Here is a 70,685-nt window from a genome sequence, read left to right on the forward strand (position 1 = left end):
CTGCACGGTGGGGAGGCAGCTGGGGAAGGAGCCGTGTGAGGGCATGGATCCGTGCGCAGAGGAGGAGGAGGGCCAAAAAAGAGAGGGCAGCCGGCGCCATGGAAGAGGGCACCACTTGGCATGAAGTTGCCTTGGCTGGTTTCCAGGCAGAGGGGCAAGGCTAGAGATGGTTTTCATAAGGGGCAGGAAGAGGGGGTCTCTCCCTAATGGAGAAGCCGGGGTCTAGGGGACCGGCACCCATCCTGCTGAGCCCGCAGTTGGAGTTCAGCCAGCTCAGAAGGGGCCCCATCCTGGACCCCAGTTGAGCACGCTCCTGGTGTCTCCGAAGTCTGGGTTTGCCACGAGCATCTTGGAATCCCCACACCTGCCACCAAAGAGCAGCCGGCGAGGGTGGCTGGGGACCCCAGCTGCTTGTGGGGCCGCTCCTTCTGCCAAGGGGCCCCGGGCCATGAACCCCCTGCCTTGCTCCAGAGAGCGCCATGAAGGGCCCAAGCCCAACAGGGCTCAGGCATTACCCAGGCTTTAAAGCCCTCTGTCCCCACCCCCACCCCCACGAAGAAGACCTTTTCCTTCGCCGTTCTCCCTCGCTCCCTGTGAGATGGGTCTCCCTGCCTGGACAGAGCAGTGGGGCCCCTGCACACTTACGTGTTTCTGCCGGCTACCAGTTCACAGATCTTTGAGACAAACCAAGACGTTTATGAAAATCTTGAAGCTACTTGGTAGACAGAAGGAGAACATCTTCAAACTGAAGTTTATTTGAAACACTTTACAAAAGAGTCCACCAAATACCTACAACCATACACTAATCAAAGCTAATTATGGGGGTGGGGGGGAAGCTTTTGGGAAACCAGTTTTGAGACCTCAGACTGGGAACTCAACAAGACCAATGCAAAATGTCAGGTTTTTAGCTCTGAAGATTTCAAAATACTTTCAGGCGAGAGAAACAAACTTGTGGGATTTTTTTAGCAAACTGGTTATTTAGGTGGGTTGTGATTCCAGGATGCCGGACAACTGGATTTCCTTCTCTTTTCCGGCTCTGCTGAGCCCAGGGCTCCCCTCCAAAAGTTGCCAGAATCAGCGCCAGGATGAGGACGTGTTCTCCGGGGCTGCTGACTCTGGTCTTCCCCTGACAGGTCACACCAGGAGCAGCAAGTGTGAGTCACTGAAAGGCGGCCGGGCACACCCAGTGTTGCACAAACAGCGGGCGCCCGCTCTGCTTGTGAAATGCGAGGAGGAGACCCAGGAAGCTGGGCTTCTTGTACCGAACACCCAACCACGGAAGCATCCTGAGCATTCCCTCCTCACAACGGCAAGCCCGCTTCTCGGCTCTTCAGAGTCATACCATTTCTGGGCCTAAACCAGAACCATTCTTTAGTACGGGTTCACTTCCTCTCTCATCTTGCCCTGACTGGGGCCCAGCCACCCCAGATGAAATAAATGACGTGATCCCCTCTTTGCCCAGTAACAAAGCCCCTGCTGAAGATCCGCTCCCAGGAGAGTTGTTTAAGTCATGTGCCGTGCTTGCGAGAATGTTCACCTATATACACCGGCCTGGGAAAACACCTCAAGGGTTGGGGGTGCAAGCATCATCGCCCCTATTCACAAAAGAGGCTCTAAAGCTGACCCAAACCATTTTCGACCAACTTGTCTTCTCAATGTAGTCTCTAAACTGTACTCCAAATATTTACTGGTCAAATTAGAGGGTTGGGCTATTGAAAACTCAGTACAGTAATAGCAGAAGAACAGGCAGCATTCCAGAAGGGAAAATCTACTTTGGACCAATGTTTTGTACTCCACCATTTAATACAAAATACAGTGGTGCCTCGCATAATGAGCACACCGTTTAACGACGAATTCGCATAGCGATCCGTTTTTTGGGATTGCTAATGCGATCGCATACCGATGCCTAGATAGGCAAAAACTCACTTTGCGACGATCGGTAAACGTTTCGCTTACTGATCTTCGCATAGCGTTTTTTGAAAATCAGCTGTTAGGCGGTTCCAAAATGGCCGCCGGAACACCCGAAATGGCCGCGCGCAGCATTTTCATGCCCTGCCCTCGCTTACCGATGGCGCGAAAATGCCTGCGCTATGGAGGAACATCACATAACGGTGAGTTTTGGGCCCATTGGCTTTTTTGTTCTGTATAGCGATATTTCCCCATAGCGATGGTTAATCCGGAACGGATTAACCTCGCTATGCGGGGCTCCACTGTACTCTCAATTAGGTAAGAAGGAGCTGTAGGTTACCTTTGTGGATTTCAGTTCCGCCTTCGACCTCGTAGATAGAGGCCCCCCTTTTGGCAAAAACTTTCTATCACCACCATAGATAGAAGGCTATTGCTTTTAATTCGGATGCTTCACTCTAACACCAGCTTCAGGGTAAGGCTTGAGGCAAATGGCCTGTCATCTGAGTCAACTCCAACAGAAAGAGGAGTCCCTCAGGGATGCCAGTGGGCCCCTTTCCTCTTCAATTTCTATTTTAACGACGTAGTCCAAGAATTGAGTGGTTTTGGAATTTTCCCCACACACAATTAGGGAGGTCAAGCTCTCCATCCTTCTGTATGCAAATGATATGCAATGGTCTCCACAACGTTCGTTGGTATGCGAAGACTCTTGACCAGTTGGAGCAAATTCTGTGCAAGAGAACACCTGACCATCATTTACACCAAAACTAAAGTTGTCGTTTTTGGAAAGAAGAGGAAATTTCATACATGGAAGCTTGATGGCAAACCCATCGAGCAGCTATGCAATTTTAGATATCTTGGCCTTTGTTTCAATGCCTAACTTCCATGGAAACATCATCTGAAAGCAATTCATCTGAAAGCATCTCAGTCCTCTCAGACTCCTTTGCGGTTTGCTTCAACCCATGGCAGGAGGTTGGTGGCCCCTGCAGTTGAGCCCCTCGAAGAAAAGCATTCACAGCTCTGCGGTTTCACTGTACGCCAACAGCTATATAAGCAGGAAGATATGAAAATGTTCCTTTTGATCAAAGACTTTGAATCTGTGGATCAGGAGAAGCTGAAGACGTTTCTCATTATTTGTTAGGATGGCCTTTAAAGCAGTGGTCCCCAAGCTTGGGCCTCCAGATGTTCTTGGACTTCAACTCCCAGAAATCCTGGCTTCCAGCAGAGGTGGTGGTGAAGGCTTCTGGGAGTTGTAGTCCAAGAACATCTGGAGGCCAAAAGTTGGGGACCACCGCTTTATAGGATCACCCGGGAGCAAATTCCTTGCAGGCACGCTTAGGACTTTGCGCGACAGCCCTCCCTTGGCTCAGCTCTGCATGCTGCTTGTGGGCAGGGATGTAAGGACTACCCATCAAGTAGCAAAATTTGCCTTGGCAGCCAAGAAGATTCGTGCCAAGCATCAAAAATCCTAAATCTTTCTTTTTAAGTGTAATTGTGATATGACAGTGCCACGTATGTTTGATGCTGTCATGGATATATTGCGATGACCTATGGTTTTAAGCAGTCAACCAATGAATTAAAGTTTTTGGATAAGTGTATGTACGTATCTATCGCTAATGAATATTACCAGTATTATTATTTTTATTATTTATTTGATTTATATATCACCCATCTGGCAGCACAAGGCCACTCTGGGCGGTTTACAAGAAGTAACACAAAACAACAAAGTAGCAAAATAACAAATAACAGCATCAACACATTGGGGCACAAATCAAAAGTCATAAAGTGCAGTGAGGATAAAATTACAAGACAATAAATACAGTTAAAAGCGTAGAAAAATATAAAAGACAAGAAGCATGGCGGTGTGATGGATGATATTTTAGCAAACACTGTTGTATCATACAGTCGTTTGTCCTGGGAAGGCCTGTCTAAATAGCCAGGTTTTTAGTAGCTTTTTGAATGTTCCCAGTGAAGGGGGGCCAGGTGGACTTTGGATGGAAGAGAGTTCCATAGTTGTGGGGCTTCTGCCGAGAAGGCCCGATATCCGGTGGTTGTTTTCCGGGCCTCTCTCAGGGTCAGAACTCTCAGCCGCCCTGCCTGCGACGACCTTGTAGGGCGGGCAGACCTAACTGGAAGGAGGTGCTCGGCCAGATATCGAGGTCCCAAACTGTTTAGGGCCTTATAGGTTAATACCATCACCTTGAAACTGGTAGAGAAACAAACAGGTAACCAGTGTAAGGCAGCCAGGGTGCAGAAGATACGCTGGTGTTTTCCTAAACCCACACAATAGTCTGACCGCCATATTTTGGACCCATTGCAGTCTCCATAGCAGTCCTAAGGGTAGCCCCACGTAGAGGCCATTGCAGTAGTCTAATCTCAAGACGACCAGCACATGAACCAGTTTGTCAAGGTAGGGACGCAGCTGGGCGACTCATTTTAGGTGAAAATAAGTGGATCGGACCACAGACACTATCTGAGATGGCATTGATAGCCATGAGTTCAAAAGCAGGTCCAAGCTACGAACCTCATCCTTCATGGAAAGAGTGCCCCCCCCCCAAAAAAAAGACAGGGTGGCACCCAGACCACAGACACTAGGGTCCCCCACGCACAGGATTTCCGTCTTGTCTGGGTTCAGCCTCAGTCTGTTGTCCCTCATCCATCCCAGCAACACATCCAGGCACTGCTCAAGGGAAGGGACAGCATCCTCTGCCGAGGGATGGACGGCATCGAAGGCCGCTGAAAGTTCAAGGAGGACCAGCAAGGATGTTTCGCCCCTGCCGGCCTCCCTCAAGAGGTCATCTTGCCAGGCGACCAGTGCCCTCTCCTTGCCACGACCTGGCATGAACCTGGACTGGAACAGATCGGGGGCGCTGGCCTCCTCCAGGAGAGCCTGAAGCTGAACAGCCACCAATCTCTCCACCGGCTTGCCAATAAAGGGGATATTGGCGACTGGATGATAGTTGTTGATATCACCAGCCGCCAGATTGGTTTTTTTTCTGGATAGGCCTAATGAGTGTCTCGAGGAGAGACCCATTAAGAATAGCCTCGGCCCTCTCAGTTGTCAACACTTTCAAGAGCCAAGCCGGGCAAGGATCTGGTGAGGAGGAGGTGGCCTGCAGGTCCACAGCTCCAAGAGGCCGTTCTCCTTCGGGTCTCCTCCTTCCTTATTCTTTGCTGAAGGGGCCTCCCGTTGAGGACCTTACTGAGTCTATCAAAACTCCCCACCAGAAAGAAGAGCAAGGGCCCTGCCATGGGCATGACACAGACCCCAACGCAACTGCGTTGCTTGCAGCCAGGGCCCGCCACAAGCACCTGACACGCTCAGTGGGAGCGGGACGTCAAAGGTTGAACGGGTCGACCGTTCAGTGGTTTTGGTCTCCGTCTGAGGAGCCAGCAGGCTGGGAGTTCGATTCCCCCTTGTGCCTCCTGGACGGGGGCTGGACTCCGTGATCGATAGGGTCCCTTCTGGTTCTGCCGTTCTATAAAGATGATGTTTACGAACCAGGACCCTTTGATGGGCAGTATGGGTGGAGGGTGCGGTGCAGGTAATGTCTTCTACCCGCCCACAAGGGACTCGGTGAAACAGAAGGAATTGTCCTACAGAGACTTGGAGGTGGCGTGAAGCTGAGGGTGGGGACAAGATGTAAATCGTTTGGAATAAATGTTTGCTGATTTAGCTGACGGCTGTCGCCAGAGGCTCCTTTGGGACGACAAACGACGCCGGAGCATCCTTGGTGGGCCCCACCTCGTCACATGCAAGACATTTTTCAAACAAAACAAAACAAAAGAGAAAAATGCAGGGTTTGTCTGAGGCGGACTGACACATGCAAAGAATCCATCCAGCCCTTTGCATGAATGTGGAATCCAGCCTGGCCTTTCCGAAGGTCTGCAGGGCCTGGCACCTGAAGGTGATGTCATCATCACACACCCGGGAAACTCATGCTGCATGTCTGGAAGCTGAGTCATGGCGTCTTCATTGATAAATTGCTCCTCATGCTCTACGTTGAGCTCATGCCTCGCATTGGGGGGCCCCACCTGTTCCCCCCTCCCCAGTTTTCCTTACTCACAGAAGGCAGAGAGAGGGCAGAGCCCGGCTAGAGATGCACCGTTTTCTTTTTTTGAAAGGTCCCTCATTTATGGTGTCTCGGAATACTGACCCCTCTGTTATAGGAGGCTTTGTTGACATTCCAGCCTGCGAAGAACCTCTGGAATGGTTCGTTTGCTCCGTCCATACCAGATCAGGCCAGCTTGTCAGGACTACTCCCGGTCTGGAAGGCTCTCTGATCCAATGGCAAAAAAGTGGTTACATCAACAGACACGTAGCGTCCAGATGCAGGGAAGTAGCAATGCTCACTCTCTTCTGCTTTGGTCTCAGGCCTCCCCTGGGATCCTGAGACAAAAGGAGAAGAGAGCAAGCGCTGCCCCTCCCCTGCATCTGGACGCTGCGTGCCCGTTGATGTAGATTACCTCCTACCTCTAGATTACTAGAAGCCAGCATGGGTTTGTCACGCCAAACAAATCTTGCTGCCTTCTTTGATAAAGTGACTAAATTAATGGACCAAGGAGACACAGTGGATATAGTACAGTGGCCTGGAGGAGACGAGGCGGAGAGGCAAAATGTCCTCAAATCCTGAAGGGCTGTGGTGTGGAAGACGGAGCAGGTCCGGAAGGGAAGACCCAAACGCGTGGGCTGAAGTTCTACAAAAGGAGATTTTGCACCAACAGAACCCTTAAGAGTGGACTGACTACTATACTGTAGTACAAGTTTCCTCAGAAGGTGCTGGACGCTTCTTTGTTCATGGCTTTGTAAGAAGACGTTGAATGGCCACCTTCTAGGGATGCTTAAGCTGGGAATTTTCTGCATCCGTGCAGGTCTACGCCAACCCTTCTCAACGTTGCCTTTGGCCACAGCCATGAACACAATATGAAAGAAATACAGGCAGATTCAGGATTATATAACTTGCAGAAGAAACCTTACAAGGTGGTGTGTGAAGAATTGATTCCCGTCTGTGGCTCTCTTCAAAGGTGCCAGGGCCCCCTGGCATGTGTGCGTGTGTGTGTGTCACAAACACCATTGAGAATGGGTGGTCTAGATGACTCTACAGTTGGGTGAGTCCATGAATAAGTCATGTAAAATAATTAATTGTAATAATTTATAATAATCCCTCAAATGTGATTTATTATCCCACTTCCATCACTTTTAAAAATCCTCTGTAAAAATTCCATCACTTTTAAAAATCCTAAATTCCACGTACAGTACATTAATTTTCTTCTATTGCTTTTCCAAAGTAATGGAAGAAAAGGGAACAAACTCACTTTGCTGGCATAATAACAAATGTTTTCTGATTTACTTTGCTGGTTTACATTTTAAGGAACTTTGGTAGGAATTTTTCATGTTTTTGCACTCTTCCTTCCTTCCTTCCTTCCTTCCATCCATCCATCCATCCATCCATCCATCCATCCATCCATCCATCCATCCATCCCTGGCCTGGCCTGGCCTGGCCTGGCCAGTGTAGAAGGGATGGCCACTCTTGAACTGGCCTTCTCAGCCTCTGTTCAGAGCACATTACCATAGTCCCTTGAGACTATGCCTACTATACCATCCTTCCTTCCTTCCTTCCTTCCTTCCTTGCTTCCTTGCTTCCTTCCATCCATCCATCCATCCATCCATCCATCCATCCATCCATCCATCCATCCATCCATCCATCCATCCATCCAACCCTAACCCTAACCCTAACCCTAACCCTAACCCTAACCCTAACCCTAACCCTAACCCTAACCCTAACCCTAACCCTAACCCTAACCCTAACCCTAACCCTAACCCTAACCCTAACCCATGCTGGCTTCTAGTAATCTAGAGGTAGGAGGTAATCTACATCAACGGGCATGCAGCGTCCAGGGATGGTCACTCTCAAATTGGCCTTCTCAGCCACACTAGATGCTGTTCCAAGTCCTCTATTCAGAGCATGTGACCAGAGTCTTTCGAGACTGAAGGATGCCTACTACATAACACAAAGGCTGATTCAAATCGGTCCAGGCTTTTTTACTTCCAAAGTGCCTCTTTTTCTTTGCTGCTTGGGAACTTCTATATTTTCAAGCTGGAACAATTCAAACAAGCTTTTCTCCGTGTGGTTAGTTGTGATACATTCTTGTAAAGATGAAGATATGTGTCTGTAGGTGGTGTTTTGGTGACACAGGCAATTGGGGCATGATGTTCAAGACCAGAGGAGCACCAATTCCACATTCTTTCTTCTTCCCCTATTATCCTCTAATTTTTTTTTTAAAAAAACTTAAAGGTAAAGGTTCCCCTTGACAATTTTTGTCCAGTCATGTTCGACTCTAGGGGGCGGTGCTCATCCCCGTTTCCAAGCCATAGAGCCAGCGTTTGTCTGAAAACAATCTTCCGTGGTCACATGGCCAGTGCGACTTAGACACGGAACGCTGTTACCTTCCCACCGAGGTGGTCCCTATTTATCTACTTGCATTTGCATGCTTTAGAACCGCTAGGTTGGTGGGAGCTGGGACAAGCAACGGGCACTCACTCCGTCACGTGAATTCGATCTTACGACTGCTTGGTCTTCTGACCCTGCAGCACAGGCTTCTGCGGTTTAGCCCACAGCGCCACCATGTCCCCCTTAAAAAAAAAAACTTTAAAAAACTTACATATAAAAAAACTTACATACAGTGGTGCCTCGCATAGCGAGGTTAATCCGTTCCGGATTAACCTTCGCTATGCTGAAGCATCGTTAAACGGTACAGAAAAGCCCATTAGAACGCATTAAACATGGTTTAATGCGTTCCAAATGGGCCAAATACTCACTGTTTAACGAAGCTTCGTAATGGCCGGCAGCCATTTTCGCGCCCTCGCCTCGCTTAACGAGGGCGCGAAAACGCTGTGGGCGGCCATTTCCCGGCTTCCGGCGGCCATTTTGGCCGCCGAACAGCTGATCGGCGGGGGTCGTTTTGCGAAGATCGGTAAGCGAAACGCTTACCGGTCTTCACAAAGCGAATTTTTCCCTATGGGAAAAACGTCGTGCGATCGCATTAGCGATCCGAAAAAACGGATCGCTATGCGATTTAATCGTTATACAGTGCGCTCGTTAAGCGAGGCACCACTGTATATGAAATTAGCGCTAGATCACTCTATTGCTGTATCCTCATTATTATTATTTTCAATAGAGGAGGGACTAGAAGAAGGAAGTTATAAGCAGAGGCAGGACCAGGGGAAGGAAGGAAAGGGGGACTGTGGGCTGGAGGGCAACTGACATTGCATTCATAATGTACAGTGAACTCTTAAATCAATCCACAGTCCCTGTGTGAGCACTGATGGTGATTTGAAATGTAATACAAGCAGTGACTCAATTCACATTGTAGCCACACCTTAACTTTCCAAGCACTGAGCTTGTTACAATTCTGATTTTAGGAATTGGCTAAAACTAGGATGTTGAACGGCTGAATACGTGATGCCCAATGCTGCACGACACTCAGAATCTCAGGCTTAAAGGCAGGACAGTCAATTCTGCGGCGCACCAAGCCTCGTTTGCACTCTTCCTCCAGTAGTTCCATTTTTCTCCTTGGGGCCTTTGCTTGCAAGTCAGGCAGGCAGAAAACGGTGACTCCACAGGCCAGAAATCAGCAGCAGCACCCCCCGGACATTTCATCCACGCAGCTGACATTTTATGCTGTTGGTGGGTTGGCTGGTTGGGTAACAGTGGTGGCCGAGATAGCAAGAGCAAAGGATAGAGCCCCAGCAGGAGAAACAATAGTACCATCTTGGCTTTGCTGGACACAAAGGGCCCTTTCAAGGCCTCCTCCATCCTGCTCCCTGGAGTTTAAAGGAGAGAAATGAAAAATAGCTGCAGTGCCAGAGGCACGGGGCCAAGGGGGCAAAAGGGGCATGGGAGGAAGGAAGCACGTAGGTGCAGCCTGGAGGAGGCATGGAAGGAACCAGCGGACGCTTCCAGAGCTTTCTCTGGCTGCTGCTGCTGCTCGCTTTTGAGTACAAAGTGTGTGTGTGTATGTGTGTGTGGGTGCATACCATCTTAAGAGTCCAAAGTCTTGGAATTGAAGTTTGGGGGATTTTTGTACCAGTTGGGGAATCCTGTGGGTGGTTCCCCCACACTGGCCTTCTCACCATCTCCAAACTCCTTTTTTTATTTCAGCATGAAGGGGCCCCCGGTCCATGGCTGTTCTGTGGGAATGGGCTTCTCCCTTGGACTGCTGGCTCTTTCGCTCCCTTCCCCATGTCCTGGTCCTGCAGAAAGGTGCAGCAGGAAGAAGCAGAGAAGCCCCAAGACGGGCACAGGAGAGGGACAGAAGACCCATCTGACCGGCCAGCTATAAACCCGCAGGGAGGTTTCCTCACCTAAATCCCACTGAAACCAAATCCCTGGGCCTCCCTGCCCATCATGGGACACTTTGTACTTTCACCTTGCAGCCTACAAAGGTCTTGAGCTGCTCCCAGGTACCTGGGGTAGAGACAGGGGCCCAGCCGTGCATGAGAGAAAGCCTGTCCTTAGAGGAAAGGCTGAAAACACCTGATCAGCACCCTAAAACTCAACCCTGGGGATGGACTGGTCAGTTTTGATGTAGTATCCCTGTTCACTAAGGTACCGGTAAAGGACACCCTGATACTCATCCAGCAGATATTTCCAGAAGACATCAAGGCCCTCTTCCAACACTGCCTTACAACCAGCTATTTCCAGTGGGATAATGAATTCTACGAACAGACAGATGGAGTGGCCATGGGCAGCCCTCTCAGCCCGGTTATAGCAAATTTCTACATGGAGCATTTTGAAAAACTTGCCCTGGCTTCGGCACCCCTCGCACCCACAGTCTGGTTCCGATATGTGGATGACACCTTCACAATCTGGAGTCACGGTGAAGAAAAATTGGAAGAATTTCTCAACCATCTCAACAGCATCCACCCAAATATACAATTCACCATGGAAAAAGAAAGAGAGGGCCAACTCCCGTTCCTAAATGTCATGGTCCTACGCAAAACTGACCTCCGACTGGGACACAAGGTCTACAGAAAACCCACCCACACAGACAGGTACCTACACAAAAACTCCAACCACCACCCACGGCAGAAAGGAGGCATAATCAAAACACTGTTAGACCGTGCAAATCGGAACTGTGAAGCTCAGTTTCTCAACACTGAACTCGACCACCTGAATTGGGCCCTACAGGCAAATGGTTACTCCAAAAATGAAATCAAAAGAGCCATCAAACCAAGAAAACAACACGGAACTGAAGAAGAAAAACATCCACCCACAAACAAAGTATTTCTGCCATACATCAAAGGGGTCACGGACCGCATGGGGAAACTTTTGAAAAAACACAACCTACAAACAGTATTCAAGCCCACCACAAAAATACAACAAATGTTACAGTCAGCAAAGGACAGAAGGGGCCCCCTCACCACTGCAGGAGTATACCAGATACCTTGCAGTTGTGGCCAGGTATACATTGGAACCACAAAACAAAGCATCCACACCAGAATCAAAGAACATGAGAGACACTGCAGACTAAAACAACCAGAAAAATCGGCAGTAGCTGAACATGCCCTAAAACAAACTGGACAGGAAATTCTATTTCAAGATACTGAAATACTGGACAACACCAGCAATCATCACGTCAGACTGCACAGGGAAGCCATTGAAATCCACAAGCATCAACAAAACTTCAACCGGAAGGAGGAATGTCTGAAACTCAGCAAAACCTGGCTCCCAGCTCTCAAAAACACAGAGTGCAAAAGGTCAACGAACTCTACCCAACCACAAGGTCAAGGGGATCACTACCATCAACCACAGTGACAGATAATCTCCTTATCACAACAATACACCCACAACAAAACACACTAATCACCCATCCACAGAAAACAATACACCCACAACAATATACACTAATCATCCCAACTCACAACCATAAATACTCCACGCCCTAGCCAAACTACACCAGAGCACAGTTTGCTGTCCTCTGAAGATGCCGGCCACAGAGACTGGCAAAACGTTAGGAAAAACCACCTTCAGAACACGGCCAAGAAGCCCGAAAAACCCACAACAACCACACCTGATTGTCTCAGCAGGAGCTTTTCCTCCCTCCTACAGCTTGCAAGTTAGCTTGCTTTGCGATTGGTCCCTGAACGGTCCAATGGGGCTTCCCTGACAAGCCGGAACTCCTCCCACACACGCAGGGCTGCTGGAATGGCTGCCCAAAAGACAAAGGCACCTCCATGGTTTCTAGCTGATGGCTTGGCCCTGGCTGCCTCCCGACAGAGGGATCCTTGCGCTCCCACCAGATAGAACGGGGCACCTCTTCGTTCCCTCCCTCATTCACGGGTTTTCTGGGGCCATAAAATGAAAGAAAGAAAAAGAAGTCGTGGGAAAAGACAGGCAAGTTATAAAGGCAGAACGTCATCACCTGGAACCTTTGTAACATTTTACGGGGGACAGGGCAGGGTGGCTTTAGGGTCACTGGCCAAGAAAACCCCCCGAAAGCTGTCTTGACCACTATTCAGAAAGGACCGAAAAGGAAAGACAGAAGCAACAACGACAGAAACAAGGCATTTGAATGAAGGAACCACATTTCAGTAAACGAACCTGCCCCTCATGGGGTGGCCTATTCTTGGCTTTCATGTTCAGAGGAGGAAAAGATGTGGGTTTTGCGTCAGACGCCCTGGGCCTCTGAACCATGTATTCTACCCCTTCACACATGCATGTGCACACACCTACACCTACACACACCCACACCCACACCCAGTCCGCACAGCTGGATTCTGCCTGGATGTTGCAACAGCCAGCGGCAGGGCAGGTGAAACCAAGGTCAACTCGGGGGCAGAACAGCTGGCAACTGCGTGCACCACATTTCAGAACACTAGATTGTTCGTGTGTAGAAAGGAGCACCAGGGAAACAAAAAGGCTGCTGAATAATTGAGCAGCTGTGACATCTGACTGGATCTGCTTTCCTCCCCCCCACCTTTTTCTTTTGCCTCTGAACAGGCTCCATGACTCCGTGTGCAAGACCCAGGGATGCTTCAGAAGGCGGTGACCCCCGACCAGGCCGCCCCCTCCTCTTTGGCTGGCAGCCCGGCAGCCCTGCAGACGCCACCAAGCCCCTGTGTCTTGCCTTGTCCAGCTGCCCTTTGTTCTGACCGCGTCCGGTGAGTCAAGACGCTGCAAATTCCTTGGGGTGGTTTGTGTAAGTCCGCCAAGCTATATGGCACAGGGAAGATACGCCAAGAGTGGGACGCTGCTCGGCAGGTCCTCAGTATAAATGGCCATCGGTCAGACACCACGAAGAAAAAACAGGAGGAGGCCCTTCTATCCTGGCTGCCCCTCCTTGCGTTGGCAGGACCAGCTCTTTAGCAGTAGCCAGATGGAGTCAACCGTGTCTCATTAAGCGAATATAGGAGGGCTGGTGATGGGGTGCAACTCAGCTAACATGGAAGAGGATTTGTGTCTGTGCATGAAATAGGGGGAGAAAGAAAAGGAAGAAAGCATCGGCTTCAAGCTTATGATGACAACAAAGCCCTCAACGGTTTAGGACCTCGGTATCAATCAGAATACCTGCTCCCAGCCAGATCTGTACGTCATACTGTACCCATTCTTCATAGGCAAGGCGGTTGAGGGCCTTGACCCCGAAGGAGGCCCAGAGGGAAAGAAATAGAAACTGGTCCTTCTCAGCGGTCGCCCCCCACCTATGGAACCACCTGCCTGCCGAAATCCGCCTGGCACCCTCACTGGATGGGTTCAGACGAGCACTGAAGACGGCCTCCCTTTAACCATCCTTTTGCCATCCTCCTCATCACCCTTTTTACCACCTTCAGCACCATCTGTTTTAATTTACCCTATTTGGCTTTGTATTAATTTATTTTTTATCATGTTTTAATATTGTTGCTTATATTGTTGTTAGCCACCCAGAATGGCCTGGTTGCCAGATGGAGCAGGGTATGAATTCATTCATTCATTCATTCAATCAATCAAGAGAGAATAATAATAATAAGGACCTGTTTGGGTTTCCTAAACGGACCTTGACCTCTGCCGATCATGTCTTGGCCTCATCTGACATTTTTGGGGTTAGGGTTGCTACCTCCTTCCTCATTGATTCTCTCTGTGACTCTTTCCCTTCCTTCCTGAAAGGTGGGGGGGCAGTCCCTTCCCACCAACTTCCCCTTTCCTCAGATAAAACAAGGCTTCCTATCACCTTCCCAATCTCACTGTACTTTATTTCTCGAACGAATGCTAGCTTTCTCCTTTCCTCTGAATAAGAAGTGCGGACGTGACTTCTTTCCAAATAGGAACACGTGCTTGGCTCAATGTTTCAATATTCAAGGGATGAATCCACACAATGGATTCATCCTGGCCCGTTCGCTCTGCTAACACGTGAAAGTTAGAAGGTGATGGGATTCCCTCTGAATTAGTGCCTCCGTGTTCCTCAAGACAATTAATTCAAAAGGTCTCCGGATCAAAAGCTGCCGAGATGGCCTGCAGAGCCGACACATTCCTCTGGCTCGGCTTCCAAGGTAGATCATCCACCAACATGACCAAACTCATCTCTGTCCCATGATCAGCCCTGAAGCCAGACTGAAACGGATCTAGAAATCCCTGGAGGTGAGAAACTACCACAGAATCCACAACCTTGTCCCCAAATGGGATATTGAATAATGTCAACATTCCCTCTAAGATGTGTCCGCGCATGTGTGCACAGAGCACCACCGACACCGCCCAGTGGCAGCTAGTGTTGATACCTTTTTGCATTCTGGTTTCAGATGAACCCCTGACCTGGTGCGCACATGGGCAAGGTTCCTGCGCAGTGTGGATGTACTCGATACAGTGGAATCCAAAAAGGGCTTTTTAAAATAAAGGCATTATTAATGCCTCCTTCAGGCATGGTGCTTCTCGCCTTGCTCTAAGGAAGCCTTCACCACTCCAGTCACCCACTTCCTACTGAGCTGTTGTTATAAGCCAGGAAGGGCAAAGGGTCTAGCACATAGGTGGTGGGTGTCATCTCTCCAAAGGTCCTGTCCACATCCTCAGGGTAAGCAAAGGCCAACGTTTATTTAGGTACTGTATTCCATTTATTACGTCAACGGTACAGCTCCAACTACAGCATTCATGTCAGAGCAGGTCAGAGTGGTCTTATCTGCAAGGAGTTCAAGGACATTCTTCACCAGCAGGCTGACCACCCACGATAGCCACGCTGGAATCCTTCCGTGCACATGCAATGGTGGCCAAACAGGAAGACTTATTGGCTGCCGCCCCTGCCATGGAGGAGACCTTCCAACAAGCTCTAACCCACGTTTGGTCAGATTTGCTCAAGGTTTTCATCCATCGCTGAACTCCCACTCACTTCATCCCCACCAGCCCTCAAGAACACCATGGAACTAGTCCAGCTCCAACCCATGGGAGACGGGATGCTCAGGAGCAACAGTACCTTGGCCATTTCCCCATCCCAGAAGTCAGCCAGGGCTTGGTCAGAATTGCCTGCTGAGGTGACAGGGAATTCTGCAGGAGCCATCAGGAAACCATCAGCCTCCTTCTGCAAATCATCCTACACCCATCCCTGCAGAGGCTCTCCATTCCAGTGAGTCTAAACCCCACCAGGTCATGAGCTTCTCCAGGGCAACAGAACTCTCCCAGGGATCCTCCACACTAATGTTTTGATAGAACATGTGTAGAAATGGTCCAGAAAGTTCTGGAGAGGAGGGTCTTTGGAAAGCCTGAAGCAGTCAGGGACAAGCCCGAGACCTTGGAACACTCTTCTGTGTTTTCTAGAGGAGCTTCTCCCTCTCTGCTGACCAAAAACATTTCAACACCTTAGTCTGCTCCTGCTGCAGACACTGGATCAGCTCACATTCCAGGGGTCAGAACCCAAAAAATGGGGCAAAGACGGCCAGCTTCTTCAGCTGGGCAGGGCAATGTTCCTAAGACTTGGCCAAACACGCCGGCCCATTTCTAAGTACCCAGAAAAAAACCAAGATTTTTCTTCAGCAGATCTTACTTTACAACATCACTGAAGGAGTGGGAATTAGTAGGAAATGCTGCTGCTTCTTCTTAATCTGGTGAGCAATAATACTGTAACAGTAGTAGTACTGTAGTAATAATAGTGACCATAACAATACTATTCTATATTATTAACAATAATATGAATGCTATTGCAGTATTATTATGATCAGGCACTAGGGCTTCCAGCAGGTGGCTTTGGAAAAAGCTGGCCTGGGAATTCCGAGGGCTGGCGGACGAGAAAGTAACTTGTCCTAGCTGCAAACTCGTTCTCTTCTCCCGGGCAAACGAACCCAGAAACGCCTCACCAGCCAGCGCTCCCACCGCCCAGGAAAGCAAAGACGGGGCGCGACCCAGGCAAGCACGTGGCGCGCTCTCTCCTTTGCGCATGCTCGATCCCGGCCGGTAGCTCCTCAGGGTCGCCGGGCGGTCTCAGCCAATGGGAGAGGGGCAGATGGGCGGGAAGCCCCGCCTCTCCCCTGGGGGCGCGCGCCGGGCAAGAGAAAGAAAAAAGGGGCCGGCTTGGGCCCTGCCTGGCCACGCCCACTCCTCTCTGTCTCTGCCCTCCGATCCGCGAGCTCGCGCGGCCGCTGCTAGCGTCACTTGGCGGCCGCGCCATTGGAGGCGCCCGTGCGTCCTTACGCACTCACGCACGCTGCCGTGCATGCAGTCCTGGCCCCCTTCTGTTTGCGCACGCGTAGAAAGGCCCTCCCGTGAGCCGGACTCGCCCCAGACGCGGCGCTTTGCGCATGCGTGCGAGCGGCGGGAGCGAGCAGGAAAGGGAGCGGCCGGCGAGACAGCCAGCCGGCCAGCCAGCGGGCGCGCGCTCTCTCTTCTTCCTTCCCCTCGCCTTCCTCCTCGCGGCCTTGCGCGTGCGCAGGACCGTCCTCGTCCCTCAGTGCGTGAGGCCTGCTCGCTCCCTTCCCTCCCTCAGGAGCGAGCACGCGCTTGCTTGCTTCCCTGCCTGCCTGCCTGCCTCAGAGAGAGAGAGAGAGGCGGCAAAGGCTCGCTCTTCCGCCCGCCTGCCTGCCTGAGGGAGCCGAGCCTGAGGGGGAAAAGGAGGGGCATGAAGCCCAGCGCCGCCGCCTCCTCCTGCTTCTTCTCCTTCCTCCCGCTCCGCCCCGCTGCCGCCGCCCACCCGTGAGGGGCCCTTCCGCTCCGGCGCCGCCGAACCCGGCCCGGCTTCTGCCTCCGGGGCCGCCATTTTGTGCCTCCCCTGCGTTGGAAGTGGGGTTAAAGGGGGGGAGGGGAAGGAAAGAAAGAGAGAGAGAAAGAAGGCTCCCCCCGGCCTGTGCGCGTGCCCGCCCGCTCGCTCCCTCTCTCTCTCTCTCTCCCCCCTCGCGCGCGCTCTCCCGCACTCTCTCGGTTGCCGGCCAGGGGCCTTGTGGGCCAGGCCGGGAGAGGAGGGCCGGGCCGGGCCAGGGAAGAGGCGAGGCGAGGCGAGGCGGCGGAGCCTGGCGAGGAGGCGTCGTCCTCGTCGCGGTCGTGGTCGTGGTCGGGCGTGGGCGGCGGGAGCGCTTGGCGCGGGGGGTCCCCGATGGCGAAGAAAACCTACGACCTGCTCTTCAAGCTGCTGCTGATCGGCGACTCGGGCGTGGGCAAGACCTGCGTCCTCTTCCGCTTCTCCGACGATGCCTTCAACACCACCTTCATCTCCACCATCGGTGAGGAAGGGGGAGGAGGATGGGAGGGGGAGGAGAAGGGGTCGGTCCGGGGGGTGGGGTGGGGTGGGGGTCTGCCCCCCCCAGAGAGACCCTCACCCGCCTTACTTGCCTCCGCCGGGTCTCCCCCAAGGGGGGGTCTCTCTCTCTCTAGGGCGGCAGAGCCCCCCCACGCCCACCTCTCTCTGGCCAAGATGCACCCTGTCGTCGTTCTCCCCCCCCCCCGTCCTCTCGGTGGGGCGCCCCAGGTGGGCTTGAGGTGGCCGCCGACTGGCCACTTGCTTTTTTTTTTTTTGCTAAAGGGCTCCTCTCGTGTGTGTCTTTGTGTATATGAGGAGGGGGGGAGGGAGGGAAGTGCCTCTCCGGCTTGCCCTGTTACAATTACAACCCACCAACACGCAGAAAGCAGACGACGACCCCCCCCCCCGGCAGCCACTTCGGGACTTCCCCAGGCTCTTGATTCCCCGAGATTTGCACCCACACGCAGACATTCCGGAGCTCCTCCTCTCTTTCTTCCTTTGTGCCCCTTCTTCTAAGCCTGCTTCGTATCCACGAGGGCGAATATACCCTTTTCGGGTGGCCCCCCTGGCTCCTTGGACTGACCTCAGCATCTTCCGACATTCCCCCACACCTGGTGCTGCCACACCCTCTTGCCACAGAGATGCTGCTGCTGCTGCTGCTCTCCACCTCATGAAGTCTTTTCCTCCTTCGCATCCCATCTGATCTTCAGTCTGTTTTCTGGGCTCCTGGGACATACCCTTCCAGCCTCTGAACACCACCAGCAGGGAGGGAACAGCTGCCAAAACTGGGAGTACATTGAGTCTTACATTTCTGGGCTGAGGAGCTTGTGTTGATTTCAGGCCAAAGTGGGTCTAAGTGCAAGAATTATTTTAAGGTTTATTTGCAGGGCTTCAGCTGTAGCCGGTTAGGCTGAGGAGGCTTGGAGTTTCTTGTTCTCTGGCGCATCAGCGACTCCCTAGCTAGGAAACAGCAGGATAGGTGTGGTAGGCTTATCAGAAATTAAGGAAGATTATCTTGCAGACAATTGGGGCTTATGTTTTGCTTTGTTTGCTGGCCAAGTGGGCTCTTTTAGATAGGTGTGGCTTGGTCTGACTCTAATCTGCTTGTCTTTTCTGCACTGTTTCCAAGCTGTGTGAGTTCTTTATGACATGTCTGGACTGTACAGATGTTAACATGGAAAGAGAAATCCTTAGTTTGCTGAACGATGGGCACAGTACATGGAATTATGCAGACATTTCTAGACTTAAGGGATCACATGAACGCATAAAGAAAGCAGAAAAATGTGTCTTATGGAAGATGTAGTCTTGATAGCTGAAAGCAGAACCTATGCACCTTATTTACACACAGGTCTCATTTCCTGCCAAAGAACTGAATTAAACTAATGTTATTGACTTATCCACTTTATTATTGGAGTACTGTATATTTCCTGTAAGGTCTCAAAGCTATAAGCAGAAGTTTGACTTTGTTTCCTGGTTAGTGCACCAGTTAGTCACAGTCTGTGTTACCAATATGTTGGGAATTCTCAGCTGTATCATCAGGTTGCATAAGTCTGACAGAGATTGTGGTGCTTCAGTGTTTGTATTGTAAAACACTTGACTCATTTTAATTAAATGACTGTCAGATCTGTGGTGCTTTTAAGCAGTTGCTAAGCTTTGGAGTTGCTCACTGCTCTGATGTCCTCCTGACCTATATTGTGGGAGAAGGGATGTTTCCTGTTAGATTTGTAACCTTGTCCAGGTTGTAATTCCTAGATTCCAAGGTATTTCATTACAGAACAGAGGATGGAGCTCATGATTTTGAAAATTCCTGTTCATTGTGGAGCTGGATTCCCCCACCCCACCCCACTCTAAGATCTAACTGAAGACAGTTGTTTAGGATTATGCATACTACTTGCACTTGTTAGTACTTGACTGATTTTTGTCAGGTTTGTCCTATTTGAAGTGTTTGAGTTTCCTCTTGGCTATAATTGGCTTCCTACAATCTTGACATACGAGAAACACATTTTCTGTATTTGGGAAAACATCAGGAGCACTTACCTCAATTAGCAAAGGCTGCATACCTAATTCTGTAAGCTGCCTTGGGTCCTGTTTAGAAAAAAGGCAGGATGTAAAAGTTTTAGGAGCTTGGCAAAAGAAGCCTGCCATTGAGAGGAAAACCTGGGTTTTTAATTGAGTGTGGGCTTAATAGGGAGCTGCCTCTAATTGCATGTGAGTCATACACATTTAAGTAGTATCAGTTGGACAAACCTCTGATACTCAGGTGCTGGGAGGCTGTAATGTTATGTAGCACTTGTAAAACCATACCTTTTCTATAGAAACCATAAAGCCTGTCCCTAAAAAAGTATGAAACTGAAATGTCAGGCCAGCAGGTGAAATTAGGGCACTTCTGTCCTCTTCTACTTACATGCCTTCATGTTTGGTTTTGTTTGGGGCCCTTTCAACAAGCAGTCTTATCTTCTTTTTTCTGTGTTTGGCAGAACATCAGAAGTGCCCGCCTCACTTAGCAAGAGCTGAACTCCTAGGCTTATTGATCTGGTATAATATCAGACACGTTTCACTTCAAGGGAATGCTGGATCTTCCCATGAAGGGCATTGTGCTTTTGGCCAATGTTCTGGTTCACCTTTTAGTTTGCCAGTGATTTAGGACACTTTGTTTATTTTTAGCTGAATTTCTGCTTAAAAAGTGAATTACTGAGAGTAGAGCAAGTGATTTCAGAACCCTAGCTAGTGTTGCTATAAATAAAGTCCAGTGCTAAAATCCCCGAGTCATCATGAGTTCCTTGAAAGGGAGGGGAGTTGTCTTCAGCTGCCAGAGGTGACATTTCAGGTAGCCCACCTTGTATTGCCCTGTGTGGAGAATGATGATTTCCATTAGTTTCACACTTATATGCTAAGCACAGTATTTAGTTTGCCAATATTATGGTGGGCTGGTAAGAATCTTTCCTTACCAGATGTCCGATTTGTCATGGGGTTAGTCTGTTCTCCAGCTATGTTCTTCAGATATGTATGTGTTTTGGGAATATTTGGATGTGGATATTAATGTTTTGCATGCCAGAGAATGTCCTGCTCAACAGGGTGCAAATGATCTTGTTGACAGCTGGCATCAAACTAGATTTATAGCTTGAGTGACTCGCCACTAAAAATGGTTTTAGCTAGTTTGTGGTGCAAAGGTACTGGGTTGACAGAACCCCCAGAGACCCTCGCCTTTTGCTGCTACTTCCAGATATTGCTCAGCCTGTATCAGCATAGATGACATGGCGCTGCATATTTGGTTTCTTATCTAGATGCAAGTGTTTTGCAAGTGTTAGAATGGGTATTGTTTCCACTAAGTGCTTTTCAGCATCTTTGAGAGAGACTGCTTGTCTACACCTGTAAGGAAGTCTGCCCTGAGAGATAATGTGATGAAATGGGATGGAAGCCAAGTGTCTGTCCTTATTTTTTAAATGAGTGGCTCTGAGGACTGTTCTGTGAGCAACAGTTATCCAAGCTGACCACCAGCTTAGTATTTGTGAGTTGAAGATTCTGGTAAGCCTCATGTGCTGTGTTAAACAGGTCTTGGCCTCAATTAAGAAATCATGATTGCTCTTGTAATTTGTACTTGGACATTGAGCTCTACAGTAAAATAATGACATCTAAAAACTGCAGCATCTGACTGTGCTTTTTCTGACGTAGTGGTTTTGTTCAGGCAATCCCTGAAATTATGGTTTCATGCAGGGATGAGCAACTTTTGGGAGGGGTGTATTGACATAATTTGAATTCACTGGGGCAGAATGTAATCACATAAGTTGCTGTGGTTGAAATAACAACGGAAACAATGCTATGCGCTTTAAAGCAAGGTGCACCCTTTTTTTAAGGGAAAAAAGGAACATCAGAAGGAGGGTTGTTCTGCTACTCTAGTGGCAAATTCAGTCTGACAGAGATTCAGAGGAGGACATGAGTGGGATTTGTTACCTATGTGTTTGCCATCCATGACTTAAGGTAACTGTGGTTCAAACCATGCCTTTTTTGAGCTTTTTTGGTTTTTGGAACAGAATATGGTGTTCCAAGAAAAATTCTTGATTTCTTAAACATTTATACTGCCTGGTAAGTGCAAAGCACTAATCTAGGTGATTAACTGTCATATGAAAGCAAATACAGTAATATAACAACAAATATAAGCAATAAAGGGTACAGCCATAAAATCAAATTAATTGAAAACATAAACCAAGCAGATCAAGGGCATCAACCATAATTGGACAGGTAGCACAAATTAGCTAATTCATGTGAGGATGCCATAGAAAGCCTCTGTAAAGAGTGTAACAGACAAACTGAGAATATACTTTCATTCATTTAAAATATATTTTTATCCAGCTTTTCTCCCTAAAAAGGACCCAAGGTGGCTTACATCATTAAACTGTTTAAAGCTAACAACAGTGAGTATGTAAGTACTAAAATGGATCAAATGAACCTTATACTAGGAAAGCAGCATTAAAACACACTCAAAGCCAATAAGGCACAGCAATCTATTTAAAACCCCACTAAGTTAGCCAGTCACTAAGGGGAAGCTTCCTTGAAGAGAAAGGTCTTCGCCTGCCTTGCAGAAGCAAAGAAAAGATGGGTCCAGTCTTTCCTCCCATGCAAGGGTAACCCCACATAGAGTGCATTGACAGTAATCCAACCAGGATGTGACTAAGGCTTGTGTCACTGTGGCTGGATCAGACCCTCTCCGGGAATGGGCACAGCTAGCACACTAGTTTTAATTGTACAAAAGCATTGCTGGCCATGGCTGGAACCTGGACATCCAGACTCGGGGACGAAGCCAGGAGCACCCCCAAGCTTCGCACCTGAGTTTTCAGGGGAGCATCACTCAATCCAGCTTCAATCCTTTTGACTGACCAGGGGCAGTCTGGATTAAGTTTCAGTTTATGCACCTTCATCCCGTCCATTACTGATATCAAACTCTGATCTGAAGCCAGTGTAGCTTCCTCAGATTTAGGTGACCAAAGGGTGTCATCTGCATACTGGTAACACCAAAGCACTGACTGAATTCTGGATAATTTCCAAAAGTTTCATGTGGATGTTTAATATCATCAGGGACAAAACAGAACCCTGAGGAATCTCGCAGATCAGCAGTCACAGTGTTGAGCAGGAGCCCATTATATCCATAAGGTATCACAGAAAGCTTATGTAGGTAGTGCCCAAAGAAGCCTTTATTTCTGTGAAGGCCATTACTGGTTCTTGTCTATGTAGCCAATGCCTGTTCTCAGGGTTGCCCTAGGACTGTCCCATCTGTAAGAAGGGCACTGCTATGTCCCATTTCACAGGTGGTATCAACACCAATTCTCCAGAGTGGCTGGAGGGACACAGGGAACAACGCAGGAGCAAAACAGTGCAGACTTTGCTACACACTCCCTGTCCCTCTCCCTGTTGAAGCACTACAAGACGGCAGTTCTGGAGGAAGGCATGGCCTTGGACCTCATAGTACCTGTTTCCCCGAAAATAAGACAGGGTCTTATATTAATTTTTGCTCCAAAAAAATCAATAGAGCTTATTTTCAGGTGATGCTTTATTTTTTCCATGTACAACAATCTACATTTATTCAAATACAATCACATCTTCTGGTTGCTGCACAATGGTGGAGGGTGGGCTTTCACTTAACTGTGGCTTATTTTGTGGGTAGGGCTTCTATTACAAGCGTCCTGAAAAATCATAGTAGGGTTTACTTTCAGGTTAGGTTTTATTTTCGGGAAAACAGGGTAGTTCCTGTGCCCAGCAGAGCACTTGTTCAGAGCATTTCATCTCAGACCTCAGAGTATTTATTTATTTATTGTATTTATACCCCGCCTATCTAGTCATTTCGACAACTCTAGGCGGAGTACATAACAAATGTTCTTGATCTTGTTTTTATCTGTCCTCCTAAAATAGCCGTTTGGTGGCTTTACAGGCATAGAAGTGGTGCTGTTTGCAGACAGCGACTGTCAGCAGAAAGGCAGTAAAAATCACACTTTGTGAATCCCATCTATGTCCTTTCCAGTACTGTGATGCTAGCATGGAATCTGTCTTTTAGAGATTCCGGTCTGTTTCTGTGCCAAGTTCAAAGTGCCACTTATGACTTACAAAGTAGGTTGGATAAAAATCAAATTGATTTAAATAACAATTTAAATTACAATTTAAATAAAAATGTTTGATTTAAATGGTCAAACATTGATTTTTTTTTTTAAAAATAAATTTTGAATAGAATCAGTTTGATTTATATAAGTTTGATTTAAACTAGGTCCACCTTGCTGCAGAGCCCTATATGACTTGGGTCCAAGCTATCTGAAATAATGTAGTCTCCTACCCAAATATTGAGTTCTGCAGGGGGAAGCCCTTGTTGTCTCCTGACTTTTAGAAGCCTGTTTTGTGGGACATGTGAAAGGGCCTTTTCTAAATTTGCTCCCAATCAATCGCAGGCAATCACCTGCCAATTAAGAGCCTCAAGTTATAAGATTTGGCTTTCTTTTTCTATTTAAAGACCAGCTACTAGTAGTATTTTAGCGAAATGATTTAAACTGTTTCCGTCTTAATTGAATTTTAATAACAGTAATTTAATTCTACTCTAGTGTTTGCAATTTTATTGTATTCTAATTTTTCTAGTGCTTTTCAATTGTTCTGTAAATTGCTTTAGCTTCACATTCTGAGAGAAAGGCAAAGGATTAAATAAGGAAATAAGTGACTATGTGAAATTTTAACTATAATTAAATTGGTTGTTGTGGGTTTTTCAGGCTTTTTGGCCGTGTTCTGAAGGTTGTTCTTCCTAATGTTTTGCCAATCTCTGTGGCCGTCATCTTCAGAGGACAGCACTCTGTGCTCTGGTGTAGTTGACTTGGGAGTGCAGTGTTTATGGCTGTGAGATAGGCTTTTGTCTTTTTCCGTACATGGGTGATTAGTGTGTGGGTGTATTGTTGTGCTAAGGAGAAGAAATTATCTGTCACTGATGTTGATGGGTGTCATTAGTTGGTCTTTTGTGTGTAGTGATCCCCTGTCCTTGTGGCTGGGTAGAGTTCGTTGACCTTTTGCACACTGTATTTTTGAGAACTGGGAGCCAAGTTTTGTTGAGTTTCAAACTTTCCTCTTTTTTGTTGAAGTTCTGCTGGTGCTTGTGGATTTCAATGGCTTCCGTGTGCAGTCTGACGTAATGATTGCTGGTGTTGTCCAGTATTTCAGTATTTTGAAATAGAATTTCATGTCCAGTTTGTTTTAGGGCATGTTCAGCTGCTGCAGATTTTTCTGGTTGTTTTAGTCTGAAGTGTTTCTCATATTCTTTGATTCTGGAGCAGATGCTGCATTTTGTGGTTCCAATATATACCTGTCTACTACTGCAAGGTATCCGGTATACTCCTGCAGTGGTGAGGGGATCCCTTCTGTCCTTTGCTGACCGTAACATTTGTTGTATTTTTGTGTTGGGCAGTGGAATTCAATTATCATCCTTCCACTGCAGAAAATAGTATTTCATGGTAGATCTAACTTTTTAAAAAAAAAACTCTTTCAGATGTGAGTAGGCTGATAATTTTCTGATAAATAAGCGCAGCTAAAAGCCATGAAAGAAGAGCTTTTCATCGAAATAGCTTTTTAGAAAGGGTTCATTTCAAGGATAGATTTGATGAAATAGTAAAGGAAATGGTGGCCCCTCTCATAGCATTTTGTTTGGCCTCATAACAGAACATTGCCCAACTGTAGTGTTTTTCGTGGACAAGCACAGCTATCTTTGTTTTGATTTGTCAGTTGAGCGGTTGTTGTTTCCCCCTTGGGAGAGGAAAGATATGATAGGATTTTTGAGGAGACGTGGAACTGCATGGAAGTTTCACTTTCACATCTGTGCACTTGCATGTATGTACTCATGTTACTAGATCTGATCAAATATCCTGTTAGTACTCGTGAGCAGTTGGCTGTCTTTCGAAGTTGGAGCGGTCGCTGGGTCACAGGCAGAATGGAATGTGGGGGCAAAAAAATAGAATCAATATTTAAGGAGCTGGCTTTTGGATGATCAGCAAACTGAATTAAGCTTCTTTTGAGTTATTGCCACGGCAGAAGGCAGTTGTAATTGGAAAGGTGGAAAGGCTGTTGGTGGACCAGGCCATGGGTTCATCTGGTTCACCGTTTAATGACAGGTGTGCTTGATAGCGGGTCTGGGAATGCGGCATCTGATTGGGAGCATGTGAGGTTCTTGTCTGCCTCAGGTGCTTTGCATTAGCTTTAAAAAACAAATCAAGAAACAACAGAGAGAAGAAGGCAAGCTGCATGGCATAGGTAGCGTTTTCTTTGGTTATTCATGACAGGTGCTGAGTTCTGATCTGAAGGCCTTGTAGGGTAGTTCTGGTTGAATTTAGAGAGTAGCGATTAGTAACTGTTGGTATTAGCTGAGTAAATGATAACTCTGGATTACTGCAGTTGTTGAATATGATGGTGAGCTTAGGTGACAACATAGAGTCACAATACAGGGCACATATAATTCTCCTTCCATGATAAGGAGCAGAAAGAACTCTGTTAGTGTATCGTATATGTTCAGCTTCTCCATTTTCACAAATAATAGCTGGATGTTTGGCATAGTTCATTAACTATATAACTTGGTGGGTAACTTGGTGAAGTTGTTTGGACAAGCGTATTGTAAGTGTTAGGCCTGCTGGCTTCCCGAGCAAAGGGGCATGGGCCGAAGTACTTTTGTTTAAGTAGCTGAGCATCAGATTTGAGCCAGCTTCTTGTCCTGAAGGCTTAAAAACTTGGGACCTTGCAAGTAAAGTATCCCACTCCTTCTTTGCAGCCCTGGGAGTTGAAATAGGAGACACTGAAGACTAATAGTAGAAGTGGCTTTTGTGCTTAGGTTTGTGCACTGCCATACCAGAATATGCACTGGGAGCATCATTCCCTCTTGAGGTATGGTTACGTGTGGAGCAAAACCTTATTAGAGGAGAGAAGCCTATTAATTTTTTCCTACAGTACTGTTGCTGCCCAGGTACATAGCAAGAATGTAAAACTGCCTTCATCTCTATCAGTTAGCTGCCAGTCAGACAGAACTAGAATCCTTCCTCCCATCAAGGCCAATCCTGCTGATCTGTCAGACATGACAATCATGGGAATGTACGGCAGCAGCCCTGTTCTTCCTGCATTTTTTTAAAGAAAATCATAGAACAGGTTAGCTGTGACATCAGTGACCGGCTATTTTACTTAATAGTATTCAGAACTGTGAAAACATGCAAAATTTTACTATACTCTCAGCTCCTAACATGCCTGTTGAATGTGCCTGTTTCTTAAACACCCTTTCAGCAGGCACGTTAGAAGCTGAGAGTATTAAAAAATATTGCATACAGGATTATGTTCACTCAGATCAAAGATCTGTCCTGGGCAGCAGCAAGCAGCTTCCGTTGTTAGCTAGTCTGTTTTAGTTCCCCAGTCTTGCGTTCTTTCTTAAACACACTTTGATCAAATCTTGTCCTTCAGTTTTCAGGTAAAGACCATTGTTTTCCTGCAGGCTTTTAAGGCTTATGGCCATCCTAATAGGGCTTTCAAGCTAAATGAGATATTGACACAACTTTAAAAACTGGGTGGTTCATCAAACTTTACAGAAAAGACAATCAGTACTAAACAATGTCTGTTAACAGATAAGAAACAGATACCCTTCAACTTGTCTGTTGTTTTTGATTTTTATACTGGTTAGTGGAGTAGACACATAAATAGGGAGGGTGAAGGGACTGAATTTTCAAAGCAAGCCAGTTTCCATCAGAAAGAAAAACTGCTTTAAATAATCAAATAAGAGATGGAGTTGGAAGGGGCCTATAAGGCCATCAAACCCAACCCCTTGCTGAAATCATTGAGATGAGTCAGGTTTTCCATTGATACTTACTCTGAATATGTCCTGAACCATTGTACAAATCTGACCTTTGAGTCATTTTAATTTACAGCTAGATAAGAGTATTATTTGCACCTAGAATCAATCCATTAAGGACTGACAGTGTTTTCTGAGACCCCCCATGTTTTTTCCTCTTCAGATCCCCCCCAATTCTTGTAAATGTAGGGTTCCTTAAGGTCTGTACATATTTTCTTTCTTATGGATGGATGATACCATTTTGGCTGCATAAGGGTTAGTATTTGCCATGAGGTTGCTAGTGGAAGGAAGCATGTGAGATCTGCAACAAAATGTTATAGTACATCCACACCTAGCGAAGTGCTGTGGCCTGCAGTGCTTCATTCTTTTCCTCTTTTCCCTTTGTTGAACTGAAAAGCCAGCATGGCGTGATCTGCTGAAACTTCACTCTGCTATTTGGATGTTGTGGGGAGGATTTGGGGGAATGCGGTGTAAACATTTTTAGACTTTTACAAACATGGGGCTCCCCCCAATGTGCGGCTGTCTCTCGCTTGTTGATCAGTGATTTTAATTCAGCTTTGCAGTTAGTGAGTTTTGCCACCCAAGCTCACCAGTAAAGAGAGGATGTGTGCCTGACAGACACAGTCACGCTCGTTTCATATGACAGAAGGGCTATTTTATTTCTGTGAAGTGATCCCGAGAGTATGGTGTGTGAGTGTGGGTGCTGTGTTTGTACGTGCCAGGCCCCTTGTGGTCTCCCAAGGTTTCCAGCAGGCTTCTCCAGATTCTCCCAGAGAATCCCAAATGCTTGTCTTTAGAAGAGTTGGGGAATTGAAACCTATCAGCAGTGACCATTTTAATTCTCCCCCAATTATTTGTTGAATTGTCCTTTGTAGGAGTATCTCAGAACTCAATTTCTTTTCTTTTTTTTTTTTAAACCTCAATTTCTTGCTGGCATTCTTGCCTTTTGGGTAATAGACCTCCCACCCCTTGGCCCAGCTTTGTCTGCTGTTTGTAGGCAGGGATGTAACCACTGCCTATCAAGCAGCAAAATTTGCTTTGGCAGCAAACAAGAGGGCATGCCACACATCAAAAGTCTTGAGAAAATAGGGAAGCCATCTCATTTTATTTGTTGTTGTTTAGTCATTAAGTCCTGTCTGACTCTTCGTGACCCCATGGACCAAGGCATGCCAGGTCCACCTGTCTTCCATTGCCTCCCAGAGTTGGGTCAGATGCTCATTTTATATCTATGTGTAAATAAGTATCTACAGTGCCTCGTATGTTTTGTGTTGATATATTGCGATATATTGGTTTTCAGCAATATTGTTCACTGTTAAAACAAGACAAAGCAAATGAAAAAGGAAAAATAAAGAAGAAATTGGCAACTTAAAGACTAACTGCTGTATTTTAACGTGGCTTTTTCTGGACAGATCTACTTCCTAACACATAAGAGTGAGACTACGTGACAAATATTTATACATGGCCTCAAAATAAAGGACAGTGGTTGGTTAGTAGACACAAGTTGGAAATGGTGTGAATCAGTGTGGTATCTCATAACTAGTAATGACTTTAGACCTCAGTTTGATACTACTTTTCCTTTGAAAAGGAAAAGTAGTATCCTTAAAAAGTAGTTTCCTTAAAAATCACCTAAAAACATTGATGTTTCGGCAGGCCTTCCCCTTAGCTGATTCCTGATCTCTCCTTTCTTTCTTTTCCCTAGTACTTCTTCCATCTCGTTATAGATTTTCCCCATGTAAAATTGGTTTTATATATATTGTTGTACCCTTGTTGTAAGCTGCCTAGAGTGGCCTTGATCGTCTAGATAGGCAGGATATAAATAAAATAAATAAATAAATAAAATTTGAAGCTTTGTTCTTGTAAAAAGTGAAAGTGGTTAATAGGTAAAGGAACCTCAGGCTGTAGATAACAACAGCAGACACAACAGAACTGTTGCTGCTTTACACATATGGTAATGAGTTCAAAATCTCTGAGTTTACCTTTGAAGCTTGTTGTGTAAAGGTGGCTGTGGTTAGTTAGGAAGGAACCTAACTATGGAAAATAACAGATTACAGCGTAATTATTGTACTGTTTTATATAGGGTAGTGACTTCTCTCTGGATTCTTGTCTGGATTCCACATGAACAATCTAAATTAACTGGTTAAACAAAATCTCCTGAGCATTTAATGGCATCAGGGAAGATCTGAGAGCAAGGTTTTGGAAAATCTTCTGTATCATCCTCTTCCATCTTTAAAATATCAATTTTAGGCAACCTGCTTTGCAGATTACACAGCCAAAGTTATTTTTAAAAAATTAGATCAAGCGGGGCACTAGTTACTTCTTAACTGGTTTCAAACAGTTTCATTCACACTCATTTGTTCAGCTGAAGTTGCAGAAAGAGAAAACTTTGTACCCCTCTCAGACATTCTTCAATTCCCACCCTGATAATATACATAAACAAATTATAACCAATACACCACAAGAACCTCAGTCAGCCACCTTCTGCCAAAAACACAAAAACCAGGGAACCCCCAGTATTCCCACTGTGCCAAGCATTAATGGAGTCAGTGTTGGAGTAGACTTTGTCTAGAGGGGCGGAGTATAAATTCAATAAAAGTAAAAGTAAAAAAAAAGTATCTGGATACATGGACTCTGTCCTCCAACCCTAAGCCACCAATGCACTTAGCTGTGTAAGAAATATCACAGACTTTCCAAGGAAACCTCAATCCACTCATGAGCTCCTCTTTTCCACGAGGGATGTAGAAGGAGATTCAGCAACCTGCCAGCCTGGCCTTTTCTTCTTTCCCTGCCACTCTGGTGCTTCCACTTTCAGATTTCTACACTTAACTTTTGCTAAGCACAAACTGTGACGTACTAGGGAAAGCAAGCACGACTTTTGTTACACAAAAGAATTGGTTCTTTTCTCAATCTCCCCCCCCCCCTTTAGTTCCTTTGGTCCTCAACAGAAAAACGATGCAGGGATCTGTCACCCCTTGACTGCCTGAGTAAAAGGGTTGGTTGTGAGTAGAGGAAACCCGGTAAAGCAAAAGGTTGAGCAGGCTCCTCCCTGTGCTGTGCTCAGTTCAGGGTCACTCCTGCAGTAGCTGTTTGGGTGTGTTCTGTGCTGTCAGATGGGAACTGATTTACAGTGACCCTCATAGAACTTTCCAGGCAAGTGAAATATTTAAGGAGTGGCTTTACCATTTCCAATCTCCCAGTGAGTTTCCATGGCTTAGTGGGCTTTCAAACCCTGTTCTTCAGAGTCCTGGTCCATCACTCTATCTGCTGTTGACTCTAGTAAAAAAAAAAATTGTGTGTGTTGGAGAGACAGAGGTCACTGAACTAAGTATTCTTCAACAAGTCTTGACTGTGCCAACTTTCAGGCCTTAGTTGCATGCAGTTCAGGGTTTACTACCTGTCTTTACTAGATCTGCCTCTGTTTGTCTTCAGACTTCATGCAATGTCTTCAAACCCTGATGCCTGCTTAGTTCCAGTTAGTGTTACTCTTGGAACAGTTTGGACCTGCTACTATTTCTGTGGGTCAGTGATGGCATAATACCAGCTGACCTCTTAACCATGACAGCCTGGCACCAGCTGTGAGACAGGGAATAACTTTGCTTCTTCAATGGTTGTTTCTCTTCCTTCCTTCCTTCCTTCCTTCCTTCCTTCCTTCCTTCCTTCCTTCCTTCCTTCCTTCCTTCCTTCCTTCCTTCCTTCCTAACTTCCTAACTTCCTTCCTAACTTCCTTCCTAACTTCCTTCCTTCCTTCCTTCCTTCCTTCCTTCCTTCCTTCCTTCCTTCCTTCCTTCCTTCCTTCCTTCTCTTTTCCTTCCTTCCTTCCTTCCTTCCTTCCTTCCTTCCTTCCTTCCTTCCTTCCTTCCTTCCTTCCTTCCTTCCTTCCTTCTCTTTTCCTTCCTTCCTTCCCTCCTTCCCTCCTTCCCTCCTTCCCTCCTTCCTTCCTTCCTTCCTTCCTTCCTTCCTTCCTTCCTTCCTTCCTTCCTTCCTTCCTAACTTCCTTCCTAACTTCCTTCCTTCCTTCCTTTCTTTCTTTCTTTCTTTCTTTCTTTCTTTCTTTCTTTCTTTCTTTCTTTCTTTCTTGTGCTGTATTATATATATTGGTTTGTACAGTTTGTTTTTATTACCTTTTAATAATTCAAAATTTTACTTTTATAAATTTTAAATAATCTCAAAATTGGAGAATGGGCTACTAGATTATATGTATCCTCCTCTCTCTCCTCTAAAGTAGCGATGGAGGGTATGACCCACAGTTTCAAAAATCCATACCAGTGAACAGAACATGGCAAATAAATAAAAGGAACTTGACACAGGAAGGCAAATGTTGATATAGCAAGATTATGGGAATTTGGTAGGACAAGGCCAGGTGACTACCCTGTTTCCCTGAAAATAAGCCCTAATGCGTTTTTTGAAGCAAAAATTAATATGAGAATCTGTCTTATTTTTGGGAAAACATGGTGCAATGTAGTGATTGAAGGATATAACGAATTGTGAAGAAAAAAAGTATACTGAACCAGGAGGAGAGGAAGAGCAGCAGTACGTATATTTATTTATATGAGGACATCAGCACTGCTGACCCAGCCCCTGGTGGTGCCTGTGGTGGCCTGATCTCCTGGCCGTAATTCCATGGGCTCCAGATTGGGAGAATAATGAAGGACTGAGAACATGTCTAGATGGGCCTATAGCTTGCTCTTTGGATTGCTGTTGCTGCCATTTGTTTCAAATCAAATTACAACATCAGTACATGTTTTGGCTTGTGTTCCATCCTGCCCCCTTTTTAGAGCTGCCCTGCTTCTTTGGTGTAGTGCTGGGGCTACAGGTTTTTTGGCGTGATTCAGAGTGCTCCTGATTTTCCTGTAATGTAGTTGATGTGGATGTTTAGTTCACTCCCAAATACGTAGATTTGTGGGTGGTGTTACTTTACTTTTACTTTTTATTTACTTTTATTAGACTTTTACCCCGCCCCCGCCCCCCTAGGCAAAGTCTACTCGGGGTGCCTTACATAGATAAAACAACAATAGACATACATAATAAAATCCTATAAATTATTTCTATATACCTTACCAAGATGGGGTAAATTAAAGAAACAGAAAAAGAGTTAATTGACTGGAGGGAAGGTCTTCTTAAAGAGCCAGGTTTTTAAATGGCTTTTGAAAACACCCAGCGAGGGAGCCAGACGGATTTCAGTTGGGAGGCTATTCCATAGCCAAGGGGCCACTGCCGAGAAGGCCCGGTTTCTTGTTCTTTCCTTCTGGGCCTCTCTCGGCGTTAGGCCCCTCAGCCATCCCTGCTGGCTTTGTTGAGTGATTCGGGTAGACCTGGGTGGGAGAAGACGATCTGCCAAGTATCGAGGTCCCAAACCGTTTAGGGCTTTGTACGTCATCATTAGCACTTTGAAATCAATGCAGAAATGGATGGGCAACCAATGCAAAGCAGCCAGGGTGGGGGAAGATATGCTGATATTTTCTCATCCCAGTAAGAAGCCTGGTTGCCGCATTTTGCACCATTGGAAGTTTCCGCATTAATCTCAAATGCAGCCCCACGTAGAGTGCATTACAATGGTCTAGTCTTAAGATTATGAGCGCATGGACAAGAGTAGTGAGCCCCCCCCATCAAGATATGGTTGCAGCTGGGCAATCCGCCATAAATGAAAATAGGCAGAGCGGACCACGGACGCCACCTGGGTTTCCATGGTAAGCGCCGGGTCCATATGTATCCCCAAGCTATGAACCTCACTCTTTGCAGTGAGGGTCGTCCCCCCAAAAGAAAGGGAGTCACACAAACCGCTGATGGAGGGACCGCCCACCCTCAAGACCTCCGTCTTGTCCGGGTTCAGCCTCAACCCATTCAGCTGCATCCATTTCAGTACAGTCTCCAGGCAGCGCTGAAGGGACAGAATGGCATCCACTGAAGTAGGTGAAAAGGAAATGTAGAGCTGCGTGTCATCAGCATACTGATGGCACGATGCCCCACACCCCTGATGACCCCACCCAGCGGCCTCATGTAGATATTGAACATCATTGGAGAGATTATCGACCCCTGTGGAACCCCACAGTTGAGACTCCATGGGGCTGAAACATTCTTGTCCTTCAGAAAGGATCAGAGTCAGGCGAGTGCCAGGTCACCAATTCCCAGCCCGGAGAGCCTCCCCAGGAGGATACCATGGTCGACGGTATCAAAGGCGGCTGAGATGTCAAGGAGGACCAACAAGGACATATTGCCCCCATTGGCCTCCCTCAACAGGTCATCCAACAGTGTGACCAGTACCGTTTCCGTACCATAGCGCGGCCTGAAGCCCGGCTGAAATGGGTCCAGGGCATTGGTTTCGTCCAAAAGCATCTGAAGCTGGTCTGCCACCACCCTCTCCACCGCTTTGCTAAGGAAGGAAACATTGGCGAGGGGCCTTTAATTTCCAGTGTCATCTGCCACCAAGTTTGGTTTCTTCCTAATGGACCTGATGAGTGTCTCCTTGAGGGCAAGGGGAACCTTGCCCTCTTGGAGAGACACATTAATTATTGCAGTGGCCCATTCCATTGTTATAGGCCTGGCTGCTTTAATTAGCCAAGCCAGGCAAGGATCAAGGGAGGAGGTGGTGGCCCGACAGCGGTCAAGTGCTTTGTCCACTAAATCTGGTGTCACAGGCTGAAAGAAATCGAGAATTGCCAGGCAAGGTGGAGCACTGGACAATAAATAGTTATTTTAACTATTTAACTACAGTATTAAACTCTGCCTGTATCTAACTGAGGATTCCTTCAGGATGCTGGTGTCAGCACTGGTCATCTCCCAGATTGACTGTGGCCGTGCTGTCTACGTGGGGTTTCCCTTGAGGCTGATCCAGAGACTACATCAGGTGCAGAACGCAGCAACCAGACTGATGGCTGGCACAAGCAAGTTTCATCACAGCACTCCAATTCTGGCTTTTCTTCACTGCTTACTTGCTGTGTCCCAGATCAGGTTCGAGGTTTTGATGCTTATGTGTAAAGCACTTCACAGTTTGGGGCCACATTACTTGTCTGAGTGTCTCTTCCTAATCTCATCTGCCCGACCCGCCAGATCCTCCCAGGCCACGCTTCTCCGGGAAGCTACTCTGGAGGAGGCACAGAAGTCGTCTGTGAAACCAGCTCCCAGTGGAACTATGTTTGGCCCCCCTCCAACTGCTTGAAGGGCAGATTATAACACTGCTTTTTAGGGAAACCTTCCCTGAAAATGACCCTTCTTGACTTATTATTTATTTAGAATATTTTTGCAATTTGGTGCCATTGGTTTTTATCTCTCTGAATATTTTTATCTCTCTTTATCATTTATTTATAAGCTTATTGTTATACGCTCGTTTATTTTATTCTATTCTATTGTAAACCACCCAGAATAGTGCAGTATATAAATGAATTCATTTAATTGCATTAAATATTGTGTTTAACATGTAGCAATCAAGCACTTCTTCAGAGTGCCAGAAGTTTTATTTATGGGATAAAAATCAAGAAAAAGCTTTTTTCAAAACGTGTGAGTACAACCTCCTGCATCTTCAGATAAAGGTGCTTGGTTAAGTCTTAGAAAGTTTTACTGCTGCTGTTCTATTGCAGTTCATATTGTCATGTTTAAGGATCTCTGTCCATCTTCCTTTTTGTTATTGTCAGGTATTTGTGGTGTTAAGCTGACTAGTCTTAAACTATTGGAAGAAGAATAGAATAGAATGGATTAATTGTTATGTGCTGTGAAGTCAGAACTGACTTATAGCCACACTAATACAGTTTTCAGGGTACGTGAGTTATTTAAGGAGTGGTTTTACCAGTTACACAACCTCAGTGAGTTTCCAAAGCAGAGTCAGAGAATTGAACCCAAGTCTCCTGAGTCCTTGTCCATTATTCTGTCTACTATACCAGAGGTCCCCAACCCCCGGTTCGTGACCCAACAGCGGTCCGCGGCCTATCCAGGACTGGGCCGCGGACACAGATCTCCTAATCCCCCTGCGAGCGCTGCTGTGCGCATACGCGTGAATGCATTCCATCCCCTGAGCTATTGCTGTACTCATGCGCGGGCGGCAGCCCTCTGAGTGCCATCGCATGTGAGCGCGTTCCAGCCCTGTGAGCATGCTTGTGCGTGTGAGCAGGGTGCCCATGCATGATATGTGCATATGCGCAAGAGAGCTCTGCCCCCCCTGCGGGCGCGCCACCTCCCCAACTGGTCCGTGGTTGTGGACCACTGTACTATACCACACTAGGTATCCAATTAGTCAATTAGATTATAATAAACTCCCTGTGTAAAGAAAGAGCCATTAGTTTGAAAACATCGCAGTAATAACTAGAAGCCAACATGGATTTGTCAAGAACAGATTTTGCCAGATTAATCCTGTCTTATTTTTCAATTAGGTAACTGCCCTGGTAGACTGTGGGAATGCTGTAGACATAATATATCTAGACTTCAGCAAATCCTTTGACAAAAGTACTGTATCCCATTATATTCTGATTAGCAAGCTAACTAGGTGTGGACTCAATAAGAACAGCTGTCAGATAGATACACAGTTGGCTTCAGAATTAGGGAGTACTTATCAATGGCTCCTTCCCAAACTGTAACAAGTGATGTATCTCAAGGCTCAGTCCTGGCTCGATGCTCTTCAGTACAGTGGTGCCTCGCTTTACAATTGCCCCGCATTACCATAAATTCGCTTTATGACGATCTTTTTGAGAGCGCGAAACGATGGTCTAAATGGGGGAATTTTGCTTTGCAATGATCGGTTCCCTGCTTCCCAGCTGATCGGCGGTTTCAAAATGGCCGCCAGGTAATTAAAATGGCTACCCGCTGTGTTTAGGGATGGATTCCTCGCTGTACAGGCAGCGAAAATGGCCGCCGTATGGAGGATCTTTGCTGGATTGTGAGTTTTTACCCCATTGGAACGCATTGAACAGGTTTCAATGCGTTTCAGTGGGGTTTTTTAATTTCGTTTTACGATGTTTTCGCTTAACGGTGATTTTCCTGGAACGGATTATCGTCGTTAAGCGAGGCACCACTGTGTTTTTTGTTAATGACTTGGATGAGGGAGCACATGGAATATTTATCACTTTGCCGATGAGACAAAATTGGGTAGAATAGCTAATACCTTGGTAGACAGTAACAAAATTCTAAAAGATCTTGATAGACTTTAGCATTGGCCTGAAAACAACAGATTGAAAAAGAAATTCAACAGGGATAAGTTCAAAGTACTGCACCTCGGAAAAAAGAAACCAGTTGCACAATTACAAGATGAAGGATACCTGACTCAGCAAAACCACGAGTGAAAAGGATCTTGGAATTGTCATAGATCACAATCTAAATATGAGCCAACCTTGTGATCTGGCTACAAAAAAGCAAATGCTCTTTTCAGCTGCCTTACCAGAAGTATAGTCTTCAAATTCTGCAAGATATTCGTAGTTGTTTAGTCGTGTCCGATTCTTCGTGATCCCATGGACCAGAGCACGCCAGGCCCTCCTATCTTCCACTGCCTCCCGGAGTTCTGTCAATTTCATGTTGGTTGCTTTGCAGACACTGTCCAGCCATCACATCCTCTGTCGTCCCCTTCTCCTCTTGTCGTCACACTTTCCTAACATCAAGGTCTTTTCCAAGGAGTCTTCTCTTCTCATGAAATGGCCAAAGTACTGGAGCCTCAGCTTCAGGATCTGTCCTTACAGTGAGCACTCAGGGTTGATTTCCTTTAGAATTGATAGGTTTGTTCTCCTTGCAGTCCAGGGGACTCTCAAGAGCCTCCTCCAGCACCACAGTTCAAAGGCATCAATTCTTCGGCGGTCTGCTTTCTTTATGGTCCAGCTCTCACATCCATACATCACAACAGGAAAAACCATAGCTTTGACTATTCGGACTTTTGTTGGCAAGGTGATGTCTCTGCTTTTTAAGATGCTGTCAAGGTTTGTCATCGCTTTCCTCCCCAGAAGCAGGCGTCTTTTAATTTCGTGGCTGCTGTCTCCATCTGCAGTGATCATGGAGCCCAAGAAAGTAAAATCTGTCACTGCCTCCATATCTTCCCCTTCTATTTGCCAGGAGGTGATGGGACCAGTGGCCATTATCTTAGCTTTTTTGATGTTGAGTTTCAGGCTGTTTTTTGCACTCTCCCCTTTCACCCTCATTACAAGGTTCTTTAATTCCTCCTCACTTTCTGCCATCAGAGTGGTATCATCTGCATATCGCAGATTGTTGATATTTCTTCCAGCAATCTTAATTCCGGTTTGGGATTCCTCCAGTCCAGCCTTCCGCATGATGTATTCTGCTGCAAGATATTAGTTTGCTTCTATTTGTTTAATTTATTTAATGATCTTAACGTGCAATTTGTTTTTTTTTTTTTATGTGATTGTTGTAAACCACCCAGAGTAACCATTGGTTAATGGATGGTGTATAAATAAAATATGTATAACAAATAGTATGAGTGTTCCCCCACCCCCTTGAGATGTCTCACTATTCATTGGTTGCTCTTTTTTCTCTCCTCCTATACGAGCGTAATGTCCAAAATCATAATTAAATCCATTAATACTTCAAATTTAAGACCAGTCTGGGTACTTTGCAGCTATGTTGCTCCTATGCTGATCTGGGTGCAATTTTTTTTGTACTTCTTCATAGTATCACCAGACCTTGAAAAGCTTCATAGCTTCAGTTTCCATGTAAAATCAGTGGTTATTTGGAGGGGAAAAGGGAAACATTTGGATACTGTTGGGGCCATAACTGGTGATAAGTTCAAGCATAAATCTTCTGTGATTCAAAAATATTCTGGATTTGACAGTTGAAAGTACCTGAAATGACTCTTCTGTTTGTTGATTGTCATTTAATATCTGTGATTCAGTTTCATGACTTAAAGAATTGACACTTGGGATCCTGTCATGTGATTTGAGATTTGGGTTGTGGCAGGATTATGATCCCTTTTAGGTTCCTTAAACATGTTCAACCAATTTGTGTGTACTTTGCAATCCTGTTTGGACATAGCTTCCACTGTAAAGTGGACTGAATCTGATTTCAGTCCATATAAAATACATTAGGCTTTGTCAATATGAATTGGTAGTGAAGATAGGTGTACATTATTCATCATTGGGTTGGTTGGTTTGCTTTTTTTGGCATGGTAAATTTGATTTAAATTAACTATTTCAAATCACGATTGAAACAGTGGTTAAATTATTACTCAGAGAAATTCCATTTACTCATGAGCTCCTCCTCCCCACCATCCAGAGTGTGTCGTTTGTGCTTCCTGTAACCTTAGTACACATTTTCCGTAATCACCTTGTTTGAGTTGACTCTGCTTTCATGAAGATTACACTCCTTGACACACCCAATCTGTGTCACTGGAGTTGTCAATAAACAGAGGGGTTGCTGGAGGTGGAGTTACTCTGGGAAGTCCTTCCTAAGGTTATAGCAAGCAACAGTGAACTCTTTTTTTTTTGTAGGAAATCACGTGTTTCAATTGAAATCCAGTCTGTTCCCTGCCAGAGAGAGAGAGAGAGGACTTGCTTTCATAAAGCTGCAGAGTGACAGCAGTGAGGGTTGCCGACTCTTGACGGAAGCTGCCTTCACAGTCCTAGGCTTCCAGGAATCTCCAATATTCTAACCTGTTTCCCCAAAAATAACCTAACTTGAAAATAAGCCCTAGTATGAGTTTTCAGGAGGCTCGTAATATACGGTAAGGGTAAGCCCTACCCCCAAAATAAGCCCTAGTTAAGTGAAACCCCACCATACACCCTTGTGCAGCAACCAGAAGTAGATGACCTGACTATTTGAATAGGTTGTACATGAAAAAAAAAATCCCCTGAAAATAAGCCCTAATGTGTTTTTTGGAGCAAAAATTAATATAAGACCCTGTCTTGTATTTGGGGAAACACAGTAGTCTGATACGTGGGGGAGAGGGAAACTCCAAGGATTTTTTCAGTCACATTTGGAAAACAAGGTAGAGATGAGGTCTGTGGATTCTCACCTCCATGTATTGTTGCAAATCAGTTTGTATCTTTGGAGCCAGTTTGACTAATATATATTTTTTTCTGATGGGTTCTGCTAATAGACTGAATATGAAGAGGGAGAGAAATAATAAGCTAGACAAGCTATATAGAGGCATCTATAACCCTATGAAATGGGGAGCTCAGTCTGAGAACTGTAGGATCCATTTCACAAAACATATTTTCAATTAAGTGGCTATGTTATATCACAAAACAGATTTAGAATTTTAATACCTATCCTATAATGGAGATGCCCAAGTGTGAGGTAGTGGATAGAGTGATGATGGACTATGACTCAGCAGGCCTGGGTCTGAATCCCCTCTTGCTCATGGAAGTGTGTGTGTGTGCGTGTAGAATTGTTAACATTGCTCCTTAAATACTTTACTTACCTTGAACATAACAGCAACTAACACTACATAGTTATTTAAGAAACTGAATTTTAGCATTAAAAATATGAAAATAATTTCAATTTCAAATCTATTTTTTTTTAAAAAATGGTTTTTATCCACGGTTGGTTGGTTGGTTGGTTGAATGAATGACTAACTAACTAACCGGTTGGTGAAACTTGCCAATAATATCAGTGGCAATTTTAGCAGCTAAGAGGATTCATGAATTAAACGTTTCCCAGAGTTCTGTCTTCTGCCAACTTTGCTTTGAAACTCTATAGAGCTGCTTAGAGGTCAGAAAAAGAATTCAAGAATGGTGTGTAAATTTTAAATACTGTATAGAGAAAAATGTAGGTAGGATATAGGAAAAAAGCCCAAATAGGATGCAGCAAGCCCAAAGTCACTTGGAGGGTTGTAGTCTTTTCCTTGAGCAGAAGGACCACAGCTTTGTATGAATGTGAAAAGTATAAGGGGGAGTGTTAAGGAAGATTCACTGGAGAGTTTGTGGGAATTTGTGGAAAGAGTCCAGAGCCGGGTGGATGTCGGGCAGTTTCACCGTGTTCCTGTGGCATTGGGGGAGTGCCGTGTCCTCCTTCAGATTCACAGTGCACTGAATGGACATTTTCTGATGGTTCAACAGGTGAGCCTCCGAATTGCTGCGGCTGTTTCTGCAACCTCAGTTCCATGCCTAATCAATCGGAATGGGATATTGGCCTGCTGGCCTAGTATGGGCTACTCCTCTATGTGAGAGTTTTCATGGGGGGTGGGGTGGGGGAGCTCTGAACTTCTTTGAGGTTAACTGGGATACCAGCAGCTAGAGACAACCGTAGAAAGACGGTGACAGAAGAAAGCAAATCTTCCCGTGACCTCCCTGAGTGACTTTTATGTAGACCGACATTAGGACAAAATAAGAGCCCTGTGGCGTAATTCTCATCTGGCAGGACGGGCACTAAAGAGTGGGCAAGGCAAGACTCTCCTAGCCAACCCTTCTAGAAATAGACCTCCAGAGAGGTGCTGGCCCACTCAACCCCAGAGGGGTAACCCAGAAGATGGCCCATGTCCATCGTGCGAAGGCAGAGGAGGTGCTAGGCGAGGTGGCAGTCTCCCTGGCCTCGTCTCCTTTGGGAAATCAGAAGCCTCCCTGCTGAAACCCAAGTTTTCAAAGCCTGAAATGTTTGTGGGTGCCCTGGAAATGTCTGGAGTCGCATCGCTTCTTGAATATATGTGATAGAGGTGCGTCTGTATATAGACCCACCCGCTTGCAGACATGTAGACACAAATGTATTATATATACACACAGAGACTATCTTACTGCTTTATGGCAAGGATGGAAATATGTGCCACATTGGGTTCCCCTCTCAGTTTTGGAGTCCTGTAATGCATGCTTATGCGCGACTGCCTTTGCATAGGGTTGGGAAATTTCAGTCAGGTCCAACTGGGCTCCTGACCAGAACTGATTGCAGGGAAAATAAAAATCCCGTATTAACAGCAGTGGGGCTGGCTAAGGGTCCATTTCAGCTTGAGTCCGGGCTGTCTGAGGGACTTTATCTCCCACTATGAGCCTCTCCATGTTTTATGATCTTTGCCCGCTTGATGGAAACGAGAGAGGACCTTCCTGTTGGCTATGCCTTACCTGTGGAACTTCCTTTCATGGGACATCCGACTGGCCCCCTCCCTGCTGTCCTTCTGGCAGGCAAATATCTATTTGGAGGCAGGCTTTTAATAAATAAATTGGTGCTGAGAAAATAGTTTTAATGGGAGGGGGTGAGTTTGAGTCCTTTATTTTTAAAAAAAGGTGTTTTAAAAAATTCAAATGGTTTTTATTCAGTACTTTTTAGTGCTTAATATGTGTAACTGGTTTTTTTTAAAAAATAGGGCCAAAGTCCTGTTGCTTATCATCGAAAGTCTCACCAGAGTAGACTCGCTAAATCAGTGGGGATTTGGTGAACAAGTCACAGATTGAGTAGGCCCATTTAAATCAGTGGGCCTTATGGAGGAGTTGATTCAGTGGGCCTCCTCTAAGGTGATTTACTGAGGTAACCAACTGAAGTTTGGCCTTTTATAGTGATTTTTGAGTGCTAACACTGGTTTTTACATTCTTTGTTGGCAGCTTTGGGTTCCTTTGTTGGGAAAAAGTTGGAGTATAAATTAAGGAGACCGATGAATATATGCTATAGCATGGTGTCGTGTTAGTTGCTGTTCATGACATTGTGGTGGTTGAAAGTGGAGCTTGCCGAGTCAGCTTTGGCGATGGTGGCTAGTGCTTTACGGCACGTACACAGACAAAATGTCAATTTTTGTCCCAGGGGGACGTGTGGCACTCTGGGTTTGTCATAAGTGTGCTTCTCAGAATTGTTCATTTTGTGTCTTATAGGCATAGACTTCAAGATCAAAACAGTGGAGTTGCAAGGAAAGAAGATAAAGCTACAGATATGGTAAGTGATGCTTCATAACATGAGGCATGGAGGCTGACCCACAACAAGGACATGTGCTTTTATGAATGCCTTGGAAGAAGCCATGCTTCCCTTGTCATCCTTTAATCATGGGTGGCTGCGTTCGGAAGGGGGCAGAAGGGTTCGTTGAACAAAATCTGGCTGGGAAATTTTCTGACATCATAGTCTGTCACCACACAACTGCTGATTGGCTCAGTTTGCACATGTTAACCAATTGAAGTACAGCAGTACCCCTGTATGGGTGGGGAATTTGTTTTGTGCGACAAATATTATCACACGAACATTATACATCGCATGGTCGCTGGCTCCCTCTAGTGGCCAGTTCTGATAACTTCATCTTTTAAAATGTAAATATCTAGGATTTTTCTTTTAATATTTTAAAATATTTTCATTATAGATAAAAAGGCAAAAGAAAAAGAAAAAAAAGACAAATACATGGTGGCACCTTGAAGACTAAGTGATCTTATGTCTGATGAGGTGGACTTGTCCACAAAAGCTCATACTGAAAAATATAAAAGTTATTTATTTTATTTATTTATTTATTCAATTTTTACCCCGCCCCCCTAGACAACGTCTACTCGGGGCGGCTTACAAAAATTAAAACACATTAAAACAATGTAGAACAATAACTAACATAATGCAATTATTATAATTAATATTATCCAAGATGGCAACATTAAGAACCAGAAAAAAGGGGGAAAAGAACTTAGGTGACTGGGGGGAAGGCCTGTCTGAATAACCATGTTTTTAGTTGGTTTTTGAACACACCCAGCGAGGGTGCCAGCCAAATTTCAGTGGGAAGTGTGTTCCACAGCCGAGGGGCAACTGCCGAGAAGGCCCGGTTTCTTGTTTTCTCCTTCCAGGCCTCCCTCGGCGTCAGTCCCCTCAGCCGTCCCTGCTGGCTATGTCGGGTGACTCTGGTAGATCTGGGTGGGAGGAGGCGATCTGCCAAATATTGAGGTCCCAAACCGTTTAGGGCTTTATATGTAATCATTAATACTTTGAAGTCAATGCGGAAACGAATAGGTAACCAGTGCAGCGCAGCCAGAGTGGGGGAGATGTGCTGATATTTTCTCACCCCACTAATAAGCCTGGCTGCTGCATTCTGGACCATCTGGAGTTTCCGCATGAGCCTCAAAGGCAGCCCCACGTAGAGCGCGTTACAATGGTCTAGTCTCGAGATTATGAGCGCATGGACTAGAGTAGTGAGGGCCCCCCGATCAAGATATGGCCGCAGTTGGGCAATCTGCCATAGATGAAAATAGGCAGAACGGACCACGGACGCCACCTGGGTTTCCATGGTTAGCGCCGGGTCCAGATATATCCCCAAGCTGCGGACCTCACTCTTTGTGGCAAGTTAGTCTTCAAGATGCCACCACATTTTTCCTCCTTTTTTTCCCCATTTTCCTTTTACCTAGAATGCTTGCACAGACTAACATGGGTACTCCTTCTACAACTACAGCTTCATATTCTCAGATCATGAACTGCAGACAAGGGCATCCTTCTTATGAAAAAATGAAAGCCGTAGTGTTACCTGAGAGGGGAAATGGTTGCACCAGATGGGGTCAGAAAAGAGTGCACATTCTCACATTTACCTCTCTGTTCCAAAAAAAATAAAATAAAATAAAAATTGTTGCCTTCTTTAAGAGTCTTCTTTTGTTTGATCTGTCTCCTTTTTTCATTTTGAGACCTAGATCAAAAGAAGACTCTTAAAGGAAGCTCTTCTGTATTACAGTGGACCCTTGACTTACAGACTTTTTGAGTTACAGACTTCTCTGGCCGCAAAATTTAGGTTTGACTTGCAGACTGAGATTTGACTTACAGACCAGAAAAAAACCAAAATGGAACAAAAACAGCCTGTTACGGGATTAATCGGTTTTCAATGCACCGTAGGTCAATGGAGACTTGACTTACAGACTTTTTTACTTGAGAACTGCCTTCCAATACGGATTAAGTTCTCAAGTCAAGACCCCACTGTACTCATTGGGTTGTACAACTAAAGTGAAACTAAGTTAGTCTGAAGAAAGTTAAATGGCATTTGATGTGTCTAGATTTATGCTCCAAACAGTGGGCATAGCATGTATTCTCAGCAAATGAGCTTTCTGGGGAAATGACATGGTTCTAAAGATGCATGCTGACTTTACATTTTCTTGGAATTAGGTTTTATAGCAAATAGTCTTAACATTGTAGTGTAAAATCACTCTGTGATGCTTAATAAGAGAGCTGTTGTGTCTGATCTCTAAAGGAAGTAGAAGCTGGGGGTTCTGTTAATTCTAATTGTATTGATCAGATATCTGCAAGCAGTTTTGCTTTCAAAGCAGTTGGCAAAGGAGGTTGGTACGGCAATGGCTTGCAAGATTCTTCATTGGCCAGGCCCTGTCTCTCAGCCTGATGGATAAAAGTGGGGAGAGGGGTGGAGGAAGAAAGAGGCTATTTATACCACTCGACTCTCATTGGGATCTATACGTAACTAGACCTAATAGAGTCTGCTCAGAGACTGCTGCTGCAAAAGCTCAAGCGTTCATCTTCAGCAGTCATGGCCCTCCCTCTCAAGGGTGTCACCAGCCCCTGCAGTTGCTGCTGCGCACGTTGCCATGCAGGGAGCCTTTTTAAGGCCAAAGGGATTCTGTGCATCTGGGAAAAAAACATTTAACAGGTGGGCTGTAGTCCAGGTAACTTTATTTCTGTCACTAGAAGGCTTTCAACTTGGCACCTCATGGAAAAACTTCCTTGTTTTATCTGGCTCCAGCCTATCCAGATCATTTTGAATTTTGTTTCTGTCTTCCAGGGTATTAGTTGTTCCACCCAATTTTGTCTCATCTGCTGATTTGATAAGCGTTCCCCCTCACCCAAGTCATTAATAAATAAAAATGTTGAAGAGCACTGGGCCCAGGACCGAGACTTGTGGCGATCCAGTTGTTACCTCCTCTCAGTTTGAGAAGAAGCCCTAGATAAGTACTCTTGGAGTACGGTTTTGTAACCAGCTGTGTATCCAGCAGACAGTTGTTCTATCCAGCCTACATCTCCTTAGCTTGCTAATCAGGAAGGGTTGGCGCAGGGCTTTAACCCTTTCTAGCCTTGGAGTCATAAAGGGAATGCAACTGCTAATTGTACTGGAAAGAAATGTGGGCATTTCCATTCCCTGTTTGCCCTGATCCTGATAATGGCCATCCCCTGCTCCAGCTGATGCTGGTTGTTGATAGTTGTGCTTTGTTTGCTTCTAAGCTTTTAACAAGACAAGGCAAAGAACAATTCATAGAAAACCTTTCTCTTGAGTAAAGATTTTTAATATTTACAGTGAAACTGTTTTGATTGCATTCCCCATAAATGGAGTCATGGCTGTTGTGCTAAGGTGGATTTTGCCATGATTCCATAGATCCCATCTCTCAAAATGAATTCCGCTGGGGATGAAGTGGGCACCCATGAACGCATTCCCCTGTAAAGTCTTGAGTTTCAGGGTGTTGCCATGGTAGACATCAGTGGACCTAAGAATACAGGGAGTTGCGTTGTGCAGAGTCAGGCCATAAGTGTATCCAGGACAGAGCAGCCTTCCATAAGCTGACATGGGTCTGCCTTCTGCATAGCAATTCAAACGTTACTCTAGAAACGATCATCTTGTCCTGCTACTTGTTTAACATGCTGGGCAAATGGTTATTTTTAATCTTAACATCCAGGCACATCTTATTATTACTTGATCTCATTATGACCACATCAGTGTTCTTCCATGTTGCATTTTTAATGTTATCAAGGTCATCCTTAAAGGGCCCTCACCTTGATCCCAGTAGGAGGAGGATGCAGCCCCCACCTACCGAATATTACTCTGTGCTTCTTCCTTCTTTTCCTCAGTCCAGCATTTCATCTTCCATTCTTAATTGCAAAGTGTAGGCTGCAATGGAAATTCATGGCTTTTTTTTAAAAGGCTGTAGTTGCTTCCTAGAAGTGCTGCTGGTATAATTTGCAGGAGGGCTGGAGTTTTTACTGGGAGATACATATTCTAGGGAGTCAGAGCTTGGTCTTGCCCCACATGATGCTCCTTATAACTGTTCTGTGGCTGGCAAGGTTAGCAAAGCAGCCCACAATTTCAGAAACCAAAGAGTTACCAACACCCGTGTAGTTTAAAGAGGAGAAGGATGCTGGCAAACCCTCATTTCGTGCCTTTTTAATTAATGTTTGGCTGCTCTAAGTATAAATGTGTGTTTGCTTCCCTGCTGCACTAAACGTAGATATGCCCACCTAAATGGTACTGTTTGCTTTCTTTGTGTTTAATGCTGCCTTGTTTTAAGTGGGGTGGGTGAACATTGCAGCCTGGATAGGGCCCGCTGATGGGGGAAGAGTTCCAGGAGGGAGATGACACCCGTGGGACCTTCCTGTTGGAAGACTTGCTCCCAGAAATGTCGGGAGTCGTGGTAGAAAAAGTCTTTTCCCCTAACCTGTTGATGAAAACAGAAGAAATTAAAAAAATTGGGTGGAGGGGGGGGGGTTGAGCACTGCACAATAGCGAGGAGTGGCCGAGGGCCTGAGTTCTCAATTGGCTAGAAAGACCAGTTTGATGAGACGGTCACCGCATTGCTGGTGAAATTCCATGAGCCAGAGATGATGAAGGAAGTTTTCATTGCTGAAGATAACAATCCTCTTCAGTGTTTGAAGGACTGCTTCAAATTTCAAGGCATAGCCATGCATTCTGGCTGTTACATGATCTTGGTGGTATAAATATAAAAAAGCCTTCAGATTTTCAGTGGTAGATCCCAAGCTTTCAACGCATTTCAGCTATAGGCTGCCTGCTCTTTCGCTACTACCATTTCCCACATCTTTTAACCTCTCTTGTATAAATCATAAACCTCCAAAGAGCCTTGTCTGTTATCTGGGGGTGCTCTCCCCACTTACTCCAGGCCTTGGGGAGGTCCGGTTCTCTTTGTGGAGAAGGAGCCTCGGTATGTCTGCTGGCAGTAGTTGCAAATGGCTGCTTATAGGAGTAACCCATCTAACAGAAGCTACCGGAGAAGGGGGGGGGGAAAGGGCTGCCTCAAAGTCAGAAACAGATAGGTCAAAGCATTTGTGGGATCACACATCCAGGAGCAGAAAAACTTTGTGTGTTGGGCCAGGGGAACCTTCAGGTTGGTGCTAAGGTAGGGCATGTTGTCAGCAGGGCGCCCTTTCCTCCCTGCAGGCAGAAGTCTCTGTTTGGTGCTGCCTGGTCACTTCCAACTTAGGGTAACTAAAGGAATGAATGGCCTCCAAAAGATCTTCTCATTAACAGGAAGTCCAAGGACAGGGAGTTGCAAAAGGCCCAGTCCAACAGTCAGGCTGCATGGTCTTTTTTTCTCCATTTCACTATTCTTTGACCTCTATGTGTACATTTCTGCCTTCACCCCATGTATAAATATGTCAGCTGCAAGGGGGGTTGGAGTGGATGACCCCTGGGATCCCCTCAGACTCCTCAGCCCTGTGATCCTGTGAACCGAGAATACAAGGTCATGCATTTGAGGGCAGGGGTTCTAGTCCTTCAGATTGTGTTCAGGCTTTAAGATGCCATGAGACTCTTAATCTGTTGCAGCAGAAAGAACAAGCTCCGTTCTTTCCCTAGCCGCTTGGCCCAAGGAGAAAGCAGGGCAGCTCCTGAGAGCGGTGGATTGGGCGAAGGGAAGGAGGGACTCCCGCTGGATGTCCCTTCCAGGGGCTCTCTAGCCCAAATCCAGCTTGTGCTCCTCTGCTCCCCTTGAGAAGCAGTGGATCAGTGCTGTGGCATGGGGTAGTAGCACCCTTGGGAACACTAGCCTGCAGGGGGTTTGTTGTGAGTGTGATCTTTGAAGCCTTGCAGCATTTCTGTGGCAGATGCCCCTTAGCAAAAAGGGATCCAGGTGCTTGTCTGTGGGCTTTGACTTTTCTGCTTCCGTTGCCGAGTCCGGTGAGGGGCTAAAGAAACCTGTAACCTCCCGTTGAAGAAATGCCAGCAACCTTGTTTGCTGTAAGTAAGCCTAAATCAATGCATGTTGAGGCACGGAATCTTACCTTCAGACATCCGTTGGTGTGGCCTGAACTGTCATTACATTGATCCAGGGACTAACCACCCATCTTGGGATTGTTGTGATCGGCTGTGTGCCAATAGCTGCCCTGTGTGTGTCGCTGCTTGGAAGAAGGCAAATTCCGTGTTGGGGAATCATTGGGAAAGAAATGGGAGGTGAACCTGTCGGTTTCATGTGGCCCATGGACCAGACCTGCGGTGCGACTGTACTTGGACAGCTGCATATTGTTCCTGCCACCTCACCAAAAGAAAGGATATTGTTTCTCCCCCCCCCCCCCGGAAGAGTGAGGAAAGGAACAGCTACGTGATCCAGCAGCTTTCAGAGGCAAAGTTGCGACATTTGGGGATCTTCCGTTTGCAAGCCTGCAGAGCGGATGGCCCGACAGTAGTTACAAACCTCCCGACAAGAGTGTGATGTTGTCCTTTTGTGAGTGTGAGCAGCCCAGAGGTTTGGGGAACTGCAGGAGCAGAAGGCACGCCCTGGTCTGCAGCACAAGAACGTGGTTGTTGGGAACCATCGAGGCTTGCCAGCAGGCCCATCCAAAGGCCCTCCTCCTCCTCCTCCAGCAGAGAGGCTCCCTTGCCCTTGCTGGAGGCCTCTTTCAGGCTGGGGGCTTGTGAGAGATGCATGTCTAGGGAAGGAGGCTCTTCTCTTTTCCTGAACATGGGAGAGAGCCTTGTGATTCCCTGGTGCTGCCTTGAGCCATAGGCACATTAAGCAACACCTCCTGGGGTGGACAGACACAGTATTCTGAGTGTCCGTTTGACCAGTGGGCCATGGTCGACCACCCTGGGCGCTCCTGACGGAGAGAGGAGCCCATGCAACAACCAAGGCAGGGCTGGCGTGTTACGGGCAAGCCCTCTCCTCCTCCAAGGAGCTGGACGTCGGGGCAGAGGCCTTATCCTTGACCACCAAGGCTAGCTTTCCTGTAACCATCTCCATAAAGAGGCCTGGGCCGGGGCTCTGAAATGGAAGGGCTTCCTTCGCGGCCCACAAATTCTACTGAGTTTGGTAGTGTGGAGCTGGCATGGTTTCCATCTGGAACTGTTAAGAGACAAAAGGTACACCTCCAGCAGAGAGATTTGGTAAAGTGCAGCATGCTGGGAAAATATAAGGTGCACAATGTTTCTTCAAATGCAGATGATACGTATGGGTTTTTTTAGTCATTTATGCAGCAAGTAGAGGCCTTTGTTTGTTTATTTATTTATTTGATTTATACCCCGCCCATCTGGTCTATACAACCACTCTAGGCGGCTTTAGTTTACACTCCGGACAAGACGTCTTCCCCCCACCCCTCTCTTTGGCATACAAAATGGATGGCTATGTAAGTTCCATCCTTCAGTTAATTCATTCCAATTTTTAGAAAAAATTCTCTTAACGTTATTTCCTGCTAACCATGTGGATAAGTTGACCATTTCATACGGTGGAACGACTGCAGATTCTGGCGATGACCAGTTCAGGGGAACAGTTTGACGTGTGCCTGTCGCGGCCCCGATGTGGGAAGTGAGTCATGGCTCCTACCTACCCATGAGAAGGACTGGTGAAGGCACTGTAGCTCCTGACCCTTTTGATTGGGGCTTACAGGATTTGCAGTCTAAAATACCCATGGGGTGCAGTATTGGGTTTCTCTGGCTTCAGTGAACGAATCAGGAGTGTAACAACTTGCCTTATGCCCAAGAAACCTCTGACTTGCATGTAGGCATTTTGTATCTGAGAGTTCAAGGTCCCTGAGCCATAATGGGGACTTACATTTGCCTCACTGCTTCAGGAAAGGGCCCTGTGAATTGGCATGAGGCTAACAAAAAATCAGGGAGCCCAAGAGCTGTGTTGACAAACATCTGTACCTGGGGGGGGCAAACGTCTTGAATCTGTTTACCAGCTGAAGGAAGCATTTCATTTTTGGGGGGAGCTTTCCTGATTTAAAGGGGGAAATCTGCTTACCATGATGGCACCTGCTAGGCAAGTATTTATATATGCTTGCCTGCTGAATAAATATTAGGAAAAAGAAGAATTCTTTCTGGACATTCAGTTTGTTGTATCACAAGAAGTCAGGAGGATATTCAGAAATAAGCGCTTTGATCCAACATTAAAACAATGCAAGATCTCTCGGACGGCGGTCAAAGTCTCTCATTTAAAGAGCTGTTGTCCGTTCTCCAGTGCTCTTTTAAGAGGTCTGTCATTAAGAACAGGACTCTCCTAGGGATATCTAGACATTCTATCAGGGTTTGACGACAGGGGTAGTCATGAAGGCTGCCAAAGAGTATCCTCAAGGGGAATAGGATCAGTTGTAGCATTTAAGACCAGTTCTGGTGATGTGGCGTCCTCCTCACCCGGCACAAGTTATATGCCTGTTCTGCTTTGCCAGACTCCTGCATGTTTCTCCGCTTCTCTTTACAGGGACACGGCCGGGCAGGAGCGCTTTCACACCATCACCACCTCCTACTACAGAGGGGCCATGGGAATCATGCTAGTGTATGACATCACCAATGCCAAAAGCTTTGAAAACATCAGCAAATGGCTCAGAAACATAGATGAGGTGAGTGGATGGCGCCTGGCTGGGGCTGGTGGGCAGGGGGGAGGGCCCTTGTGCTCCCTGGAGCAGAATGGCTTGGCCTCGGAAGGGGGGGGGTATTGTCATGCTGTATGATGGGGACCCTCTTGGTCCTAGAATCCCCGATGCGTGTCGGGGAGGCTCGCGCAGGGTGGAGCAGGAGGCAAAGAAACATGAAGGAGCCCAAATGGGAGCCGGAAGAGTGGCAGCAACACCAGCTTGACGAAGAAACAGAATGAAGAGTTCGCCGCACCGCTAGCTGGGTTTGGTGGTGCCGTGGAGCGTCACAGAGGTGCTGTGGCACACACTTTGTGGCCCCCTAAACTGTAGCACCGTGGGAAGGAGGCCATAGATTTTACTCACGCAAGGTGCCCGAAACTTCCTAGGAGGACGATCTGTACCTGAGCCAGTCTGGAGAACTAGAAAGGATTCTTGTGCCTCTGTGGAGGCGCAACCAACCTCCGGCCCCAGGAGCCCCACAGCCCATCGTGGGCATGGGCTGCTCTCCTGAGAGGAGCAGATGCAGCTTTCCCTGCTTGTGGGTTGCAGCGCATAAGGCGCATCTGTTCGCAGTTCGCTCACTCACTCGCATCAGGAGTTGTCAAAGGCTTGGTTGTAGAAAACTAAGGCTTGGACTTGTTCTGCCATCTGTATTTTGTGGAAGGGGATCCCTTAGTTCCGCACAGATTCTCCTTGTGTGGCAGCTTTATGTGGCTGTCTGGGTTCTGCCCTGCTGTGGAGCTGCCCTGTGAGTCAGGTTTCAGATCAAGACGGCTGATGTTGTGTTGATACTCGTTGGGCCCTTCAGAGGCTGAGACTCGGCGAATCCTGCTACTCGAGACCATCTCACGCTACAGCCGAGGAAGAGGTGGCACCGAAAGGTCTGCTCCTTGGCCAAATAGCTGGGTCCATCAGCGCCTTCTTTGCCTCTGTGCACATCTAGCTCTAAGCCTGATGGTGCTACAAAGGGGGAGGCCAACCTCCAGTGGCTGTGCCTGGGTAGGTGGTGGTGTCATCCAGTGGGAGAAGTGTATTTATTCAGAGCCTGGTCATGGAAGGGACCGAAATACAGTTCAGATGCCTTTGTGGTGGCTGAGCAAGCTTTAGAGCGCTGCAGTGCAGAATGCAAAAGACTGACATGGAGGAGACTTCCTGCAACTGCTTTTCTGTTCCACTTCAGCAGAGCTGAGTTCTGAAGAATGTTGGGAAGGCTTGAATTAATTTCCATTCCTTTTCCTCTGTCAAGGCAGGTAACCCGAAATGGTGTGTGCTGTGAGACAGGAAATGGACCTCTGGGCTGCTGACTCTCGTGGCAAAGACAGGAGATCTTAAGGCACTAAAAGCTTTTTAGAAAAGACGTCCCTCGGTCCATTTGGCATCGGAATCAGGCCCTCCTTTTCCCGAAAGGAGCAAACCTCTTGTTACTTACAGCATCGGCCTTGGTAGCCTCTGGTGGAAGGCCTGGTTCCGAGTCCCCCCGTCTCCAAAGCGCTGCCCCCGTTTAATGCATGCAAGACCTGCCTTCCAAAGCCACTGTGTGCAATTGAGAAACGTAAGCTCCTGCTTTTTTGGTTGTCCTCTAGCATGCCAATGAAGACGTGGAGAGGATGCTTCTAGGAAACAAGTGCGATATGGATGACAAGAGGGTGGTCCCTAAAACAAAAGGCGAGCAGGTGAGTGGTCGCTCAGCAAGGTCTGTCCTCGTAGCAGGAGGGATCTGAACCGGAGGGAGGGGAACGGCTCCCTCTAGGAAGCCTTCGGAGGACGCTTGAATCCCCTGGAGGAGGGCTTGGTGGGTGCTGCTATGGGTTGGGCTCCTCGGCTAGAAGACTGGAGATAATGGGCGGACACAAGCGAGGGGACGAGCTGTGTGGCCTTCACGAAAGTGACCTCTTCTTATTCTTAATCCTCCTTGATGTCAGTGGAAATGAGAAACTTGGCCTCACTCCTCTCTGAGAGGAGCCTTCCCTTCTTTCCAGAGGGGAGACCATCGTAGGCTGCCTTCAGGCCCATCTTCAGCCTAGCAGGCTGGGAATCATCCTCGTAGACAAACTGAAAATGCAGGGCTGAGCCTCTAAAACTCTGCCTCCACCTGACCCACCCCGACACGTTTAGGCGCCTATCTTCCCCTTCACCCCAGCTGCCAACAGCCAGCGGTGATCTTACCTGGAGGTGGCCTGGTGGGTGGGTTGCCCTTCAGCATCTCTGGAGACAGATTGGGGGAGGCTGCTCTGCCACCCTGAGACTTTGCCCACCAAGTCGTCCTTCTGACTGACCACCCTCCCGGAATTCAAAACCAGCTGATAAGGAATGGAAATCGGCATCTGACAGGAGCAGAACTTCTGTGGCTCCAAAGTTGTGGAAAGCAGACCGGCAGGAGACTGACCTTGTCCTTTGCCATCCCTTTTGTGTTTTGGACAGATTCTTACTCTGTCAAGTATTGGGGGTTTACCTAGAAATGTCTTTTTATTGTTTGTTGAAGAGTGCTATTTATTGGAATGTTTTCAAAATTGTTATATGCTCTGTTGAATTGTTTCATTGCATGTAAAGTTTGGGCATCATTTCTGTGCTACCCTACAACTTTATGTGCTTAAGTGATATGTTTGTTATTGTGCAATGTGTCCCAGGGCAGCTTATTTTGGCCTCTTGGCTGAGGCGGAACAATGGGTAGGAGATGCTTTCCAAACTAACCGACTTTCTCTTTTTGGCTTAGATTGCAAGAGAGCATGGTATTAGGTTTTTCGAAACTAGTGCAAAAGCAAATATAAACATTGAGAAGGCATTCCTCACGTTAGCAGAAGACATTCTTCGAAAGGTAACTGCAGACCGAATTACTCAGCAGAGCGGGGTGGGCCGGGAACAGTTTCGTTCGAACCCAAGACTCTTTGTCTTCCTGTGCACAGAAGCTGGTGCTCCACCTCCAGCTTGCCCCAGGGCGCGATGTCGGCTTCCATCCCATAGTTAAAAATAGACTGCCTTGCAAAGTCGTTACGAGGGTGAAGCTGCACAGAAATTGGAACGGGCTTATGGGGTTTGGCCACGCCCCATCTCCTGAGTCAGGGGTCTTGCACATGTGGCACCCTTGTCATTAACTGCTTTCTTCCACTTGCTGTGGCCTGGGTTTGTAAAAATAACGTGCTATAAAACCGATTCCCAATAGGTAGAGTGTATAGCCCTTCGGGAAGGGGTTTACCTGTCCTTCCTTCTGGTCGCGTTCTGGGTCCCCTGAGTGCCTGGCCCAAGTCTGCAGAGGCTGGCCCAAGTCTTTGTCCCAGCGAAGGCCCAGCGGGGAAATCGGGCTGGCAACCCCCTGGTTGTTTGGTTTGGGTAGGCGCTGAAAAGCTCCTTGTGGGACCTGGCCTGACCTCTCTGGCGTGGCTTCTTTGTTGCAGACCCCGGTCAAAGAGCCCAACAGCGAAAACGTAGACATCAGCAGTGGAGGCGGCGTGACGGGCTGGAAGAGCAAGTGCTGCTGAAGGAATGGGCTTCCCTCGCCAAGCGCCATCCATCGCCCCCTCCCTCTTCTTGCTGCGGAATTTAAACCACTTGGCCCATTTTTAACCTTAAATATTTTTGGTCCTCCTCTTAACATGGCTCCTTTCCTTCGTTCTTCTGTTAGGGGAGAGGTCACTGACTATAATTTTGTTGAAACGAAACTGTATTAAAATCATGTCTGACTTTTATTTTTAACGTCCCGGCTCAACTCAACACCGTCTTCTGGTTGTAATCTATAGCCCAGTCAGTCTTAACAGTAGACCGTAGATCAATCATTTCAGCTCCCTTTCAGCAAATTGTACAAGAATAAAACTTAGCGTTAACCGTTTATTTTGTACGATGGTGGGGTTTTGTTAATGGATACCTGTGCTTAAGTCACCATATTTGCATCTGCAAAAAAACAAAAAGAAAAAAAACAATAATAACTCATTCGCCTTGAGTAGTAAATGGGGTTTATTTTGTCCTGTGCCTTATGTGGAAAGGAACTTTGGTTCTTCCCCCACCCGTCCCACCCCCACCCCTTTTTTCTTTCTTTCTTTCTGTTCTGGTGGAAGCAAGACCGGAGACTCAGTTCTCTGGAGATGGCTTTCCAGCCATCGATGTAGTGAATCAAGGGCCATGGGGGTTAGAGCAAGATATTCCAGCCTGCTTGGTTTCTCCTTTTTGGGCAGGAGGGCATGGAGGCTGTCCCGCTGCCTCTTCTGTTTTAATTCTCTCTAGCAGTTTCCCCCTCTCTTACTGTTTTTGTTTTGGTATTTTGCCTGCATGCTGGTTTTAATTTCTTTTTATGGTGTGATGTGTTAAGAGGTGGCAACACAGTATGTTTGCCAAATTTAATTCAAAGCACTGATCACGGATCTAGCTTTCTGAGATAAAACGTAAAGTATCTTATCTACTAACCTTTATGTCTAGCAAACGTCAGGCCTGTTCCTCCCCACCCCTCCTCCCTTCCTGCATAGTTATTGGGGTTTATGATATGGAAGAATTAATTGCATGCACTCGTTTTCTGTGGAGGAGGCAGTGGCTGCCCTCTCTCCTTCTGTAGGACTCGGCCAGGCCGTTCCCAGATCTGTAGCCATTAATGGGAATTGGGTTTCCTTTGCTGCTCCAGGCAGGTGACGAAGTAGCCTAGTAAATATTTAAGAGGGGGTGGGGGCAGGGCAGGGTTGGGGGGGTACAAGAGGGCAGGTGAGTTGAATGAGCATACCCATAGATCGCTCTCCTTCTGTGTTCTTAAGTTCTTCACAATAAAAAATCCCATGTTTACAACCCTGGGCGATTGTAACTTCTTTCCATTGTTCCTGAAGAAGAGTAACCAAAGATGGGCGTCTGAAGGGTTTTGCAGGAGCCGGGAGGGGCACACTGTGCTCTTGGGCCCCCGTGGGGGTGAGTGTGGGGGCTCCCCCCACCCCCTGTCCATCCATCCGTTGCCTTGCCTCTTCTTCCTGCTCCCAGGAGGTGCCTGTGCTGGGATCAAAAAGGAGGGGGGGTTCCTTTTCCCCTTCTCCAAGGGCTGAGACCAGGGCTGGCCGTGCGAGGGCCAGTTTCCCTGGAAGCCTGTGCTGAACTGGGTGTCCCAGCCGCCTTTTCCCTGCCTGGCTGTGCTCTTGGGGCACCAAAGCAGCAACAGGCTATTGGCAAACTCATGTCCTTGCTCCCCGCCCCAACCCCCTCCTCCCCACCGTGTTAACCTCCCACAGATATGGTCTGGCGGACGGACGCTTCTGGCACTTGTTCTTAGGAAAGTTCCTCTCCTGATTAAACCAGCTGGAGATGATGACTTTGGTTTTAATGAAATGGAAGTGTTCGGAAGCTTCGCCTTGATCTGGTGCCATCTGCATAGCAGGGATCCGCTCTCCTTTCTCTTGTCTCTGTTTCTCTCTCCCTCTCCCTGGGCTTTTTTCCTCCTCTTCCCGGCTGAGGGGCTGCAAAAGCAAAGGCAAAAAAAAGCCCCCCAGGGACTGGAGGGGACAAATCGCCCCAGTTTTGTTCCTCACTGATTGGTGTGTTCTTGATGAGTCTTGTAAATAGATACGGCTACTTTTTCAAATCTGCACTTTCTAACATGATCCATTTAAAAAAAAGGGAATATGGAGTATGCATCAAAATTTTTTGTATAACCTTTGTTTAAAACATGTGCTTTTTATTTGCTTCCTGGGGCTTGGCCCTCCTGTATGAATCTCTTTAAAATCCTTTGTAAATGCTGTGTTCATTAAGCACCAAGCCGTTTAAAAACAAAACAGTCCACTCTCTGGTACTACTAGCTAAAAATTCATATTCTACTTAACAAGTTAAATAAACTGTAATATTTCTAGCCGGTCTATTTCTGTTAATATTGAAAACGGGGGTTGGGTTTTATTGTTTCCCTAGTCCCCTCTTCCAGTTAGAAAGTCAGAGAGGGCAAGCGCGGCCATCGAAGAAGGTGTGTGATGATCATCCAAGAGTTGAAAAAGCAACAGGACTCGCTTGGGGAAAGCTCACCTCTCTGGTCTACACGGGTGCACTGGCAGAAGCCTCAACCTGGGTTTACCTTTTGGGTCCACAGTTAGACGGAGCGCCTCACCCAGTCACTGAGCAGTTCCTAGATGGGTCCACAGCAGACCCACGGAATCAAGGGTTAAATGGTGACTCAAAACATGGATAAAAACCCCATTGACCCCATGGGTCTGCTCTGCAGGGGACTTGCAGTCTGATTCAGGCCATGCCCTGAGTTTCACCGCATGGTGTGTGCCTGCAATCCAGCTAAAGGAGCAACTGCTGTTCCCCTGGGTGTTGGTTGGAAGCCCGTGGCTGCCCCTCCCACCTTGCAGTGCCCTGCCCTGGCACCAAACTTGTGCTTTCTCCGTCAAGAGTTGAAGCAAAGGCCTGGCTGTCTCCCCCAGGCAAAGAAAGGATGGACCTGATCCCAGTGCAAACGGGGACTGCCTCTGAGATCCCATTGGTTCCAGAAGCTCAATCTAGGCAGCAGGCAGCATCTCCGAAATGGAGCAGGAAAGGCCTGCCAACCGGCTGATGGGTCCTTTGGATAAAGCAGAGATGGAACCGGCGGAAGACCTTTGCCCGGGGATGCCCCTAAGCCTACAGGTGGCAGATAGGCGGCGGCTATCCCTTGCCCATGGCCCATTGGCTTGTGTGACTACCTTGTACGCGTATCAAGTTGCCCTCTTTTCCACATCCTCCTGCTGCTGCATGACAGCTGTTCAGCTCCCTAGCAGCAATTTCACAGCTGTGATACACAGGGGCTGTAGTTTAACTGTGTGGTCCTGTTGATGGACAGGGCAGGCTGAGGACCTGGAATGGTTGGCACCTGAGCATGCCATCTGTGTTTGTGCAGCAACCAGCAGCTTGAGAAAAGCAACACCCTCCTGTCCTCAGTTTTGTAGGGGAAGCACCAACTGAAAAGGTACAGCCATGTCTTTCTTTCTTTCTTTCTTTCTTTCTTTCTTTCTTTCTTTCTTTCTTTCTTTCTTTCTTTCTTTCTTTCTTTCTTTCTTTCTTAGCTGTAAGGGAAAGCTAAACTTAGGATGCAGATTATTACTCTTTACAGTAAATAAATAAATCCGTTCACACTAGGATGGTTGCATAAATAAAGACCACACCTTTTCGGACAGTGTAATACCCCTTCACATGTCTTGTTAGCCTGATTTGTTCATTTGGAAAAACTCTGCTTTCCGGCATCTCACGCCTGCTGAAAGAAGCCCAGTTCTTGGGCTCTGTGTGGATGTATTATTGCCCTGTGTGGGAGCTGCTGGGGGAACATATGTTGGGGCCTTGGAATCTGTTTCCCAGCAGTTTTGTGCTCCTGGCAGCCCAGGCTCCATCTCCGGCCATGGCCAGGGAGGTTCCCACCACAAAGCCCAGTCTCTTGAAGGGGAGTGCCCTCTGCCCTGCCTCTCCACCAGCACTGCTTCCCGGTGGTGACCTTCAGGGGTGGCCCTAGGCTTCGTCCGTGCGTTCATTGCCTGCGCTGTATTCTTCCTCCAATGAAAACTTGGAAGGAGCACCATCGCTCAAGACAGAGGGGGTCGTCTTTGGTTGACTGGGGCTCTTTCAGGCTCTGCTTCACAGGAATTGCCAGTTGCCCCAAACGCCAGCTGCTCGTGTTGTGCCAAGGCAGCTTCTTTCCTTGCCGTGGCACAGCCTGCGTGTCTTCTCTTCCTTGGCCCTTGTCACACGAGACGGGGTTCAGGGTGTCATAATGCATCATTTTGCACAATGCCTGAACACAGAGCCCTGGCAGGGCTTGCACCACCTCCTCCACCGCTCACACTGGGAGGGACTGGGACGAGGAATACAGCTAAAAGGGGGAAGCCAGCATCTGTGAGGGTCTGAAAACTATCTTGTACTCATGTCCTACACAGGCTCCTCACACTGAAGGCAGACCAAGTGGTGCCAAACCCCATTTCTGATGGGTGTGTGTGCAACACCTCCCATCCTGCCTCTGTTGGCTTCCAAGAACCAGCCTTTCTTTTTAGGTCTGGGCCATTTGGGGAGCTTGCGTGGGACCCACTCAGCAGAGCCCCCACCGAGCGGAAGAGAGCTGCAGCAGGGTGTTGCCCGCACCTCTCCAGAGACCCCGCTTCTCCTAGGGAGACCCCTCTGACCCCACTGAAAGAGTTTCTCCTTGGGTGGCTGCTCTATGACTGGGGAAGTCGCTTGCCCGAGCAGGACCCCAAATAAAATACCAAGAGGGAGTTTGCACATTGATAGCGCTTCCACACCAATCACTCCCCAACTAAGTTGGAAGTGCTCATAATTTCTCCACGCTTGGTATTCTTCGAAAAGCCCCCTCTACTCACTGGCACAAAGCAAAAGCAAGCACTTCCAGAATCCAGCTTTATCAGGATCGCCGACACAAAAGACGTGCAAGCTTTCCCAGGTCTCCATCAGAGCCTTTCCTTCCTCGGGCTCTGTAGGGGCGGTGACTCCCAGGGTAGCCTCAGGGCCACCCCCCTTTTTTACTTTTTTTTCTTCACTTTTATTGAATTTATACCCCCCCCCCCAGACAAAGTCTACTCGGGGTGGCTTACATAGATAAAACATAACAATAGACATACATAATAAAATCCTATAAATTATTTCTACATACATTACCAAGATGGGGTAAATTAAAGAAACAGAAAAAGAGTTAATTGACTGGAGGGAAGGTCTTCTTAAAGAGCCAGGTTTTTAAATGGCTTTTGAAAACACCCAGCGAGGGAGCCAGACGCATTTCAGTTGGGAGGCTATTCCATAGCCAAGGGGCCACTGCCGAGAAGGCCCGGTTTCTTGTTCTTTCCTTCCGGGCCTCTCTCGGCGTTAGGCCCCTCAGCCGTCCCTGCTGGCTTTGTTGAGTGATTCGGGTAGACCTGGGTGGGAGAAGACGATCTACCAAGTATCGAGGTCCCAAACCGTTCAGGGCTTTGTACGTCATCATTAGCACTTTGAAATCAATGCAGAAATGGATGGGCAACCAATGCAAAGCAGCCAGGGTGGGGGAAGATATGCTGATATTTTCTCACCCCAGTAAGAAGCCTGGCTGCCGCATTTTGCACCATTGGAAGTTTCCGCATCCACCCCCGCCCACTCCTGGGCCTTGGCTGGTCTTCACGACCCCTTCCTCTTAATTCTCTTGCACAACATATGTGGGGAGGATTTGCTGAAACACCTTGCCTCTTCTACTGGCCCAGAGGCTAACATTCATAAAAGGATAGTGAAAAATGTCGTGGGAGGAGAGAAGGACATCCAGAAAGCCTTGTGGTTCATCTCAGGGCTGAATTTCATTAAAGATTTCCACGGCTTAAATCAAAGGGCCAATTTATTGGGACTTGACTTCTTTTTCTCCACACACACACCCCTTTTTTTTTTCTTACCCTCCTGCCTGGTGGAGTCAGAAGCTTGTATATCTTTGTGACTTTACAATTAATCTTAATAAAGATGCAGCCCCGTCTGGATGATGAAGGACATGGTTGACCGAAGCCCCTCCTCGCCGGGGTTTCTCCCTCCTCTAGCTTTGCTCTGGTAGAAGTAAAGGGAGGCTGCCTTTACAGACAGCAGTCAGAGCCTCCACATCATCCACTCTGATTTCATACTTTGTGGCTACAGTCCCCTGGGTGGGAGGAGAAGGCTCGGTAAAAGTTCAGAGAGAGAGAGAGTGAGAGAGAGAGGACGGTGCTACCGACGTTGTCTCTTGCTGCCTCCTCTCTTTCAGGCCAGCCCTAGAGGGAAGGGGTTCCCACCCCACAGGGCCTGCCGACCTTTGCAACGCCAAGCTCAGGATGGCGTACCTGGGCTTTTCCACCAAGGCTTCCAGCCAGCGCCTGAGCCACAGGCTAAGATCCGCCTACATTGAACCATCCTTTGCCTCCTCATTTCATCTGCTCAGACAACTGGTGAACAACAGAGTTAAAGGACTGCACAACCGTTACACAAGTCCAGAACTATGTTAAAGGGAAATGAAAATATGATGCCTAACCATGTTGTGATTCTGATGCAAAAATGATACTCGGGGGGGGGGGGAGGCTGACGAGTAACCTGAGGCTTCAGCTGCCCTTGGGTGACGTGAGACTGGCAAGGATGGCTGAACCGGAGGGAAAGCACCCAGGGCCCATCTGGCTTCCCTCCCCCCCTCCCCACCCCCCCCACCCCAGTCTTGTACCTCCTTCAGCCCATAGAGGAGCGGCTGGAGAGGACGTGCTCGGGGCGAGTGAGCTGACGCCCTTTCAGCAGCCATTTCTGGCTCCTTCCAAATTTTGGCATCCTCTGCCAAAGCCCTGCTCGCCCCACTCTGTGGGCCGCTCTGCTTCTGCCCAGGGCGAGACGCTCCTGTTAGAACAGAATATGGAGAAATGGCAGGGTTTCTAGGGGCCAGAGAGTCCACCAGAGCCTTGATTTCCTGCAACTGAGCACGGCTGTTGAACAGCAGGCCCTTTTGAAGGTCGGTCGCCGTCCATCAGAAGCAACCGGATGGCACAGGACAGCAAAATATTACGCCCGCTAATGTTATTAAGATCGGCATTCGAACACTGAAAATGCACTCAGTGAAAGGATTGATCAAAGACCAGCAGTTCGCATAAAAGCCTAGAGACCATTAGCGGGCACACTCTGGCGCAATCCTGACCTCTGTTGACGTCTCTTGGGTCCCATGTCAAAGAAATGGTCCTGCTTAGGTTTGGCTTTTGCTTGTGTTGCGTGAACAAAGGAAGCTGATTCAAAGGTCCTTGGCCCAGCTTGCCTGGGGGTGTCTTGCCAGGGTCTTGCCCCCCTATTTGAAAACAGTGGATCGAGCAGAGATCTCCAGCGCCCCGCCTTGCCTGATGAGACTTAACCACTTTCAGCCCGTGACGTCAGACATGGTGGACAGAGTGCTTGACCGCTGTCGCGCCACCACCTCCTCTCTTGACCCCTGCCCGGCCTGGCTCATCAAAGCAGCCAGGCCGATAACATCTGAATGGGCTATGGCAATAATTAATGGGTCTCTCCATTAGCGTCTCCTCAAGGAGACCCTAATTAGACAGACCCATTAGGAAGAAACTTAGCTTGGCGGCGGACAATATTGGTACAGTGGTGCCTTGACTTATGAACGTCCCTACTTATGAATGTCCCAACTTACGACCAGCTCCAGACGCACAATTTTGCTTCGACTTGCGACCAGAGCTTCCAGTTACGAACACTGAAAGGCAGGGGGGAAAGGTGGGAAATTCACATTGCTAACTGTAGGTGGTGCTGAGGTTGCTTCTTTGTAGCTCTTTCGCCCCAGTGAGTGATCCCAGGAGGCTGCTTTATGCTTTTTAAAAACTGTTCTGGATGGGTTTTGCAGCGTGGTTTTGGGCTGGGGAGGGGTATGTTTCTGTGTTGCGTTGTTGTTTTGTTCCTTAGTGATTTTTTTGCAGCCCCAGCACCTTGCGACAGGGCTTGCTCCTTTGTTTATTTTTGGTTTGGGTTTTTTTTTCCAGTCCCGGTGCCTTCGGGGCTTGCTTTGTTGTTTATTTTTGGTTTGGGTGGGTTTTTTTTAAGCTCCAGCAACAGAGCTTGTTGTGTGCTTTATTTTTGGTGTTTTTTTTTTAAGCCCCAGCAACGGAGCTTGATCTGCTGTTTATTTTTTTTTAAAGCCCCAGTGCCTTCCAACTGGGCTTGCTGTGTGATCTTTTTTTGGTTATTTCCCCCTCAGAACGGATTAATCACATTCCAATGCATTTCAATGTGAAATGGTGCTTCGACTTATGACCATTTTGAGTTACGTCCATCTTCTGGAACGGATTATGGAAGTCGAGACACCACTGTAATTTAAAGGCCCGTCGCCAATGTTTCTTTCCTCAGCAAGGTAGTTGAGAAGGTGGTGGCCGACCAGCTTCAGGCTCTTCTGGATGAAACCAGTGCCCTGGATGCATTGCAGTCGGGCTTCCGGCTGTGCCACGGCATGGAAACGGCATTGATTGCCCTGATCGATGACCTACTGAGGGAGGCCGACAGGGGCAAAATGTCTCTGCTGGTCCTCTTTGGTATCTCAGCTGCCTTTGATACTGTCAACCACAGTATTCTCCTGGGGAGGTTCTCTGAGATGGGAATCAGTGGCCTGGCTTTGGCCTGGCTACATTCCTTCTTGGAGGACTGTCCCCAGAAAATGCAGATTGGAGAGAGTTTCTTGGCCCCATAGAGCCTCAATTGTCGGGTTCCACAGGGTTCGATTATCTATCTCTCCAATGCTGTTGGAGTACGCTGATGACGCTCAGCTCTACATCTCCTTTTTCCCAACAGCAGTGGATGCTGTTTCATCCCTCGAGCGCTGCCTGGAGGTCGTTTAGCAAGGGATGCAGGAGAATGGACTGAGGGTGAATTCGGGCAAGACGGAGGTCCTTCGGGTGGGTGTCCCAGACATCAGTGGTCTGGGAAACTCCCTCTCCTTTTTTGGGGGGTGACTCTTACCACCAAGAGTGAGGTTCACAGTTTGGATGTATGTCTGGACCTGGCGCTCACCATGGAGACCCAGGTGTCATCAGTGGCCCGTTCCACATATTTCCACCTTTGGCGGATTGCCCAGCTGCGTCCCTATCTTGATGTGGGGGCGCTCACCACTTTGGTCCATGCACTCATAGTCTCAGGATTAGACCACTGTAATGCGCTCTATGTGGGGCTGCCTTTGAGATTGACGCGGAAATTTCAGATGGTACAAAACATGGCTGCCAGACTTCTTATTGGGGTGAAAAGGTACCAACATATTTTCCCCACACTGGCTGCCTTGCATTGGCTGCCTGTTTGTTTCCGTGATGATTTCAAAGTTCTTACAATGACGTGTAAAGCCCTAAACGGTTTAGGACCTCAATATCTGGCAGAGCACCTTCTCCCACCCAGTTCTGCCAGCGCCACTCATTCCGGCCAGGCCAGGTGGCCGAGGGGCCTCACGCTGAAGGAGGTCCGGAAGGAAAGAATGAGGAACCGGGCCTTCTCGGCAGTGACCCCTTGCCTTTGGAACAACTTGCCAGTGAAGATCCACCTGGCTCCCTCTCTGGGTGTCTTTAGAAGTACTGTAAGCTTAAAACCCGGCTATTTGGGCAGGCTTTCCTTCCTGCCGTATCTTAATTTCTTATACTTTCACCCCTTGCTACCTGCAGCACTTACAGTTTTTGGAAGTGGCCAGGGTCTGAAGGACGGTAAAAGCGGGCGCCAACCTTGAGGGAATCAGCGGTTTCTGATACTTGGGCTCCAAGAGTAGATTTTTGAATGCTGCGCATCCCCAGTGCCGATTGCAGGACCCCTTCAGGTGGATTACAGTCCTCTTCCCGGCTGGACACCAGAGGGCACTGTTGTCCTGCTCAGCAGTGGGAGGATCCCGGTCAATACGTTGCCCGCTGGATCACAGCCGCCCCTCTCTTACCTACCCGGGATGTTGTTTACTTGTTTCGCTTCTAGGCCCCCTTCCTCAAAAGTGAGGGGAGCCCAAGGCAGCTCACAATGACTAAAAAAGAGTTAGACTGAAGACACAATACATTGCAGAGTCTAAAACCAATTGAACAAACACCAAATGCTTAAAAGCATGGAAACCCCAGGCATGGATCACGAGGCGCCGTGTGGACAGCGCCGGCTTCAGGGGGAGCCCTTGACAAGGAACACGGACCAGCCCCACCTCTCGGCCACGAGGCACCCCCGGAGTAGCAGCCTGCCTCCCCCCATCACAGTTCAGCTCCCTTCTTGCTTGCTCTGACAGATGCGCACCCCCAGGCACCAGGAGGGGGGGGGGCTTTCGTCTGCTTAAGCATGGCATGGGGCCACCCTAGCATCCTACCAGAGGAGCGCAGTGCATCATCTCTTTATTTATTTATTTATTTATTTATTTATTTATTTATTTATTCATTCATTCATTCATTCATTCATTCGTTCGTTCGTTTATTTACTTACTTACTTATTTATTTATTTGAATGTTTATGCCATCTTTCTCCAAGGGAAGCGAACCCTCAGTGCCTTCAGCTCACAGACTAAAACGAATGAAAGAAAGAATCCCAACTAAAAGGCTCCATAAATTATTGCACTGCAAACCATGAAAGATCTGATAGGGTTAAACATTTAGTTAAAACCATTACAAACCTCTTTAAAATTAAGTAAAGACATGCAAAACCTTCATAACGTGCAGCACCCAAGCTCACCCCCCCCCTTGGCCTCCTGAGCCACACCAGAGGCGGTTCCAAGTCCTCCAGACAGAGCGCGTGAGGGAGACTGAAGGATGCCTAACCTGGCCCATCAAAACCGGTCTAAAAAAAGGTGGTCTTCCCCTGTTGCCGGACAGGCAAGAGGCAGAGGGCCAACCCGGCCTGGGGGGGGGGAGGAGGGAATCCTGACCCCCTGGGAGGGGGCAGCCAGGCACCGAGAAAGCATCCTCCCGAGACATGCCCTGAGTGGGAGAGGGGACCGGGTGAGAGAGAGAAGGGCTTCCCCTGCAGATCAAAAGGACAGAGAAGGCTTGCCATGGGAGAGGAAGGGCTTTTTTAGATAAACTACACCAGAGGAGGAGGAGGAGGAGGACGAGGAGGAGGAGGAGGAGGCGGAGGAGGAGGACGAGGAGGAGGAGGAGGCCCCCGGCGGCGGCGGCGGAAGACTGGACAGAAACCAGCCTGGCCCTAGAAATCCCCGCCGGGTCAGCAGCACCTCTGGGGCCTCCAGATAGAAGGAATCAGTTGGGAGCTGACAGGAATTCTTCCCAAGACTGGGAAATGATCTGCTGGAAAGGAAAGGGAAAGCGCACGGGTATTTTATTATCAGTGTTGTTCATGCGCAGAGTTGGACGCGTCTCCTCCTTGGGGGAGGTCATGCACATAACATGCGGGTGTTGGGCGGGGGGGGGGGGGAGAAGGAAGAAAAAAGTCAACGCGGTTGCTGTGTGTTCTCAAGGCATCTCCGGTTTAGGGCCACCCTGTGAACGAGCGAACTCGTGGTTCCTTTAAGGGAGCCCGTCTGTCCGTCCGTCTGTCCCTCCTGTATTTGGTCCCCCTCTTCCCCTGCCGCCTTCCACCTTTCTAAGCACGAGCCGACCACTTTGACTGTGACACGAAGGCACGCGAGGGCACACCCCTCTCCAAGGCACAGGTGTGTCCCGGTGCGTGCGTGTGTGCGTGTGCATCCTCTTCACCAGCCCCTGCGCCGCTTCTTAGCCGTCAAGTTCCTGCCTCCAGCCACCCTCGGAGCGGCTCTCGAGCAGCGATCGCCCGCCCAGTCCGGAGCCTCTGCGGCGAGATTGCCCTGCTCCGCTCCCGCTCCGGCCCCGATCCAGGGGAGCCCTTCACCTCTGCCCGCTCGCCCAAGCAGGAGGGATCCCCTCCCCCAGGGGACCGATGTGTTCTTCCTCTTTGCTCCGATCGAAAACCGAGGAAGAGGCCGGTGCGACCCGAAAGCTGCCTCTCGCCTTCTCTGAGCCGGCGGCTTTCCCTCCTTTCTTTGGCCGGCCCTGCCAGCCTCCGGGGCGGGGGTGGGGGAGTCCTTTGGGGAAGCGCAGGGCTGCCACCTCCCGAGGGGGGGGGCTCTGCCTGGGGAGGCGCTTCTTGCCCTCCCAGGAAATCCCCCCCCTCAACCCTCCAGCCACAGACAACAGCAGCCCCTTCCACCCCTTCGAGCTTGGCGCGCCTCTCTTTCCGCGGCTGGACGGGTCCGCCTTCCTCCTGCGCCCGGGACTCCCCGGCTGCGCCTCGGGCCGTGCCGGCGGAAGGGCAGGCGGGCGGTCCTGCCAGGGGGCGGGCGAGCGGGCGGGGAGCGCCTCTTCCTCCTCCTCCTCCTCCTCCTCGTCGTCCGAGGGCCCTCCCGGGGGCGGGCCGAGCCGGCAGTCGCCCGTCGGAGCCGCCAGGCGAGGGCGAGGGATGCTGGCGGCGGCGGCGGCAGGGGCGGCGGGGGCTGGAAGAAGCGGACGCGGAGGAAGCAGCAGCAACGCCGCGTGGCTCCCGGGCCGGCCCTCGACGGGGCGGACGCCGCGGGCCCTGCCGCTGCCGCCCGTGCCCTTCTTGGCCGGCGCGCCCCGGCTGCCCTCGAGGGCGGCTGCGGAGGCGGCGGCGGCGGGCGTCCGGGCGGGCTGTCGCTGAGCTCCCGCAGCCGCGGCCGTGGCCGGGGGGCGCCCGGGCGAGGCGGCGGAGGAGGGCGATGCCACGGCGGCGGCGGCGGCCAGGATGGAGCGGCTGGCGGCGGCGCTCTCCCGCCTGGCCTGGAGCCCCGGCCCGCCGCTGCCCCTCGACCTCATCGTGGCCAAGTGCCGGCTGCCGGCCCTCGTGCGCCCGGGCCCCGGTGCGTGGCGCCCTCGGTCGCTCGGTCCTCGCCGCGGGGAAGGGACCCACGGAGGGACGGGGGCAGGCGGCGGCGGGCGGTGGTGGGTGTGCTACCGGGCGTAGGGCCGCGGGTGGCCGGAGGGGGGAAGGGTTCGCTCCGGGTCCCCGGCCGGCCCCTGGGGGTGACCGGGTGGGTGGGCAGCACCGCTCTCTCGGGCGCCTCGGGCGGTCCGGCGCCGTCGGCTTCTCGGCACCGGGACGCTGGGTCCCCCTTCCCCCCCCCCATCCCCATCCCCGGACTCGGAGGGACGCCGCCTGGAGGGAGAACGGACCCCCTCCCCGCCTTGCTCTCCGGGCCGTTCCCCCGCGCCTCTCCTTCCGACGGGCTCGCCCCTCTCCCGCGCCCGGAGCGGGGCTGGGGGGCGGCCTCGGGGGGGGGGACCCCCGGACTCCCCCCCCTCCGCCCTTCCCGGCCGCCCCAGTTTCTGCCTCTCCGGGCCCCGCGGAGGGCTGGGGGGCGGGCGGGCAGGCGGCCGCGGCGGCGGTGGCAGGATGCCCGGCTTGGGGCTTTTGTGCCCGGGAAGAAGAATGGGCCGCTTCGCCGGCTCGGCCAGGCTTTGCATACTAATGGGGAGCGACACCGGGCGCGCGCTCGGCTTGGCCAGGAATTCGGGGGGGGGGGGAGCAGGAGAAGGCCCCCCCGCTCCCCTCCCCTCCTCTCCTCTCCCCAGCCCGGGGGGGGGGGAGAGAGAGGATGGGCAGCTGCCCCAGCCCCCTTCCCAGCCCTTCCCTCTCCCCCCCCCCAGCTTCTGTCTGCCGCAGAGATGCTGCCCCTGGCAGGGCCATAGTGTGTGTGTGTGGGGGGGGGGGCGGCTAGGGGGCTCTTGGCCAGGTGGAAAGTTCTGCTCTCAGGTCCTGGGCTCTCACCCCCACCCGAAACCCTGGAGACCCCCAGCCCCCCCCCGTTGTTGTAGCCATCCCGGGACCCGGCTGGCCTAAGGGCAAGGCAGCCCCAGTGGCCAGGGACCAGCCGCTGGGCCCCAGAGGTGTGTGTGTGTGTGTGTGTGTGTGTGTGTGTGTGTGTGTGTGTGTGTGTGTGTGTGTGTGTGTGTGTGTGGCCTGTGCAGGTGGAGGGGGGGCGCTCCTTGCCCTGTCAGTCACGCTTTTCTCTGTGTGAGTCTGGCCTGGGTGGCGAGAGGGTGGACGCAGCAGGAGGAAACCGGGTGGTGTGAAGGGGCCCGTCTGAGGAGTGACCCCTTTTTGTCCCTTTCTGGCCTCAAGGCCTTGGGCCCTCTGCCTTTTGCCCACCTGGGCCAAAGCCCTGCTTGCGCCTGCTGAGGCGGGGGAGGGCGGCTGCCTCAGTTTCCCCACCCGTTTTCTATGGCAGGGTCCCCAGCCCCCTCTCGGTAGGAGGCGTGCAAGAGGGAGAGGAAGGCCGGCGCGTCCTCGCTGACCGTTGGGAAGGCTTGGCCTGCATGGCAGAGCGGCCCGTTAGAAGCCTCCCCCCTGAGAGGCCTTCCTGGGCCCCCGAGCGTCCCCACGGAGGGTCTGCCCCACGAGCATCTCCCCAGCACCCCTCGGATGGGCTTGGGGGCTTTCCCGTGGCCTGGGCTTTCATGGGACAGACCAGGAGGTAGATCTCATCCGCCGGCGGCCACCTCTTGTGTTTCTTCCAGGTGGGAAGGTGGAGAAAGGTGAGCTTGCCCTCCTGCCTCTTTCCCCAGGCCCCAAGCAGAGGGCGGCTGGCAGCGGGCTTTCAGGAGGGCTGACCCATAGCACAGGGGGGCCTGTCTAGCCTTCTGGAGGAAGAGGGCCCTTCGTCCCTAGGGATGATGGCCAGGCCTGTGCGCTCCCGATTCTATAGCCAGCCGACCAGGTGTCTGGTCAGCCGCGTGGAGTCAGAGGTGAGGGACAAGGACTGAGGTGCCCGGACGATGTTGTTCTTCTGGATCCCCCACCATCGGCGGGGGGGGGCTTCTGTTGGGAGCCCAACCCGATACCATCGTCCGGGCACCACCAGGCTGGAGGGTTGTTTGGTTGCCCCTCTCTGGGAAGCTCTTTGGGGGCACCCAGGTGCCGCTCCCCCACCCCACCCCCAGGAGTCTTCTCCCTTGTTGGTCCTTGTGTGCAGAGGCCATGTGAACTTGTCCAGTGGAATAAGCGGAGTTGGGGGGGATGTGGGGGGGGGGCTGGACGACTGAAGGCCGACTCGATAAGGGCTGGGGTGACCAGGAGGCAAACCGACCGCCGTTCTTTCCAGGCAAACTGCCGAAGCTGGTTCTTGGATGGGACGCAAGGCAACGGGGAAAACCTGCAGGCCTTTCTGATGAGGGTGTCAGCGAAGGCAGCGTGACTAAGTTTGTAAAGTGAGCTTTACAAGCTTGTCAAATGAGGTTTTACAAAATGGTAAAATGAGGTTGCTTGTATGAAAGCAGAGAACCCACAACCCCCTCCCCCCGGGTTGATTGGTCAGTCTCCAGCATTTCCCCCTCCTTCCTGGGAAAAAAGCACTTTCAAAACAAGGTTGCTGCAGTAAGGAAACCCAGCCATGGGTGTGTGTGTGTGTGTGTGTGTGTGTTCCTCTGGACCAGCCTCCTGAAGGCATGGTGGCCACGAAGACGTGCTGCTCCATGGCCAGAATGCCTCGGGGGGCCTCTCTCCGCTTGCAAGGATTTCCGGCTGCCGGGCGGGGAAACTGCTGTGGCTTGGGCCCCAATTGGTCCTGATCCGGGTGGGCCGGTGCTGTGGCTTGGCCTGGGTCAGCCTCTCGTGAGGGGACTGAAGGCGCACGATAAGAGAATCTATTTCAGGGAAGTCCTTGCCTTACTTCGGGGTTCCCACATAGCCTTTCCACGGAGAGCGCGCGCCTCTGCAGAAAGAATAACCCTGTGGGTTTGGCTGGGTGTGAAATGCACACAACCCTTAAGCGGACGGGCTCAAAATGTGTACCAAATGGTGTCAAAGGAATGCTGATTTGATTTGTGTTGAACTTGGCTTGTGAGGTCGGAGGGCGTGAATGAAGTGCAAGGAACAGGATGAGGCCTTTGGTCTTCTCCTGCTCTCACTAGGAGAGCAGTTCATGTTTGGAGGATGCTCGAAAACTTCAAGAAAAAGGTGACCATTCCTGGCACAGGTCTAAGGGACGCCCCAGGGCTGGGTCTGCCCGGCTGCAGAAATGCCCCCCCCCTCTCTGTGTGTGTCCTCAATGCCGGCGTGCCAAGGAGGGGAGGCGTTTAGACAATCCTGGCTTCCCCTTTCCCTTTTTAAAAATTAAAAACGGGATTCCTGGCGGATAGATGGACAAAGGCAGTGGGGAAAACACTCCCGGGGATGGTGCGGCCACCCAGCGGTGGTGGCCTGGAGGCCTGCGAGTGGGAAGGGGGGGGACATGTCCTCGAGGGGCTTCTCTGGGGAGGCTTCCCGGCTGGCTGGAGAGAGAACCGCTCTTTGTCGCTCCGGCCCCCGCCGGCCTGTCCAGCTGCCAGGATCTCATTTTCCTTGTGACCGACTTCTATCTAGTCCCCCGTAACAGCTTGGGTGGCTTTTGTTTGGAAGACCTGTCCTCCTGGGATTCTCTCTCTCTCTCCCCCTCCCTGCTCCTCTCCCCCCCCCGTCGCCCCCACCCTCTGCTTCCCTAGGCTGTTGCTGGCTCTGAGCTCCCCGTTTTCCCCAGG

General features: G+C 48.8%; 2 protein-coding genes across 2 annotated transcripts in view; both read left to right on the forward strand.

The window, feature by feature from the left end:
- Positions 1 to 16,794: 16,794 nt before the first annotated feature.
- RAB10 (RAB10, member RAS oncogene family) lies at positions 16,795 to 56,606 on the forward strand. Its single transcript, XM_072985760.2, has 6 exons — positions 16,795 to 17,575; positions 42,145 to 42,205; positions 50,644 to 50,782; positions 52,381 to 52,470; positions 53,511 to 53,612; positions 54,190 to 56,606. The coding sequence occupies exons 1-6, from the start codon at positions 17,449 to 17,451 to the stop codon at positions 54,271 to 54,273; spliced, it is 603 nt and encodes a 200-aa protein (XP_072841861.1). The 5' UTR covers positions 16,795 to 17,448; the 3' UTR covers positions 54,274 to 56,606.
- A 10,245-nt stretch (positions 56,607 to 66,851) lies between these two features.
- Positions 66,852 to 70,685, forward strand: part of GAREM2 (GRB2 associated regulator of MAPK1 subtype 2) — a 30,784-nt gene continuing 26,950 nt past the window's right edge. The window contains exon 1 of the mRNA XM_072985768.2: positions 66,852 to 67,030. Within this exon, the coding sequence (XP_072841869.2) occupies positions 66,916 to 67,030 (115 nt within the window). The 5' untranslated portion in view covers positions 66,852 to 66,915. The remainder of the gene's footprint in view (positions 67,031 to 70,685) is intronic.

Source organism: Pogona vitticeps, chromosome 1 (genome assembly GCF_051106095.1).
Source record: "Pogona vitticeps strain Pit_001003342236 chromosome 1, PviZW2.1, whole genome shotgun sequence".
NCBI lineage: Eukaryota > Metazoa > Chordata > Lepidosauria > Squamata > Agamidae > Pogona > Pogona vitticeps.

What these genes read in the sequence shown, in the direction of transcription:
- RAB10 (XM_072985760.2), top strand. Translation starts at nt 17,449, where the DNA reads ATGGCGAAGAAAACCTACGACCTGCTCTTCAAGCTGCTGCTGATCGGC. An exon ending in CACCTTCATCTCCACCATCG is followed by an intron (nt 17,576 to 42,144) that starts GTGAGGAAGGGG and finishes TGTGTCTTATAG; the next exon opens with GCATAGACTTCAAGATCAAA. An exon ending in GGCTCAGAAACATAGATGAG is followed by an intron (nt 50,783 to 52,380) that starts GTGAGTGGATGG and finishes GTTGTCCTCTAG; the next exon opens with CATGCCAATGAAGACGTGGA.